The sequence below is a fragment of the Zingiber officinale genome, chromosome 4A (genome assembly GCF_018446385.1).
Source record: "Zingiber officinale cultivar Zhangliang chromosome 4A, Zo_v1.1, whole genome shotgun sequence".
Taxonomy (NCBI): domain Eukaryota; kingdom Viridiplantae; phylum Streptophyta; class Magnoliopsida; order Zingiberales; family Zingiberaceae; genus Zingiber; species Zingiber officinale.
The window spans coordinates 3,166,383-3,228,297 of NC_055992.1; the positions used below are offsets into that span (position 1 = coordinate 3,166,383).

Genomic DNA, 61,915 nt, shown 5'->3' on the forward strand with positions numbered 1-61,915 from the left:
AAGATCCAGATGCTCCCAGTAACTAGCCGCCGGAGACGGCGCGACTTCACTCGAGAACAGATTATTATTACTTGCACTCTCAAAGAAGAAGCTGCTGTTTTCATGCAACAACGCCGGCGAAATCGCCGGCGGTAACAACGTCGCACTTCCGCCGCCTGCAGTTTGAGTTACTACTTCCTCTGACGTAGAAGGCTTGGCCGCTGCCTTCCTGAGCGTAGTCAAACAATCGGCGGGGCCGAAGGCTTGGCCGCCGCTGCCGCCGGCCCTGTAAACGGAAGAATAATTGGAAGAAGAGAAGGCGGAGAGGCCGGTGAGGCGTTGCACCACCGACCTGAACTCGGCCGGCGTGGCGTGGACGACCTTGGGCGAGGCGATGTAGATTACGACCGGTCGACGGTGGGCCTGCCGCGTTGGCGAGTTCACCGGCCGGGGTTTCTTGACGGTCGTGTGGGAGTCTTTGCCAACCTTCAGAGGCGCCGGTCGCGGCCCCTGTAGCTCCGACGATTTCCTCACCGGTAAATCCATTAATATTATTATTACTATTTTATATCTCTATGTATCAGCCAAATTTAAAGAGTTGGATTACTGACTAGAAATGAAATGAATATATAAAGACGAAGCAAATCGGTGGATCCAACTATAATTTGATAGCGGAGAAGAAAGGAAAGAAGAAAGAGCGAAGAAGGTGAGGCGCAGCCATTGCTCATTGTTCGTTGAACCTGTCTGCGGTTGATCGGGTGATATCGCACAGAGAGCAGACAGCGAAGTCTTCATTTCAGCCAATAGGGAGGCGCCATGTGCGATTGAGTGTCCGAACCAAGTCAATAAATCCGCTGATTGGATAGGAGCGCCACGAGGTAAAGTCAACGAGGGAGTCATCCAATCATAGGACGAGGTCAGACTGTTGAAGGAATCCAAAATTATACTTTTTCAGAGATTATAGATTTTTTTCATTTAAGGCGAAAAAAAGTGTTATTTTCAAATAAAAAATAAAAAAAAGTGTTGACTCTGTGATGGGTTGACGGAGACGCTGAGGGTGAAAGTATTCATCCTTTTACCACCATGCCACCATTTACACGTAATCAAAATTCGTCCAAAATTAACTGTGATCTTACCTGAATTCACTTTCTCGATTATAATTTTGGATCGAGTTATGCGGCCGGAGGCCGTTAGCAGTGGGCGACAACCCCCCAGCTTGACATCATATAGTTTGTCCGTCGTCGACGATCTTTGATCGTCTGATTTATCTCAAAATTATAATTTAAATGAGAAGATGAACTCAAGAGAATTTGATCTCTTGTATTATTACTTCAGTCAATAATTTATTTGTTTTAATATTTTTTTATATATTTAGATGTTATCATTTTTAAATATTATTTTTATTAATCATTTTTACTTATTTATTACCTCTAACATGATTTTTAAGAAATATGAAATATATCTTGGAATTCAATTAAGTTTTGACTATAATTTAAAGATTTTTTTTCTCATCAGGTATTAATGAAACAAGAAGTCAAGAACTCAGTAGTCGACATAAAAGGGCTTTCCCCGGGAAATTCCCAAAAATAAATGTAATGAAAGCAAATGGAATTAATTAATTTATAAATCAATAATGAATAGTCTCCATTCTATAAAAGAGAACGACAATATGAATATAATATTTTCCCCGTAATTTAATTATATAAATTTTTGACAAAGATATCTGAAAAAATTATAAAAATATTATTTTTTTTAAAGTTTTTTTGTGGTTGACATCAAATAAGAAGGACCAGTAGAAGTATAATTTAAAATTTAAAAAATAAAATGATTAATAGTGGATTAATATGAAATATTTAAAAGTAACGAATTATAATATGCACATTGAGCATCTTTAACAAAAAAAAAATGGAACGCATTTATTCATAAATTCTCAATAAAAACGAGAGCTTAAAATATTTAGTAGCAAAAGAAATAACATCACCTTTTAAGTTTTAACTTCTACTCCCCTTTCCTCATTACAAAAGTCATTCAAAATGATTTTTAAATTATTTATTTTTTATATTCTATCTTTCGAAATAATGAACGCAATTAGAGCCGGCCTTGGGTAGTCGGCTGGGCCTTTTTTTTTCGAAAAAAAAAATATTTTTTAAATAAATACTAATAAAAATGGAAAAAGATTTAAAAAAAAAAAAGATGGGGCCTATTTTTTTGTTTTAATTGGTATATATATTTAAAATAAATACTAACAATGTCCATAAATTAAAAAAAAATCTAAACATAAATTTTAAAATATTATGATTTTTTTTAAGTATCCCATAAAAAAAATACATACGGAGAGTCGAAGATACCTTTTTTTTCTCAATTTTTTGAATTTTTTTATCGGACTCTTCAAAATCTAAGACTGAACGCAACCAAACATGTTTGAAATATTCTAGACCTTCAATTAATCAATGGTTCTAATTAAACCACACTAATCTCATTTAATTCATCAGTGTCAATTTATCAACAAAGTCGACAGGTCAGAACATTTTTCTTTTTAAAATTTTCTGATAATCTAAATATATATAGCCAATAAATAATAAAATTTATCATTCGCAGCCATTTTGGAAGTCTATCCATCTTATTCTTCCCACAAATAATCTATCATTTTACTCCAAAGGTCCTTTTAGTTTTTGAAATTACAGATTAATTAGGCGATACAAAGCTAGACCCGACCCCGGGCCGGGTCTGGCCCGGACCCGGCCCGGGCCCGTAACCGGGTCAACGGGCCGGTTGCCCGTTGACCCGGTTCGCCGGGTCGAACCGGAACCGGCCCGGCAAGTTGCCGGGCCGGAACCGCCGGTTAACCAACGGTTCATAGCGTTGGAACCGCCGGTTAACCGCGATTCATAGCCGTTGGAACCGCCGGTTAACCGGCGGTTCGTAACCGTTGGGAGGGTTTTAGGTATTTTTTTTAACGGTTAAGATCATTTGACCGTTTTTTTATCAATAGCTATGATTTAATGTTCGTTACTATCAAAACTCTATAAATAGAGAGCTTATTTCATCATTTTCACACACATTTTCTCTACTCTTAATCTCAATTTCGTATTCTCTATACGCTTTCATTTTCAATTTTCAATTACAATGGAAGGAGGTCGTGGAGGTGCGTCATCTCAAGCTCGGAAGGAAAAGAAAATAATGAATCCGTGGGAGGAGGACCCCAACATTCAATCCACCGATGATGAGATCGAGCATCTTCCGAATCCGACACCCGAAACACAAGGAAGTACCGATGCAATTACTTCTAAGGTTCGGGAACTTCCTCCTCTAAAGTCTTCTATTTTTACTAAACATTTTGAGAATGTCACTCTTCCGTCGGGAGAAATGCGTGCAAAATGTAAGCACTGCAATGCTTCCTACAAATTCCAAGCCGGCGGCGGCTATGGGTCGTTGAAACGACATGTAGAAACGAAGCACCCGACGGAATATGGACTCGACCGTTCTCAAACACAATTATCAAGATTTTCTTCAACTAGCGGTAGTACCGATTCCGGTTTATTTTTATATTCGGATAATAAATTAAGAGAATCATTAGCTAAATTTGTTTCCGTAGAACATCTTTCTTTTAGTTTTGGATCTAAATGCACATTTGAAGATTTTTGTAAAGAATCTCTTAATCCATGTGCTAAACGTGTTCCTAGGACTACACTTACTCGTACAATTAAAAAATTAGTAAAACAAGGAAAAAAGAATTTAATTGATGAATTTAGTAAATTAGATAATAAAGTTTCTTTATGTTCCGATATTTGGAGTGATCATTGGCAAACACATTCGTATATGGGTGTGACTTGCCATTGGATCGATAACTCTTGGAATCTCCAAAAAAGATTATTAGCTTATAGAGTTTTTGATGAATCACATAATGCTCATAATATCGCACAATTATTATGTTTAATTTTAGAAGAATATGGTTTAACTCATAAAATATTTTCAATATCATTAGATAATGCTAGTTCTAATACCGCTATAGATGATCTAAAATTTGTTTGTCAACCTATTATTGGAGGTTTATTTTTCATATTCGTTGTGTATGCCATGTTTTAAATTTATGTGTTCAAGATGGTTTAAAATTTTAGAAAGTTATATTAAACCAATTAGAATTGCAATTTCTTATTTATGGTCTCATCCATCTATAATGAAACAATGGGGTAGGTTTTGTAAAATTAATGGAATGAGACCTAAAAAATTTCCACGTGATGTACCAACACGTTGAATTCAACATACCAATTATTACAAGATTCATTTCAATATAAAGAATTATTATGTTCATTTTTGCACAAAACACTAATGCTAATATATATTTATTTTCACAACAATGGAATATTTGTAGTAGTATTTGTGAAATTTTAAAAGTATTTAATGATGCAACCGAACAACTTTCCGGTGTTTATTATCCCACCGCTCAATTAGTTTTAGAAAATTTTTCTAATATAGTATTAGTTTTAAATGAACATATTAATAATGAATCTTTATCTCCTTGCATCTTAGCTATGAAAACTAAATGGGAAAAATATTTTTATTTAATTCCTGAAATTTATTTAATTGCATTTGCTTTAGATCCTAGATTTAAATTAGAAGTTTTACAAGAAATGTTAACTTTATATTATGATGCTTTAATTCCAATTAAAGATTCTTCTTCCCATTCCTAATATTATAGATAATGTTAGAATTTATTTATATGATATTTATAATCAATATTATGCAAAATATGGAACACAAATTAATATTTCTGAAATTCAACAAACTACTAGTAGTAATTTAAAACTTACAAAAGCACAACTCTTATTAAAAGAACGGACAAAACGTCCACGGGGATCCTCAAGTTCCACATGGGAACTTGAGAATTATTTTACGACTTCTTTTGAATGAACAGATAGCGAAAATTCGATATCTTAAAGTGGTAGTCATAGAAGGCTCAAAGCTTTCTCGTTCTCTCCGTGATCATCAAAGAAATTTTAGCTTGTCAAATGTCAATTATTATTGTGAAGCAGACGTTCAATGTCGGCAATGACATATTAGATGAACGACGATCAACTTTGTCTCTCGACTCATTGAAGCCCAAGCATTCTGGACGATTGGACCAGAGCGGAGAAAAGAATCCAAGGAATGCAACTTTCGGATAACGAAGTTGAAGATTTTGATCTCGAAGGAACAAATATGACAGGAACGGGAAATGGAAGTGAATGAAAATGGATAAAAATGTAAAAGAACTACGTGGGCTTTGATTCCCCTAAAGGGATACATAGGCAACTTAAATAAGTGCAACCTTTTATTCTAATAAATTTTAATTTCTAATTTTAATGTTTAATGTTTAATTTTTATTTTATAATTTTTAATATTTTTAAACCGAACCGTGAACCGGCGGTTCTGAACCGTGAACCGTAACCGTCTTGGGCGGTTAAGGTTAAGGGTCGACCTGCCTGGAACCGTCGAACCGGCGGTTCCGAACCGTCGAACCGTCGGTTCTGAACCGTGGTCAGGTCTATACAAAGCGATTCAACTATAAAAATTGAAAAGATTGAAATATGTCACGAGGGACGAGTGACACATTAATCAAAAGATTTAATTTCTCGTACGAAAATACAAATATTAATGAAGCCTGTCACGGGCTCCGAGTGATCCAGTGCGGGCGGCTCCTTAGATTTTGTGACTCGTCATGTTAAATTACCGTTTACTTAACGGGATAAACCTCACCTCGCCACGTCACACCGACAAAGTCGGCGTTGCGAAGCTGTCGACGGCCGACGTTGGTTTTGACCCATGGAATCAGCTCACCGGCGTTCCCTCCATGTGCACACCGCCCGGTCGAATAAAATAAATGAAAAAGTCAAAGTCAATTTCCTACCTCATACGGATGATCTCGTAGCTAGAAATCACACCTTACGATTTGTCAACGATTAAAATAAGATAATCACATGAGACCATTTCTAGTTCCGGTAAGACGGCAGGAGGCCTACCGGATTTATTGCCTACCGAAAATGTTTGATTTAATAAAAGACGAAGAGTTCCGCCGCGTTGACTTTTATGGGTTTGAATTTGTATGAGTTTCCTGGATCGCCTCATCCTTCTATATAAACATCTCTCCTTTTGTCAACTCCCTCAAACCCGATCGATTAACGCAGCAGCTATTTTGGAGATCTTGAGCTTTAATTTCTTGATTCCGCTGAGTTTCCATTTTTGGGTCGAAAATTAGATGGAGGGGTTGGAGATTCCGTCCTACTTCCTCTGCCCGATTTCGCTGGAGATGATGCGGGACCCGGTGACGCTGCCGACCGGCATCACCTACGACCGGCAGAGCATCGAGCGGTGGCTCTTCGACTGGAAGCGGAGCACCTGCCCGGTGACGAAGCTGCCGCTGTCGGCCGACGCGGCGGTCTGCACCCCCAACCACACGCTCCGGCGGCTGATCCAGGGGTGGTGCACCCTCCACTCCTCCGACGGCGTGGAGCGGATCCCGACGCCGAAGCCCCCCGTCGGCCAGGATGAGGTCGCCGCGCTGCTCGAGGCCTCCGCGCGGGTGCCCACGCAGCTTGATGCGCTGCGCAAGCTACGGCGGATCTCCGGCGAGAGCGAGCGGAACAGGCGGTGCGTCGCGGGTACGCCCGGGGCCGTCGATGCCCTGGCTCGGGTCGTCGTCCTCTCCGCCTCGAGCGATCTGGAGACGATCGATCGAGATTATGCGTCGAGTTCGACGGCTTGCGACGAGGCTCTCGCCGTCCTGCACTCCCTTCAGATCTCCGAGGACGCGCTTCTCGACCTCGTCGTCAGAAATGCCGACTTGGTCGGGTCGTTGACCTCCGTCCTGCAGCGATCGAATTACCAGTCGAGGAGCTACGCGATGCTCATCTTGAAGTCCGTCCTCGCCGTCGTCTCGCCCGGTCGACTGATGGCCCTCCCGCAGGAGCTGTTCGACGAGGTGGTGGGCGTGATCCGCGACGGCGTGTCGCCGCAAGCCACCAGGGCGGCGCTGCGCGTCCTGGCCGGCGCGTGCCCGTGGGGCCGGAACCGGGCCAAGGCCGCGAAGGCAGGGGCGGTGCACGCGGCGGTGGAGCTACTGCTCGAGGACCCGGAGCGACGGGCGTGCGAGGCGGCGCTGGCGGCGCTGGCGTCCGTGTGCGGGTGCGCGGAGGGGCGGGCGGAGCTGGTGCGCCACCGGGCGGCGGTGGCGGTGGTGTCCAAGAAGATACTGAGGGTGTCGCAGCTGGCCAGCGAGAAGGCGGTGCGGGTGCTGCACGAGGTGGCGCGGCACGCCGCGACGCCGGCGCTGCTGCAGGAGATGGTGCAGGTGGGGGCGGTGACGAAGCTGTTCGTGGTGGTGCAGGCCGGCGGCGGGGGCAAGATGGAGGAGAGGGCGAGGGAGATCCTGAGGATGCACGCGAGGGCGTGGCGAGATTCTCCCTGTTTGTCTTTTCTCTTCAAGAACGGGGTTTCTACTTTGTGATTCGTTTTCAGTACTGATAATTAATCAACAAGTCAAGCAAGAAAATCCTAAATTTTATTTTCAAATATAAATTTTAATCCATAATTAAATACATTTGGCTTATGATAGTTTTATATCATGGTCAACAGAAGATGAATATATTTGTTGACAGCTTTAAGGATCCAGATAGAGACTTTTCGTTGTTTTTGTTTAATATGATTCTGGAGATTTGATCTCTTCTCTCAGCATCGATGGAGTCCAAATGGGCATTCTGTGCTTGATTTTTCTCGGTTGAGTAGTTCTTGTGTTGAAAAGTAAAAAAGAAAAATAAATTGAATCGGTTCAAATCAAATTAATAAAAAATAATAATTTTGATTTTAATTTTAATTGAGTTCTTCTTCTATACATTAAAACAGTTAATCTAATACAAAAAGAAAGATATCACTAAGTTAAAGATTTTATCCTATATTAGAAAACCGTACAATTTCTTTAATTAGAATACAAAAATGTAATTAAAGATTCGGAGACGGTGTCGGCCTTAAGTTTCCTTTTCCCTGTCTCGATTGTGCCAGAATTAGAAATCCGTTTTCGCAGCGCCATACGCGTTTCTATTGGAACTATTTTGTGTCCCCTGTCTCGATTGAGACGGGAAAAGAGGAAGCAAAAGGCCGTTGGATATTGTGGAGTGGAAGATCGGACGGATGCTGCTTTCGAGGAATCGGGCGGAGAGTGGGTTAAAGAGTTCCATTTCGGGGCGGCATCTTTCCCGATCGTCGAGTGTCGATACCGAGGCGGAGAGAGGCGATGGGGCTTCTCTCGAACAGGTTCGGATGCTCGCCTTGCTGTTGCTTTAGATCTAGTTCTCTTTCTTCTACGTGTGATTTCATCGCCAGTATTTTGTTTTTGCTGATGGATCGCTTCCTTGGGGGCTTATTATGCCTGAAAATTTAGGACCGGGAAGGAGAGTTTGAAGTCAGGAGATCATATCTACTCGTGGCGGACTGCATATATCTACGCCCACCACGGTAGCATTCTGTAATCTCACAGTGTGCTTTTTTTAGGGTTGCGTTGCGATATTGAACTTTTCCGGCCTCCAATTTGCCCAAACTTGTTCATAATCCGTATATGCTGAAGATTTCAATTTATCATAATTTGTATCTGGATCTTTATTGCATGCTTTATTTGCTCATCCCAGGTACTCCAATTCAGGACTTTAAATTTTCATGATTATTTTACGAATTCTCGACTGTAAAATCCCCTTAGGTTGTTCAATAATCGAGCTCTTCTTTAATTATTTGAGCCAAATCCTCTCCAAGTATTAAGCCTTCGAATCAGTCTAATTGAATAGTTACTCTTGGTACTGTCAATAAGGCTGGAGTCGCTGTGTATATAAGTTGGTAGGAGTTTCATCCTCAGTATCATGCTAATGGGTCTTTGATCATTTTAAGTAATCTTAAAGAATAAATGCTACAAGCAAGAGTTCAACCGTCTGTATCCATATAATGTTCAAATTTCATGAATACAAGCAACGATTTTTCAGCATTACATCACCTTGAAATGTTTCATGCACTACACAAATTACAGGACCATTACTCTGACCCACTGAGTCATGGATTTACACCTGGGCTGAAATATTTATAAACTCCTGGAATCTCATTAAGCTGGAGCAAATTGAGCCTCTGCTTTTAGCGAGTGTTCTTTGAATCCAAGAATGCACCAACCATGTCCAATGAGTGAGCAACCGTTGCTTTGTATTCTGTTTGTCCATTAAGGAATGATTTCTCCAGCCAACTTATCTATAACCTTTCCTGGCATAGTGTATTGAGCAGGAATGGATTTCTCAATGAAGCATTTCTAGATTCTGGTACTATAAAGAAGACATTTAAGCACGTTTGCAGATTCTCTTCGATGTATGAATGGAATTATTGTCAACCTGCAGTTTGCAACATTACAGAATCTGAATAGGCGATCTCTGTTTTGATTTCTTTGTTGCATAGGGGACACACATATCTTATGGCACTCCTTTTATATTAACTAGGATCTTGATGTTAATCTTATTATTTAGGATGAGCCAGGTTTTCACGTTAACTTTACTTGTGGTGAAGGGGGTGCTATGGGACTCCTGTTGCAGATGAGGAACACAAAATGAGTCAGTTTAATTGAGAAATATCATTAGCTATTCCATCTCCAATTAGCTCTATCAGGTGAGTCAGTTTGTAAGTGGATGCTTCCCTTCCATGAAGCATTATAATGTCTCTCTGTTGAAATTGCCCTGTCCAACAGGCCAAGAACTAAAACTCAAAACTACATGGTAGGTTCCTACTCCTTGTAGATGTCATATAAGATGTTTTCATATCATTTCTTGTCAGTCTTTCCATTCCAACAGTCATGCCATAGTCGCACTTCACTGCCATTTTCATCATCTATACAAAATTGGTTACAAAGAATTCCCCATTGATGTCCTTGTTTAATAGAAATGACAATTATATTCTCTATGAATTCCCATGGAATGAGGATTTCTATCTTCATGTAATGAATGAACTTAGAATGTTGATTCCCATGGAATTATGATTCTCTGATGATAAGCAATAGTTTTTTTCTTACTTTCTTCTGACAAATAGCTTTTGCTTATCTGTTATATTCTCCAAACCATCCTTACTATTATTTTTTTCAATCCTTCAAACTTTAAACAATATGTATATCATATACATACTATGAATGGGCAAAAGTGGGTTAGGCAAGCCCAGCGGACCTATCAAAGTGGTCATACTACTTAGTGAAGATATCTTCCTGATGTCAGACTACTTAGTCACCTTTATGCCCTACCCTGTGCTTTCTTTTGCCGCTGCATTTGTGTGCTTATGAAGTCAAGTTCTTCATCTTGCACAGAAATGGCTATTGATGTTCAACTCTGTGTGATGTCTTGAGTTAGTTTACCACCGTCGTATATTTCCTTTAGACCAGTGTTTACCTGACTGAAAAGATGGTTGGAAGGTTGCGCATGGAACATCATTTACTCATGTGTGTTACATTCCCTCCCCCTCTTCTTCCCCTCCTACATTTCCATTCCAAGTAAACCCATCCTTAATATTTTGCTAATCTTGTTCAAGATAAGTAAACAAAAAATTATTGTTGTATGTGGGAGCATCCACATCAGATACCCTATTCAAATATTTTACCTTAAATTTTGGATAAGGTAGCTAAAAATTCTTTGCATCAGCTACCCTATCGATTCCCTAAATTATGCATTTATGAATAGTACTTCTCTAAATTTAGGGAATGGATTTCATTCCCTAAACATTATAGAGGAGAGAGAAGAAATAGAGAAGCTGATATATGATGTATTAAAAAGTGGATATCCAAATTTAATAAAGTAATTTTTTTACCCTAAATTATGCATTTTGGATGGAGAAGCTGATGTGGATGGTCTTACAAGCTAGTTCTAGTCGGGTAATAGAAGTTGCTAAACTCTTGAATGCATTGCTGTTTTTATTAACATTGCATTTGAGTCATGATAATTTATATCATTGGAAAAGTTTATTTGCTTTTGCTGCCTAATTCAATTACAGGCATATATGTGGGTGATGATAAGGTCATCCACTTCACCAGAGGTCTCGGCCAAGAGGTGGGAACTGGAACTGTTCTAGATGTTGTTCTCGCAAGTTCTGCGCCTAAACGAAACCTGACACCCTGCCCAAAGTGTGCCTATCGATCATCGGATTCCTGTGGAGTGATCTCTTCTTGCCTGGACTGTTTCCTCGCTGGTGGAGTCCTCTATCGTTTTGAGTACGGCGTCAATCCTGCACTCTTTCTCGCTAAAGCTCGGGGCGGCACCTGCACCCTCGCGAATTCTGATCCAGATGAAATGGTCATCCACCGAGCTAACCACCTACTCAACAACGGCTTCAGATGCTACAGCTTGTTCAAAAGCAACTGCGAGGACTTTGCCATCTATTGCAAGACGGGTCTTCTTGTAGCGGAGCGGGGCGTCGTCGGACAAAGTGGACAGGCGATATCAGTAATCGGCGGACCGCTTGCCGCTGTCCTCTCGACGCCATTCCATCTCATCACGACTAACGTGTATGGAATGGCAGTGACCGCTGTCGGAGTCTACTGTGCTAGCCGGTATGCTGCAGACATCGGCAACCGCATAGATGTGGTAAGGATTCCTGTCGAAGAACTCACAGCTGGGCTAGCATCTGGAAGGGTTCAGGTGGTGGAGGGAAATCAACTGGCTGCAGCATCTCATTGACCAATAAGAAGGTTTCTGCTAACAACCATTTTAGTTATCAAGCAGTCCTTTGAGACATCCCATAAAATTGCAACGATATGTTGTATGAATTTGCAGTATCACATATTCAAGTTTGATGTTATGCTTCAACGATCACACATTTCTTGGGATGATATTTTGCTATCAAACAGTTCAGAACTTACCAACATTCAATTATAAAAAATTTCCAAATTAAAAAAACAATGAGCCTATTGTAAGTGAGACAAGCGTTGACACCGTGGGCCCATCAGGTTGGATACCATGCCACCACATAAATGTGTCGGCCACGTGGCTCCACCTAAAAAGAACAAGAGGCACCAACCAGAAAATTAATTTTTTTTGGGTTCTCTTGGAGCTTTGCTTTCCTAATTCTATTTGTTTCTTCCCTGTTCCAAGTTTGACCCTTGTTGGCTTGTCAGTTGCGACAATTCGGTGGCGGCTTCCTATTCAACGAATCTGCTGAACGTTTTGTCTTGCTTTAATCCGTAAGTTTCGTTAAATTCTGCTTGCAAACTCCAAATGATTATAACTGGCGTGAACTCTTAATCGTCGATAAAGTGAATAGTAGAAGGCGAGAAGTCATCACCGCCTTGTGAGCTCTTGTACCTGATTGTCATCAACAATCCTCGAGTGTCGTCATGGTCCTCAATCACCGGCGACAAGGAGTATTTGGTGAAAGTGATAAAAAGAAAAGCTTCATGGCCCAGTAGCAAAAAGAGACATCTTTCCGTAAAGTGTTTTCCCTAATCGTCCCTGTTATTTCTAGTTTTCTTCTGTTAAATTTATGTAATTTGGAATAAAAATCGAATCTTTAGGGGGTTTACGTTTTGGAGCTTACTGGAAGCCAATAAAGACCTCACCTTTTTACTCCTAAACTGGATTGCTTCTGGGGTTTGATAGCTTGGGGAGATGCCTTCTGCTGCCTCGCTTCAGATGGTCTCAAGGGAGAGAGCGGTGATGGCAAATCCTGATGTAAACCCTCAGTTTTCCGCACGAAGTGGCGATTACGATTTTGTGAGCATTCCCTTCTTTCTTTCCTAGATGTCCTTTTTCTTTTTATGAAATTCCTCAGGTTTCCATTGTGCTCATTGATTCTCATTTGTGAGCGAGTTCTTATTTCAGGATTTGAATTGCTAGAGTAGCTTCGAGAAGTTGGGTTCTTCCTATCTTTTCCTTTTGCGGTGAAGATTAAGCTCTGTGAGTGCAGTTATTATCCTCAATCATCGTTTTTAGGGTTTATTTCTTCTCTATTTGGCTATTTAGGGTTTTGCCCCATTACCATTTGTTCTGGATGCAGAATGGAGAGGGGATCATGGGTCAAATTTTTTACTTTATCTGTCCTCCTCACCTTCGTTTTTGTGGCCTTGGCAACCACCAACCCTAGCGACTATGCCGTCCTCGACGAGTTCCGCAAAGGATTGAGCAATGCCGAGCTCCTCGGATGGCCGGCAAACAACCAAGATCCTTGTGGCAGTCCACAATGGAATTATGTTTACTGTTCCAACTCAAGGGTCACTCAGATCCAGGCGAAGAATCTTGGTTTGGTTGGCACTCTCCCAGCGGATTTCAACAAGCTATCCATGTTGGAAAACATCGGCCTCCAAGGCAACAACCTGACCGGGGCTTTGCCTTCTCTTAAAGGACTATCAAAAGTAGAGTTTGTTTTCCTCGACGACAACCAATTCGATACCATTCCATCAGACTTTTTTGTTGGACTCGATAGCTTGCAGGTTCTAGCTTTGGACAAAAACCCCTTGAATCAGAGCACTGGGTGGATGCTGCCCCCGGACTTGGGCAATTCGGCTCAATTGGTAAACTTGTCCTTAATGCAGTGTAATCTTATCGGTCCACTGCCAGATTTCTTGGGCAACTTGCATTCTCTATCGATGCTGAAGCTGTCTTACAACCAACTCACCGGAGAGATTCCAGCAAGTTATAGTTCCTTGCCTTTGCAGATTCTGTGGCTAAACAATCAAGAGGGAGGCCTTACTGGCTCGCTTGAAGTTTTTACTTCGATGACTATGTTGAATGATGTTTGGCTACATGGGAATCAATTCACAGGGCGCATCCCCAGTTCGATCGGTGCCTTGACTTCCTTGACACGGTTGTGGCTCAACAATAACCGGCTTGCAGGAATTGTTCCTGTTAATTTAACAAGTTTACCTGAACTCCAATCTCTGCACTTAGATGATAATTCATTCATGGGGCAAATTCCTAAGGTGAGCTTCAGTGATTTCACATATTCTTATAATTCATTTTGCCAGTCGACCGCTGGTGCTCCTTGTCCGCAAGAGGTTGCAGCGCTGTTGGATTTTCTTGATGCAGTGGATTATCCACCAATCCTTGCGAATTCTTGGAAAGGAAATGATTCTTGTGTTGGTACATGGATCGGAGTATCCTGCACTAATGGCAGCACATCTGTTATTAATCTGCCAAACAATCATCTGAACGGCACCATTAGTCCCTCTCTTGCAAACTTGGATTCTCTTGTTCGAATTTTGCTCGGGAGTAACAATCTTAGTGGCACAATCCCTGAACACCTAACAGACTTGAAGTTCTTGAAACTATTGAATCTTTCTTCAAATAATATCTCACCTCCAGTTCCACAGTTTCCGAGCAGTGTGAAAGTGATTCTCGATGATAATTCATTGTTGAACAATGGCAGCTCTCCTTCAGGTTCTAATAGCCATTCCCCATCAAACCAGCCTAGTCCATCATCAGGTGTTCCAAGTCCAACTTCCTCTTCCAGCTCAAAAGTAGTTCTCACTGTAGTTCCAGTTGCAGTTGCGGTTTCTGTTTTCTTACTGGTCCTTATATTTCTGCTGCAACGGAAGAAGAGGAAGAACCCTTTCTCTGTACCAAATGCCATCGTTGTTCATCCTCGAAACTCTTCAGATCCAGATAATTTTGTTAAGATTGCAATTGAAAATAATTCTTACAACACTTCTGCTAGTGAACTTCACAGTAGAAACAACACTGATTTGGTAGATACGCATGTGATCGAATCAGGGGACTTGATAATATCAGTTCAGATTCTTCGTACTGCTACTCGAAACTTTGCGCCAGAGAATGTGCTTGGCCAGGGAGGATTTGGAATAGTCTACAAGGGAGAATTGCTCGACGGAACAATGATAGCAGTTAAGAGAATGCAGTCAGTTGTATTAAATAGCAAAGCCTTGGAAGAGTTCCAAGCAGAAATAGCTATTCTCTCAAAGGTAAGACACCGCAATCTGGTGTCTATAGTCGGGTACTCTGTCGAGGACAATGAGAGACTTCTAGTGTATGAGTATATGCCTCAAGGGGCTCTGAGCAAGCATCTTTTCGAGTGGAAAGAGTTTGAAGTGGAGCCTTTGTCTTGGAAGAAGAGGCTTAACATTGCATTGGATGTTGCAAGAGGAATTGAGTATCTTCATAACTTTGCTAGCCACTGCTTCATCCACAGAGATCTCAAGTCATCCAATATACTACTTGGTGATGACTACAGAGCTAAAATTTCTGATTTCGGGCTCGCCAAACTTGCGCCCGATGGAAAAAATTCTCTGGCAACTAAACTTGCTGGGACTTTTGGCTACTTAGCTCCAGAATATGCTGGTAAAGTCTTTCTGTTCCACAATTCCTTCTCTTACTTGGTTGTTTATCAAATATTTTCCATCTGTTCAATTCTCGAGTTGCATTACTATAGCATTCTAAACAAATCTAGAGCAATTAGGATACAAAGAGTGTCTATTGTAATCTGAGTCATGATGTGATATACTTTTTTGCTACTACTCATTTACTGATGCAAAATTTTTTGGCCGTCGCTGGATCAGTTACTGGGAAGGTTACAACAAAGGTTGATGTCTTCAGTTTCGGTGTGGTATTGATGGAATTATTGACTGGTCTGAGAGCCCTGGACGAGGGTCGCCCGGACGAAAGCCGTTACTTGGCATCCTGGTTCTGTCAAATGAAGAACAGCAAGGAAAACCTCAAAAGCATCATTGATTCATCACTTGCTGTCACAGATGAGTCGTGCTTTGAAAGAATCCGGATCGTTGCAGAACTGGCAGGTCATTGTACTGCACGAGAGCCGTATCAGCGGCCGGACATGAGCCATGCAGTGAATGTACTCGCTCCGCTCGTCGAAAAATGGATGCCTGTCAGTGACGATCAGGGCGAACATCTGGGAATTGATTTTTGCCAGCCCCTTCTTCAGATGGTGAAGGGGTGGCAAGCCGCCGACGGCGCCCCGGAGGCCACATCAATTAGCCTTGATTACAGTAAAGGAAGCATCCCCGCGAGGCCTATTGGATTTGCTGAATCTTTCACCTCTGCAGATGCCCGATGAAGTTTTCGGTTTGTTTACTTCCCCTACTCTCTGCCTGTGCTCCTGGTAGCATCTATAATGTTCTTTCTTTGTTTCATAGTTTGTAAATAAAAGTCATCTTAGAGAATTTCTTTGTGATCATTTGTGTCTCTCTTGTGTATTATAACTTTGTTTGCTATCCACTGTGAATATAAAGAGACTTAAATGTGTTCTTGTCTTGACTGTTCGACATTATTATTGCAAATTTGACATTGTCATCGATGTCATTCATAAGGTGATTGAGGTGGGTCCTGAATCGGGTCAAAATTAAGAAGGTCGACTGATATAACAGACAAAGTAAAAAAAAAAAAAAAAAAATCCTTGAAGTCATTGCAGTCAATCGACCAAGAGATTATTCGAACAACCCAATTGGCCGATCGAGCTAAGAGGTTATCCGACTAGATTATGGTCGGTTAACACCAAGCCTCTCAATACGGACAATAAATGAATCAACACTCTTCAGGGTCAAAATTTCTTTAAGATAACACAACTGAGCCAAGATGTTATTTGACCGAACCATCAGATCAGTCGGACACTAAGTCTCTCAACATGGACAATAGTTCAAGACGAGTAAGCACTTTCTAGAGCTAAGATTTTTTTAAGATAGCACAACTGAATAATTAGGGCTAAGATTTTTTTAAGATAGCACAACTGAATAGTTTGGTTGAGTAGTTCAACCGATTAAAATTACGGTTTGATCAGATAGTATGGGCGTCTGGTTCAATTGAACTCTTTAGTTAAAATCAATAGATCGAGTAAGCGATGGATCCTTGATGACATTCTATATATCTGATCGGTCAAATGATTGTCGATTGATCATGGAAAAAATTCTATCAATCTATCATATAAGTAGATTGTGAGTCCCCTACTCTAACAACCTTCTTATTATTATTATTATTATTATTATTATTATTATTATTATTATTATTATTATATATATATATATATATATATATATATATATATATTTTGCATTTTGTATCGTGAAAGACAATGAATATTTTATATTTTAATTATACATCAAAAACTTTTTCTGCCAAACGCATAGAGTTGTTATGGTCTCTCCTTCTCCCACAATGAGGAGAGGAAAGATTCCCCCGACGACGTTGAACTTGCTGAAGAAGTACGCTGCTGATTCGTGCTGGATCACGTTAATCTCGCGTTCGCTCTCTTTCATTCAATGTCGGCCTGCACATGTCACTGCTTGGTCCGGCTGAAACAGAGACTGGCCATGTGACGCGTGGCCCACCACGTGGCCCATTGCCGAGCAGAGCCAATCAGGATTCAGGATCTTGCACGCCCAGACTGCATTTATATCCACAGAGACTCCTGTTCCCTGTCCGCTTTTGCAGCCGCCTCCCGACACCTCGATTATCGGATTTGGATGTTCCCGTCAACTTAGACCGCGCCAGTTAACCCAGCGGCCACGTGGTCAAACGGACACCGTGGCGCATCTGTCGTCGATCCAGCTCGGGGCGATGAATTATGGATTCATCGAAATAATTGAATCAATTATTATCGATGCGCGACCGATTTATTATAACTCGCCATGCGAGTTTAATTAAATGACGTGGCAATGGGAGAAAATGAATCGAAGCGGTAGGGGACGCAGCGGAATTAAATGGGCGGAGGGCGAGGCATCGGGGAGAGTGAGGAAGCATAGCTGAGCTGGCGCTGGTCCCCACGCGACCACGTACACGACGCTCGGGTTGAGTGAGCTGGAAGAGAGGAGATCCGAGCCGCCGAGGACCACTGGGAATATATTTGCGAGTGTATTCCATGTGATCGAATGCGGATATTAAATATTCGTACAAGACTTTCTGTTGTAACGTTGGAAAATATTAATAATTTATTTTGCGATAACGGATAAATCTCTTGTTTTTCCGAATCACAAAGAGTTAAAAGTTAACAGTTTGATTCGGCTGTTGAGAATCCAAACACCTCAAAGAAAACTCCAAATACGTGCGCCTACGCATTCCAGGTCACAAAGTCCTCTATTAGCCGGAATCTCTTCTCTGATTAGCAAGCAGTTCACGAGTGGAATAAAAAAAACATCTGATGGTCAATGGAAGATGACCAACAGCCACTCTTATTGGCCATCAAACTCAAAGTTTCCACTTATTGACAACCAATGAGATATTTTGTAGCTATGTACATAGATCTCATGAACTTATCATTTATTGGATCAACCATATATTGATACGACGTATAATAGATAACCCTAGAAATAGTTTGGGTTAAGATTAAGATAATGTAACGATTAAGGCACGATACTCAGGAGGCTCCCACGCCGACCGGTATCCCAGGGTTAGCTCGGTACTTCACATGGGTACATCTCCCAGTTTAATTCTGATCGGCTCAAATTCTGGTCGGGATCTCAGTACTTAGCTCATCACATTTTATAGGCACGAATCACATTCTATTCTAGATCGGATAAAGGGTCGGTTGGTATCTTAGGGCTTAATTCCTCACTGTTCTCGAGCACGGCTCCCAACCTAATCCCCGGTTGGCTCATGTACCGACCGGGGGCCCTAGGGCTTAATCCCTCATGGGTACAGCTCCCAGCCTAATTCCTGGTCGGCTGAAGGGCCGACCAGGATCTCCCGAGACTTTGCTCCCCTCACACCTCATGGACATGACTCCTAATTTACTCTCAGTCAGTCCTAGTGCCGGTCTGATCTCTAGAACATTCACTTCTCATGAGCAAGGTTCTCAGTCTACTCCTGGTCGGTTCCAATATCAATTGGACTGTCACAAGGAGATAACACTGTTAAAGAATCGCAATAACTTGTTAGAGAATAATTGATATTCGTTAGAAAATATTCTGATACTCTGCCGCATGCATGCTACGGAACCTTTCTACATCCAATGGAAGCCCGTTGTATATCTTCCATCACCCTATATTCCTTGACACCCAACATTCTCTGACGCCTCATTACTACGGAAGTTGTAAGAGGCAACATAAAAATGAGTCCTCTCCGTTGGCCAGGTAGGCACATACACACATATCTACTATAGTTCTACTTTTTCGTATGCTTTTCTCTCGCCTTCTTTTTGACTTAAGTATCGGAGGGCCTGTGCAGGGACTTCTTCCTTGGTTCTCGCTCTAATACCACCATGTGAGCTGTATGTGATGTGTGTAGGTCCGTGGATACCATTTTCCACCGTCTCCCCTGCTTCGCTTGGAGGCCAAAAGGCTGCAGGGTATCTTCGAGTTCTAGCTCGAGTTCTCCTTCTGTCAATATTCTTGAGGATCTCGAGTGCAAAATAACACAAGCGCAACGAAATAAACAACAAGATCCTTTTTAGGAGATTCATGCGAAAGAAACCATATACTAGTTGAATTAAGAGTTATACCTTTATTGTGTAAACATGAACTCCCGATAACAACTTTGTTCTTGGTGAATCTTAGCATGATCAAGCATTCACACCTCTACAATACCTACACAAACACGTTTCTGTCCGTCTCATGAACTCACAAACTTGGAGAAGAAGAACCATCTAAGGTTATATTAGCAACCTATAAAGGGGGTCTCGACCAAGGAGGAAGGAGAAGGAGAAAACAAGCAAGAAGCCCAAGTGTCATTCACAAAAATGAATCAAAAATCCTTTTTTGTACTTATCCAAGAATATCAAAGGTCTTTTGGCTTTTGATCTTCCTTTGGATAATGATGATCCATTATCTCCATTAATGGGCATTAACCTTCTTAAGTGGTTGAGTCTAATCTAATGAATCTGATTTGAATTAGACTCAATCTAATAATCCAACGATTAAATTCATTTGAGTCTAGTTCAATGAGTCTAATTCGTATTAGACTTAATCCTATAGCCTTATAATCCATCGTATTTTAGTCAAACTAAAATAGACAAATCTCCAAATCAACATGTTATTTGTGTGTGACCCAATAGAATCTGGTAACGTTGGCAATGTATTTAAAATCACTTAGATACATAAGTAATGAGTAACATCTAGTAAGACATCATTGTTATCCAAGTGACGAGAATGTTGAGATCTGACCTAACATTTCCATGTTTATTATCTTGTATAACTTAGTCCTTCTATCCTTAATATCTAGGTCAATCAATAAGGCATAGACCATGTTATCATCTTATCAATTTTTATGTTTCTTGATCCCTAAGTATACACACTCAATCAAATAAACTCAATATCTCATATTGACTAATTTGAGTATGACAATGCATTTTTGTGTCATACTTATTCAAGGGGTCTACAGATATCACTTCCGTCATATGAAAGAGTAGATCTCATCTACATCACTTACATTCTTTTGCATAACTTATTGTATACCCAGTGATCAACTTTATAGTTCACCTTATTACAAGCAACGTTTGATGATACTAAAGTACACAACTCCTTATGTATGGAATTGTAGTGACTTCAGGTCTAAGAACTATTCATATTAATAATCACTATAAGAATATTTATGACACTCATATAACAATCCATGAAACATTTTATGGCGGATCAATTCAGTATATATTCTCTAATATATACCCATATGTCAACTTGATATCTCATATCCATGATTTTTGAGATTAAGTTATCAATTAACCTACATGCTAGTCTCAATACATTAATATTGTCCTTATATATTAATGTTTGACCATGAATAGTTACGAGTAGAGTTTATATATGATCCTGTTCGAAAATCGTGGAGACGGAAAGTTGGGGATGTGGTTATTGCATTGACTGGATGTAGACCACATTCCGATCTGCAAGCACAAGAGACGTCAGTGCCAAGCCAGAGAAGGGGTCCCCAACGTTGGCCCTCCGACGCTCAAGTCAGTCACCGACACGAAGAAGAAGACAAAACAACATTAGCACAAGAGTAAACAGTGAATAATGCATACCTCCGCTGGTGTATGGATCCCCTTTATATAATGCACTGGTGGACGACATGCGCACTTTTCGAGGTGTAGACACGTTCTCCCATTGATTATGGACACGTTCCCCAATTGGTCCTGGACATGTAGTCATGGGCACGTTCTCCAATTGATCCTAGACACGTGGTTATAGACACATTGTCCAATTGGACGTGAGCACATCCTCCAATTTATCACTGTATGATCCATATGTTGACCATGCTCCGTGTCGGCGACACTATATCCTAAAAGGAGATTCCAATATAGCTCAGAGATCCCGTTGATTGGCGGAGCAAGATAGCCGCTCGACCCATTACTCCTCCGCTCGATCGGACTCGGCCACTCTTCCATGCGGCGACGAATCTTGATAGTATGTTCTCACCCGACTAGAATAACGCTCCGGTCATTTCAACGCTCCTCTGCTCCGTGACAAACGTCTGATGATCTTAGCTACACGAGCGCTTCGCTTGGCCCATCCCTTTGTCAGTCGAGCAAAATATGCCAGATCGGCCCATAATGTAGAGCTCCGTTTGGATACCCTTTGATGGGCCTGTTAATCCTCTTACGTTGACTTCCTTAACTTTGACCTCCACATCCTCCTTTGATCCACACTCAATGAACCCCCTTTAACATCACATTAATATATATCTACATATTTTTATTATCAATTCAGTCAATTAATATGTTGTATAGTAGCATCGATTAAAATAAGTATAATAATTATTGTTAATTAGCATTGCCATCTCCACCAATCCCCCGTCCAACTTAGCTTCTAGACGGAATCGTCCATTAATCGGATTAAACCTCCTCGAATCAAAATTGAGAGGGAGGGACTAAGACGGTACAGGAGTCGCTAAGATGATGATTTCAGACAGTGAGAGCCGCAGTAAGTTAGTAAAACCTATTTCAGACAGTGAGAGCCGCAGTTAGTAAAACCTACTCTGCCTTCTGCCGGTTCCTTGTCTCACGGCAACACTTAACTGCGCGTCCATTTCATTTAACTCAACCACATCCGGTGGTTAAGCTTGGTTTTTCTTCCCCCCCTCCACCTATAAATATTCCTCCCCCCTCAAATCCCCATTTAAATTGTTGCCATGCCATTCAATTCGATGTGATGCCAGTAAGTAGTAATAGACTGAGATCAAATATTAAATAAAAGACGGCAAAGAAAAAGGGAAGGCGCAGCTGCAACTCACCGACCGTCGTCCTCCTCCCGACGCGCGCCGCAATGGTAGGCGATTACTAGACTGCATTTGCCACCCTCGATCCGCTTCCATCTCCCCATCGAGAGGGCCGCCGGGGGAGTCGCGATCGGATCCGTCACTGCTGGCGGAAATCGCCGCCCCTTCCAGACGGAGGAGGACGAGTATTCACTTCTTGACGATCCGGATCGATTTCGTCAGGTGAGTTCGTCGTGCTTCTGGGATTGATCGACTGCTTCGGGCCTTGCTTCCTTCTGGATCTCAGTGCGGTTAAATGTATTTTTATTTTTTAGTACTCGATTCGATTGGGCGGGAGGAGCTTGAGGAGATCTGATTATTTGATCTATGAAGCAAGGCACTTCGAGCTCGAGCTGAGATTAGATTTGTAAAGTTGATCTGAGTTGTGTCTCCGGTGCCCCATTTGTGGATTGGATCCATGGAGTCGAGAATGGATAAGTATGAGATAATGGAACAAATCGGCCGCGGAGCCTTCGGGTCTGCGATTCTTGTGAATCATAAGCAAGAAAAACAGAAGTACGTTCGGCTAGCTTTCCAGGTGTTGTTTGCCCCCTTTGGAGTTCTACGAGTCAATTTCTCACGAGTTTTTGTTTCAGGTATGTTCTAAAGAAAATCCGACTAGCAAGGCAGACTGAACGTTGCCGGCGATCTGCTCACCAGGAGGTCTGTGGAGTTGATGGATGTTTCGTTCCTGTCTTCTTTCATATTTATCGGCGCCAATCTTGCTAGTAATTCTTCTCTCTGTCCTGTGCAGATGTCTCTTATCGCCCGTATTCAGCATCCTTATATAGTTGAGTTCAAGGAAGCCTGGGTAGAGAAGGTCTCGAACCACAAAATATAACTCCATATATAGGTTATCTTTTGATTCGTTTTGTCTCATCAATGCGTGTGAATGTAGGGTTGCTATGTTTGTATTGTCACAGGATACTGTGAGGGAGGAGACATGTAAGCTGTTACTTTTTTTTTTTTAAAAAAAATACCTTTAATGTAATTTATTTGGTTCGCTTGACTTCTATCTATGTATTCTAAAAGGGCTGAGCTGATGAAACGATCAAATGGAACATATTTCCCAGAGGAGGTATAGTAATTTCATCTAGATCTTTCTATGTCTGCCTAAAAATTTCTTGGAATGGTCAAAATCTGATAAATTGACTTCCTACCAGAAATTACTAAAGTGGTTTGTCCAACTCTTGTTAGCTGTTGAGTACTTGCATTCAAACTTTGTTTTGCACCGAGATCTTAAGGTTGGTGACATTAGGCAGAAGCTGCTTCTCTCGGCTGTTTATTTTCTTACCTGATTCTTTTTATTATGTCTCTTGCATCTCTGTTACAGTGTTCAAATATATTTCTCACTAAGGATCAAGATGTTCGCCTTGGTTAGCAGCTTGACAATGCTTAGACATTTAGACAATCATTATTTTATTTACACTTAAACTTTTCCTTGCCTCCTTTCCTGTGCAGGGGATTTTGGGTTAGCTAAAACTCTAAAAGCTGATGATTTGGCTTCTTCTGTAAGTGTTATACTTCCTCGAATGTTTTCTTCTTCAATAGACAACTCTTAGAATGTGATACGATACATTATTTAACTAATTCACAGGATTTAGTTAGTTAAAGATAACTGGTATTACATATATGATATTTTATAAAAAAAATTATTTAATTTCTGTTACCTTCAAATGTAAGGGCCAACTAGCAAACCAAAATCAATTTCAGATTGAGCCGGTCCTTTCTTTTCTTCTTTCATTCAATTTCAGATTTAAGTTCTAGGTGCTGACGTTTTGGCGGCAATTGGAGTTGGGAAATGATGTGATTAAAATTGCCATATCAACACTAGCATATTCTTTTTCTCACAACAAGTTTGGGTGTCAATTGCATTGTTTTGGGAGGGTGAAATGCATAATGAGCTAGGTTCTAAAATGTCACAAGCATATTTTTGTGATTTCCAAACTTAAGTTCCACAAGATCAGCTAGTGAATTCATTTTCCCAGATTGTCTCCACTTTTAGTAGGATATATACATGATATGTAACATCTGCACTCCCATATCTTCCCGTTCTCTATTTGATGTGAGACCAATCATGTTGAAGTCTGCTTTGTGATGATAGTGGCAGTGTGGTCCCAGAGGTCAAGAGTTGGTATTTTCTTTAGTCTGTCACGATGTATTTTACTTGGTCTCTGTACTGTGAATGTATCACCAAGAACCCAGAAAATTTAAATAAAGTAAACATAATGAATTGAAAGGTGGTAACTAATTTCTTCCACAAGATTTAAATCCATGTAGTTTCATTTGAAGAATATGGAACTTATGACTGTTTGAATTCTATGATGTAATAGCAATTGCAAGTGCTGACATTGTTGTTTAACTGTCATTCTTTATTTTCCTTTGTACTGATGCTAGTCTTAATAAAAATATTTGCCTAAATCTCACATTTTGTTACGTTCTTGTACCTCTTCAGGAATATTGTATAATGGTATCAGATTAACCTCACAGATTTATTGTTTCACAATAATCGAAAAAAAATGTAGTTTCTAAAGTAGTTCTTCATATAATTGGAGTTTACCTGTACGTTAAATTTATAGCTTGTTGTAAGGTTAGACCTCCAAATTATAACCCATGTAAAACATATCTGATAATTTCTGCTAGGTTAATCTTTGATTGGATTTCTTTTTCACTAATGCAATAGATTGTCATATGATGCTTGCCAATTTTGTATAACTTATAAGTGGAATTTCATATAGGTTGTTGGAACACCCAATTATATGTGCCCAGAGCTCCTTGCAGATATTCCTTATGGATTTAAGTCAGATATCTGGTCCTTGGGTATGACTGCTTCATGAATTTCTATACCAAATGCTTTCCGGTGGATTATGCATACGATTAATTTGGAAATCATCGATCAGGTTGTTGTGTGTATGAGATGGCTGCCCATCGACCTGCATTTAAAGCTTTTGTAAGTCTGACTTTAAGCAAGTTGATTGAATTAATTAAATGTTCAGGACTCCAGGTAGCAGCCATGTGCATATTTATCTGTGCATTGAGACGCATGCCTCATAAACTTTGTTGATATATTGTGGGATTGCACAAGCTTAAGGATTTTTTTTTTTCTTTCTGAAAATCTTTGATACAATTTTATATATAGATTTTGAGCATCCCACTCATTCTATACTTTGGAAAGTATGCTGATTGGAATGTGTTTCCTGAAAATTGGCAAATTGCAGTTTTGTTTTTGTTTGATGTACCTAACCTTATGTCGCATTTGGTGCTAGATGGTTGGAAGAATATAATAATATGTCAATAGAAAAGTTGATATAGTTAAATGATTAAAAAAAAGAGATTTGTATTATTTTTGTGATTATTCTAGTTACAGGATAGATACCTCTTAATATAGAGGTTTACAAAAGATTCACTAAAAGCCAAAAAGAGGGAAAAAAGGGAGGTTTGATCTCTTCTGATGTATGGATAAAAAATAGGGATCTTGATCTTTTCCTTGAATTAATTCTGTATTCAGTCTTATTTGCTTTGTCCTTCCTGATATATTCTTTTTTGATTTGTTCTTTCATGAATATATCTAGTCATTCTCAAGTCGACTTTCTTTTTGTGTTTTATTGATTTTCCTTAACCATTACACTGCACTAATGCTCGTGTCTATTAAACCTACTAGGAGTTAAAAAGCATTGATCTTAAGCACTGCTTTCAGCCTGTTAATGGTACAAACTGTGCAATTCTAGAAATATATATCTCAAGTAGTATTACCCAGTATTTTTGACCTTTAGGGATTTTGCGTTCTTCCTTATATTTTCACGTCATTATTTTTATTTTAGAAAAACAAGTTGCTTCATTCGTGTTGCTTCTATGTGTTCATTATGCCATTTGAAAGAACATGTCACGTTAGGTATTGGGGATAAATAATTCCCTTTTTGTGATGTCTGTACCATATGAGTTGAGCTTGGCTGGATTTCTTCTATTAGATTATATTTAAAGTTATAAGAAATCTTTCCCCTTTTACCTGATGTATCTGAAATTTCTTTAGGATATGGCTGGTTTAATAAGCAAGATTAATCGGTCATCTATTGGTCCAGTTCCTGCTTGTTATTCTTCTTCACTGTGAGTGCATATTTTGCATATATCTATTGTGGTTAATAACTGTTGTTTATTGGGAGTTTAATCACTATCAAAAACTGTGTTTTTTATGCAGAAAAGCTATTATTAAAGGCATGTTGAGGAAGAATCCAGAAAATCGTCCAACAGTAAGCCCCTGGAGTTATTCTCTTCATTCACAACAAATTATCAGTGTTGTGACCGATGATTTTCACTTATATTCCTTTCCTAACACCATTTGAAAGCTAAAATTTAATGATTCAGGCATCTGAGATTCTACAGCACTCTTATTTGCAACCATATGTCAGTGAATATCGACCATGTCCTGTTCCTTCAAGTGTAGACCAGTCACATGAGAAGCCCGTCGCTACCTCACATAATAGTCAGAATATGTCTGAAAGCCAAAGCAGTAGTTTTTCCAGCAGTGATAGGGACAGTTTGCACTCGGGGGACACCAATTTTCCTGGTCAAAAGGTTAATTGCCATCAAAATGAAGTTGGAAGGGACAATGATTCAACTGATGAAATGGGTTCGACCAAGTTCATTCCCCTTGGTTCATTGCATAGGAATGATGCCTCCAAAGCTGTATTAGAGAGAAACGATACATCAAAGTTGACACATGTTGATTACCAACCCAAAGTTGTGTCGAAGCATTCAAAAGCCACGAGTAACATACTGACAGTGTTAAAACAGGAAGGGAAAGTTAGAGAAAGTAGATCCCCAATGAGAGCAACACGAGTAAAAGTTGGTCCTTCAGATCACAGGATTAACCCAGAACCAGTACCTAAGTTGTCCAAGCCTGTTAGTGGCAGTTCAATTTCACAGTCTAATTCTGAAGGCCAAGCTGATGTACCTACCAAAAGCATTGATGAACCTCCACAACACTCTTTCAACCATAAAACTGAAATAGATGCATCAAACAGGGTGTACAAGCCAGTTAGTGGCCATCCGACTTTGAAATCTAGCATAGGACAACCTGATGAACCTGCCAAGGTTAACGGTGAGTCTGAAAAAGGAGTCCAGACTTCACACAAATTTAAGCAGCAGGTAAGATAGCAACTACTGTCTTGTATTTCTTTTATACATTTACAAACTACCACTACATTGTTATTGCAGTTACCAAAATCTGAATCTGTTCCAAAGATCAAGGCCCGAAATGATGGTGTTTCACTACCAGTTCCTGTCAAACAAATATCAGAAGATAAAATTCCTACCAAAAGGCAAAGGACTCCGCCTTCCAGTGTGTCAAAAAAGCCGATCTTGCATTCCAAGAAACTTGATGTTGACATTCGTTATTCATTTGAAAGTAGTGGGATCATAAATGATCCTACCCTACTAAATCAGGGTACTGATATTTGTCCAGAGGACAGATGCTTCCCTAAGAAACTTGAAAGAGAGGATGATCATCTAGTTCCTTCAAGTCCAATTGAAATAAATTTGGGTAAATCAAGCTCTCCATCTGTTCCAAGTCAAGAATCTCCAGTAGCAGTTGTTGAAGTGCAGAATGAATTGTTTCCATCAAGTGCTCCACATAGTCCTAGTCAAGATTCTCTCAGTACAATAGTGGAGGGCCAGAAGAAATGTTGTTCCCTGAATAAAACACCTGATTCTGCTGAGGAAATCTTTCTGCCTGAAATTTCAGAATCAGATAGGCTGGCATCTTCATTGTCTTCATCTACAAATGTGAGACTTGATCATTCATCAGCCAAGAGTCATGGGAATGACAGTAAACCTATTTTGAATTTTGAAGTTAGTGCAGAGGACATGCAGAACAGTACATCGAGTAATGACATAATGAGTTCAAGTTCATTACTGGAGCCAACCTTTTCTATCTCTGAACAAAATGTTGTCTACAAAGATGATGTTTCCTCAGTCAAACCTGAGCAAAATCCAAGTGTCATGCGAAATGGTGTCGACAAGTTTACAGTTAGAGAGCTCCTTTCTTCAATGACAGATATCGTGCCATTTGTTTCAACGACCGCTAAGAGCTCTCCTCTGGAAACTACTAGGACTCCTGTCCCTATTGATCAGACAATGGAAAAGACGGCTGCACCTCACTTGACCCCAGTTTTTGATGAAGTCATACATGTCATTAGACACAGTAGTTTTCGAGTTGGTGGCGATCAACCTATCTTAGACAACAAGGAGAAAAATGTTCAGAACATTGACATGGGAAAGCTACTTAACGTTGTGCCGGATGAGGTAGATACGAGGAGCATCTCAACTGGCCTGAACCCTTCTGGATTTGTTGAAAGTATGGCTCTTAGAACAAATGCTTCAGAAAATTGCAGTAAGGACAGGCTCAGTAGCTCACAAACATCAAAATCAAGTGGTACAGAGAACCAATTTGCTTCATCTGAACACTGCCACGCTCCAAAGGAAGAGGAGGCTCCGGCTAAAGAAACGCTGGACGTGAACTCCTTCAGACAGAGAGCAGAAGCTCTTGAAGGGTTGTTAGAGCTATCGGCGGATCTTCTGCAGCACAATAGACTGGAAGAGCTCGCTGTCGTTCTAAAGCCATTTGGGAAGGACAAGGTGTCCCCTAGGGAAACTGCGATCTGGTTAGCTAAGAGCTTTAAGGGGATGATGAGTGAGGAAGCCAATCGCACGTCATGAGGATTGTAAAACAAAATCCATCTCCTTGGTTTGTTTCATTATCTTTCAGTCACAAGGAAAAAAAGCGGTCCACTCTCTCGCCCAACATGGCGATAAACGGTAAACCCCTTCTTTTCTTAACAAATTTTTAGACTAATTCTTTTTAAAATCGTGTATATACAGTGTGCTTTGTCAATGTCAGCATAATAAGACTCTTTTAACAAATCCCTCCTGATTTTTTTACTTTTAATTAATTAATGCATCAAATATTTTCAATTTCATAACAAATTTATCAGAAAAACAAGTATGATAAAAACTTAATTGATTCTTTAAATAATAATTTTGACATGAAATATGGCACAGATTAAAATTAATGAGAATTAAATTCTCTTTAATAGTGTTATTAAATGAATTTTTAATTCTAATAATATTTTTAAAAGTTGAGTTTTAATTATGTAAAAATTATATTTAAATTTAACAGGACTGCTAGACCAATGTGCAAACCGGGCACAATTTAGGAGACAATTAATGGTTACAATGCATCAGAATGCATATCCTCGTCAATTCGAGCTGTCATCAATCTTATTATAACAAAATAAAAGCAATCTGTCAAACGGACCTACCTGAGCCGAGCCGAGACCAGCAGGGACCTATTTGACCCATTCATGTGTCATGGTAGATCAGACATAAAACCCATGCTGGATCAGACATAACACGACACGTCCATGTGACACACCCAATATAAAAGAAAAGAAAAAGCAAGAATGAGCAGCACGCGTGAGAATATTATTGCCGTGCCAAAAGCTAGGCATCTTTCCTAGTTGCCCCCAATAGGAAGAAAACAAGGTGCTCACCGGTGTTCATTTATCAAACACTACAGTCCATTCATTTAAGTGAATTGTTGTCCCATCCCAATTCATTAGATGCCTAATTAATTAAATACCCCATGTGAATTGACTCCGTAATTTATTTACTTTTTACCTAATTTATCTATAAACGGACAGGAGAGACGAATGTAATTATCTTTTCTACCATTTAAGTGAATTGATTTTTTATTGGATTTTCCGAAAAGCGACGTGAGTCTCTTTATCGACTTTGTGATTAAAGCTAATCACTTTACACTTTACCGTAAAGAAAATCATAGGATAGTACTAAACCTGGTTCGATTAATTAATTGAGCTTTTGAGGGTTAATTAGGAATAAATTAGATGATTAGGCAAGACTGCCGCCGGAATCCCAACCGCCGCCGCTCCAAGTCGTACACCACCAGATAGTCCTGCTGCTGGAAATTGCCCAGTATCACCGCGGGGCCGCCGGCGACGTCCGCGGTGGCGACGTCGTCGCCGTCGGAGATGACGGTGAGGCAGACCCCCGCGGCGTCCGCGAATACGAAGTAATTCTCCATCGGCAGTCGCATCTCGGCGCCGCCCTTGAAGCGGAAGGCCAGCTCTGGAAGCTCCACGTCGGTCGCGTTGGGTGGTACGGCGAAGCAGGGACGCAGGCCTGTCTGGACTTCCAGGGCGGTGGACCGGTTGTACCGCCCCGCCACGCGGTCGACGAATGCGGCGAGCACTGGATCGAACACCTTGGAGGCCATGTATGTGAAGGTGGTGCCGGAATCCACGATGACGCCGCCGTTGCCGATGTGGTCGGGGAGGAGGGAGGAATGGGGGATTTTGACCTTCTTGCCTCCTACGGCGATCTCGAGCAATCCAACGTAGTAATAGACGGAGAAGGGAGAGCCCGCGCCAGCGGCCGAATTGTTGAGGAAGGGCGTGAAGCTTAAGCCACTGGAGGAGTCCTGTTTTGGTGGGTCGAGCACGACGGAGCCCCTCTCGGAGGCGTCGTCGTCGTACCGGCGAGAGATTAGGCAGTAGGAGAAGCGCCTCAGGCCAAGCTGGGATGGGAGGGAAGGGGCGCCGCGGCCGAATCCGGCAATGCCTCCGGCAGGCTGGCGTTGCGAGAAAACTGAACATCCGACGGTGAAATTGGGGAAAGTACGGCCGGAGAAGCCCAGCGTCTCCAGCATGAGGAGGCCGGCGGTGGACCCGGAGCCATAGATTAGGGCGTAAGGGGGGCACGCAGAGACAGGACAATCGGAGGTAACGTTGTTGCAGGCGGCGCAACGGGAGCGGAGGAAGTCAGCGGAGTGGATCCAGAGGCAGCGGGGGTTTCGGCATCCGACGAGGGCCGCGGAGGAGGAGGATCGAGGGAGAAAAGGAGTGATGGTGTTTCCGGAGGGTGATGCGCAGCGGCGGCAGTGGTATGAGGAGGTGCAAGGGAGCCAAGTGACGTGGCTTCCGGTGTCGAGGAGTAGGGGGAGCTCCTGCGGCGGCGTGCCGAAGGCGAGGTTAAAGGAGTAGCCTCCGTAAGAGTGTGGGAACAGGGAAGAGGTAGCGGATGGCGGCGAGGAGCGGCGGTGGGGGTTCTTGAGGAGGGAAGCACGGAAGTAGGAGGCGGAGGCTAGGGCGGCGAGGCGGTGGAGGGGGTCGGGGTGGGGCGGGAGAGGTGTTTGGCGGAGAGGGAGGGAGATGGGATCGGAGGAGGAAGCGGCGACTAGGAGGAGGAGGAGAAGGAGGAGGAGGAGGGGTAGATGCGACGGCATTGCAAGCGCAGCGGCGATGGGCGGAAGAGGAAGATGCTTTGCGTTGGGAGGGGTAATAAAAAGGAAGCAAGGAGGAGGAAAGGGAGTAGTTGGGTCTCGAGAGTAAGGCGGCGGATGCAGACAAGCGTATTGCGCTGGATGGAATGGGTGTTTGGGGTTTGGAGTTTGAGGTTTCGGATTTCGGGTTTTGGAGATTCATGCCTTTGACGCACATTCATCAGGCTCCTCCGATCGCTCGCATGCATGTCTTGCACAACTTGGAATTAGGGTTGGGTTTGAGAGCATCTCCAATGCCAGCTTTGTTAAAAATTTGTAAAATTTAAAAATCTCATTAAAATAGCTTTTATGATTGTGTAGATGAGGTTTGGAGTTTTTAGAGCATCTCCAATGTCAAGTTTGTGAGAAGTTTTTAAAATAAAAAAAGCTGAATAAAAAAGCTTAAACCATTGTAAATATGAGATTTGAGGTTTATAGTTCAAGAGCAATAGTAAAAACTCAAATCTGTTCTTTTGTATTAAATTGATGTATATGTATGGAGCCATGTAACTACATACTATGAATTATATCATAAAAAAACTCATTTAGAGTTTTAACTATTGGGGATGTTTCATGAAGTTTTATAATATTGACATGACATATTGAAATATATAACAAAAAGCTCATTTAGAGCTTTAACGATTGGAGATGCCCTTAATTCAGGTTTGAGTTTTCAAACTTGTATTTTCATTTGAAGGTGGAGCCAATAATTAATGTACATGATTGATCCTTTTTAAATAATTTAAAAATAAATTATTTGATGAACTAATTATAATGTTTCAGTTTATAAATAATTAGTAATAATTAAAATTATATTTTTTCTTTTAAAAATAAATATATTTGAGATAAGTTTAAAAAAAATATACAAATGACTATAATTAAATTAAATTAATAAAATAATTAAATATTAAATAAAATGATAAATTATATTAAATTAAAAATTAAAAATTAAAAATTAATTAATTGTTAATTATAAATAAATTAAATTAAAGATTATAATTAATTAAAATATCAAATGAAAACTATATAAAAATATTAAATGAAAAAATTATATGCAAGTTTTTTTAAATTGCGGAGAGAATAGTAGATTTATATTAAAATTGATATAATATGCATGGAGGTATGCAACTACATGTGGTGAAAATTACAAAAAAAAAAAAAACTCACTCAAAGTTTTAACGATTATAAATATTTTAATGAATTTTTATAATATTGATGTGACATGTTAGAATTTAAAAAAAAAAAAAGCTTATTCAAAGATTTAACATTAGAGATGCTATGAGATTTAGGGTATGAGGTTGGGGATTTACTATGTCTATTTGAGGTTTCGGATTTGAAGTTTGGGGTTTCGGTTATTCACGCCTTTAACGCGTATTCGCAATGCTCCTCCGACCGCTCACATGCATGCCTTGCACAGCTTTCAATTAAGGCCAGAAATAGGGTTTATTAGGCAGGAAAAAAAACGTTCACTTCTTCGTGATCGTCGTCTTCTAATGATTATTATTATTTCGAAAAGCCAAAAGAACATAGTTTTTGCCATTTAGGATCAACATAGTATCCGATCCCACTTCAACCCATTTTATTTTTCAAAATTAACTTTATTTTTAATCTAATTATAATAAATACGAAATTATGATTGCTAGATAATTATAACACTGCACCCTTATCTTACTATTTTATTAAAAATCTCCCCCCTTTACTAACTAATTTTGGTGAAGCCTAAAATGAATTTACGTTACTGTCCTTTTTTCTATTCACACTAAAAATAATTTCAAGGTTTATTAGTAATTTTCTTTGGTTGTTTTATATAAAAAATATAGTTCTCTTTAGTCCCACATCTTAGAATTGACAACACTATGATCAAAGAAACTTCTATAAATATTTTAGGCCGAGGATGTTAAAAAATATACTTTTCTTAGTTTCTTTTATTAAGATAAATATAATATTAAATTAAAATATTTTTTTGCATATGGAAGCTCATTACAATAGTTTATTGCTGGGATTCTCTAACGTGATACTAGAAATCCAAATAATTCAGATTTTCAAAGACCCAAATAATTTATATATTATTATATTACACACGCAAGACTCAAATAATTTATATATTATTATATTACACACGCTTTGCGTGTGTACGATCACACTAGTAATAATTATGATTTTATAACTACTACCATCCTACAATTATATCTATTAGATTTGATAAAAATAAATTATTTATGTTGGTAGTTATTATAATATAATATTTATTTGTGTTATCAATATTGATAAAAATGAAGTATCAATATAATACAATTTTATTAGTATGGATCAAAATTGAAAAACTATTATAATATAATATTGATTGATTAAGATGAAATATCTATATTATAAATAACTTTAAACTATAACTATAATAATAGAACAATTATTGATAAGTAGCTGCTAATATCAAAAATAAAAAAAATAGAAATAAAGATGAAATATGGTTTTCATAATAAATGAAAAGGAAGATTTTTTTTTTTTTTTTGACTATTTTAATAAAAGAGACTCATTTAATTTTTACCTTTTTCCCCTAAGCATTTTATATTAATAAAAACAGAATATGCATATATATTTTTCAGTTTAAAATGGCCATAAAAACAAGAGACAACTTTTAACTAATTGTATCATTTAGTTTATAGATAACTTACTGACCATTTAACTAATCGATCCCTGATGTATATCTTATATCAATTCACGTCTCAGTTTTAGGTAGATTTTTTTTTTTTAAATTACCTTATGAATTTTTTTTAAGGGATGGATTTTTGAGCTGGTCTATTAATCCGCTTTTACTTTTAGCAAACACATTTGATTAATTTTCTACGAATCAAATAAAAAAATATTAAAAATTTATAAATTAAAATTAAATTCATCGTAGAAAAATAATTTCTAATATTGGAGAGAAATATTAGTCCATCTAGTCTGTGAGTAACACACTTTTGTTCCATACAGCTTGATTAATTAGAAAATTAAACAGAAAAAATTGTTTTGACTAAGTTATTAGTTGATTATGTAATTTATATATTTTATATCACCTAGGATTAGGTTCTCAGAACATCTGGAATGAAGGTAATTATGTGTTCTTATAATTTGTAAAAGTTACTTTTCCCTATGCCTATGTAAGAGTTACTTTTCTAGGCGAACTCATAAACGCGTAGAAAAAAAATCCTTTCTATCCCTAAATGAATTTAGCGGTTAACTATAAATTAACCTCATAATTTATTTTTCTTCATATAATTTGGGTCTAATTGTGAGGAACATCTGAGGTGAGTATAATCATCTTTTGCTATAATATGTAAGAGTTACTTTTGTCCTCACGGGATGCCTAGTTGACTAGAGGGTGACAACTTTGTTACAGTGTTATAATATGTAAAAGTTTCTTATTGCCCTTTAGGGTTATCACAGTTGGTAATTACATGGATGGTTATTTTAATAGACCTCAGGATCAATTCTTAACAGGTGTAAAATACTCCGTTGGATGTCTGATCTTCTCTATACAAAGGGCCGCTAGGCTAGAAAAAATGTCCATGTGGTTTACCTATCTATATCTAGCCCGCCGACGATACTGAGCTACCTAGGTGATATTATCACCTTTTGTTCCAATATGTAAGAAGTACTTCTTACATGGATGGCTATTCTAATAAATCTTGAGATAAATTTTTAACGGGTATAAGATGTCTCGTTGAATGCCTTACCTCCCCTATGCAAAGGGGCATTCTATTAGGGCAAAATATCTTCGTGATTTACCTATCTATATCTAGCCGAGGACTAGTGATACTGGGCCGCATAAGGTGAGCGTTATCACACCTAAGGTGAGCATTATCACGTTTTACTCCAATATATAAGAGGTATTTGCCCCTGTGATTTACCTCCCTTCCAAATTTTGAGGAACCACCTTAGAGGGGTCACCGAGGTGACGATTTACCTTTTGTTGCCAATATACAATAGGCATTTAGCCCCCAACCTGGGTGTTTGCTCCAATAAGTCTTGGGGTCAATTTTCAACAGGCGAAAACTATTTCGTTAGGTGTCTGACATCCCTTATATAAAAGACTGCTATGCTAGGATAAAATACTACCCGTGATTTATCTACCTATATTGTATTGTAGGATTAATGATACTGAACTGTTTGTGATCATCAATATCACATTTCCATCCTTATATATATAGTTTTGCTTCGCTACGTAACAAAACTTGTAGACTGCTGTGGACCCCTCGTGAAAAGTCCACATCACGTATTTTTTATTTCCTTAAATCAAAATCATCTCGCCACGAAATGCCCGAATCTCCTCCTCCCTCCTCTCCAAGTCATAACTCTGAATGTCCATAGGATCCTCATATGTTAAGACACCAAAACTACAGTATTTGACCCATATATCAATAGAATATGACACACTAGGATAACCCTTTCACAGGTTTCCTCGAGCTCATGCAAACTGTTGAAACTAATAGATAGAGGAAAGAAATAGAATAGAGAATAATACTTTGATTTGTTATTTGCTAAAGCTAATAGAATTATTTATACAAGTTATCCAAAAAATAATAGAAAGTTTAAATATGACATACAATTATAAGCATAGTAATAAATATAATAGATTTAGAAGTATTATTTTTGATATTTGATTAATATCGATCTTGATTGTAATACTAATCTTAATCATGATGTTAAATATAATAAATCTCAATTGATTGAAATCAATTTGAGATTATTTCCTATTATTGTCATTACAAAGTGTAAAGTTGTGTTTTGTGATTTGCGTACTTATTCCAGTAACCATAACATAAAGGATACTTAGACAAGAAGACATCGTAAATCAATTTCTAAAATGAGCTTTTACGTCGGGAAGGGTCAAGTAAGCTTTGTTGCAGCGAGTGAGGTACGTGCAAGAAACCCTTGATTCAGCGAGACGAGGACAACTGTGAGATTTTGCAGCAAGAGACGGCGAGGAGATTCTGCGGACAGCTGCGAACCCTAGCTAACTTCGACGGTGCCTGTGCGACCTTGTTGCAAAGAGGGAGGCACAGAAGGGGGGGGGGGATTCTGCAGCAAGAGAGGGCGAGGCGATTCTACATACCGCAGCAAACCCTAGCTTCGACGACGCTTGTGAGAGCTTGTCGCAGCGAGGGAGGGCGCACCGAGAGAATTGAGAGTGAAGGCGGCTATGAGAGGAGGTGGGGGAGGGCACGACGAGGAGAATCACGAGCTAGAGCTTCTATGAGGAGGGAGGGGCAGATTCGAGTATTTCATGGTCAGAAGATTTTGATTTAAGGAAATAAAAAACGTGGGACATGGACTTGCCACGAGGGTAGTCTGTAGCAGCTCGTAGGTTTTGTTCTGCAGCAGAGCAAAACTATATATATATATATATATATATATATATATATATACGCGGGATTTAAAGAACGCGCCTGTGCTTGACTGCCCTATTGTCAAGTCCTCGTGGCATTGCGATTCCTTTTCTCTTTGTAACACCGCAGTCGTCGCTCGCTAATCTCTCGTTAAACCTCCCAACGAAGCTAGGGCAGAGGACTCATTTCCTCTGTGCTCGCCGTCCTCTCCCCTCACCACGACGAGTCCTCTTCCCTCATTGCGACGCTCGCCGTCCTCCTCTCTTACCGCATCGCTCTTCCCTCGGCGGCGAAGCTTCGTAGTGTAGCTAGGGTAGCAAAGTTTCACCCTCACCGTTTCTCTAGCCCGTGCTCGCCGTCGTCCCCCCTTGGTACTCCCGTGGTCTCTCGTCAAAGCTCCGCAGCAAACCTAGGGGGAAAGAAAAGTTTCTCCCTCACCATTCCTTCAGCCGACCTCTAGCTACCACAATCCCTATATGAAGGTCGTCCCTCATCGTGTCACTTGCCCCTCACCGTTTCTCTCATTGTGAAGCTTCCAGATCCTCGCCAACCTCGAGAACAACCGACATATTAGGGTTTTTTGCCGACCTCTAGCTGCCACAACCCCTCTTTGTGAGACTCCTGCTCTTTGCTATTTGTACTTCATTTTTCCACTTAATGTTCATAAAATAAGTGGACGTCATAACTGACATATTAGGATTTTTCCACTCTAATTTAGGGGTTATGGTTGAAATTAATCCTGCACCTACTTCCCATTGTTCATAGAAATCACATTTGTTATGGTCATTCACATTTCTATTTACATGAGCCATTAGAGGATGCATTCTTCTTGCTCGTTCCTTGACGTACAACCAATTTGTTTATAATTGGATGAAATCGGTCCAGTTTGTTTCTTCTATGAGACTCTTGTTCTATTTACTTCCCATTGTTCATAGAAATCACATTTGTTATGGTCATTCTCATTTCTATTTACATGAGCCATTAGAGAATGCATTCTTCTTGCCTAGTCCTTGACTTAAACAAATTATAAACTCTTTATTTACTTATATTTGTTCCACTTGTCTCATTTTAGTTCACTTTTATATCTATTTGTTTTAGAATTTGTCAAATTTAAAATTTAGCATCTTTTTTCCTTTATAACTTATATTCTTTTAGTTCTATAATTTATAGGAATCTTGCAAAGAACAAGACTTTTTATATACAATCCATGGTAAATTGTTTCATTTAAGTTCTAATATTTTGTTTATATAAAATTCTAGATGTTGTTTTAAATGTAGGAAAAAACATATGTTGTATTTATTGGACGTGAACCATGAATTTATGAAACATATGTCACACCCCGAGGAAGTCCCTGTCAAAAGAAATTTCGACAACATCTCCCCTGTACCGGTGACAATTTGAATCCTCAATACAATACAAAATCCTCAGCCAACACGGTCGGAATATATACACACAAACAAACAAACATTCCAAGCAATTTATATACTCAACCTACCCAGCTGGAACAAAATATCATAAAATAAACAACATTCCATGCAGTTTATAAAAGTACAGCCTCCAGCTGACTTTACCATATGAAAAGAAATTGAAAACAACATCCAAACTTACCTCTTATGTCGACCGACAAGCGCGTAGCTAAACATACCAAATAGAAAATCCTCCGAGCAAGCAAAAATTCAACCATTACAATACCTTAAGACAAAACACACAAAATCCAAAGTGCAAAACCAGAACAAGTCTGAAACATAGCTCTAAGCAAATAAACGGAAACCAAAAGACCGAAGCGAAAATCCTTGTGGCAAGGGGACTAGCAACTGGAACCTCCTGACGGCTTCAACCTGAAATAAGAATAATCAACGGAGTGAGTTCAAGAACTCAGCGGGTACCGGATAGACATGCATAATAAAATATAACTAATAGTAATAATTATGCGGTACAGTTTTCTGAACAATAAAAGGAAAGGCAAACTGAAAAGGGCTGAAGAAAACTATACTCACTATGACCTCCTATCTGAATATAAGGGTCGTCAGACCAGATACAAAATGTTACCTATATGCATGTCAAACATATGCAACCCAAACAAATGCAACATCTAAAATGTAGCAAGCACAAACAATAAATGCAATCCATGCATATAATGCAAAAGTGACATATGTCACCACTGACGCAGTCAGCCATCTCACACGCGATGATGAGACCGAGTGAGTAGGGCTATGACAACTGTGCACTCTGCCATCACTGCTCCTGAGTGACCAAGTGGACAGGATGCTGTCAGAGTACACCTATTCTCATACCCCAAACAGAGTGGGGGAACTCAATGCTCTCATCTCCCTGTATCATAGTCAAGGGGAGGGATCCCTGCCTACTACACGCTGCAGTCATCGCTACCCATGAGCGGACTAGCGGAGCCCTGACAGAGCAAACTGCAAGCACCCTACCTGATGTATCACTAACCCATGAGTGGTTGTGTATGCAGATCTTCTAACCGGCGATGCGCTCAACAATAATGGAGTCGACAATCGCTTAACATGCAATCATGCAAGATGGTGCATGACACTAAACATGTAGATACAGACAGTATACACCTCCATATAAAATGTACCAAAAAGGAAATAAAATCATACAATGATCTAGGTACATAAGTCAGACATGACAAATAATAAGTCTACTACACAGTAGGTCAATGTATGTCAATATTTCCAAGAACAAGAGTACACATGACAACAATCAAGAATATATAAGCATGAATGTATAACAGATAAGAATATTGACATACTACAATCACCAAATAGTGACATACCAAAACAAATGCAAACATAATCATTGCTACTAGCTATATACTATTATGCATATCTAAAATGACTATATCAAAGAGATAAGTCAGAAGTCTCCACCTTTATTAGTCGATCGTGACCAGAAAACCTACGTCGAGACGCCTGTCTCAAATTAATGTCCTACGATTACATAAATGTATTTAGCTAATTACATATATAGCAAATAGCTAAATAAAATCTCAAAACTTATATAGGGTAACTCTAATCAAAATATGATCATCGCTTAACCCCCAATATATGTTTAGGTCTCGGCAAAACAATTCACTACCTAAACTTGAGTTAATCCAACTTTAACCCTAGCATATTAATTAATTGACCCAAATCTGAGTCTTTCATACTCACCACAACCCAATAAGGTTTGTGGGTGGCTCCTGACCGGAGAGCTATTCGACAACACTAGAACCCACAACAACCTTCACATGATCAGGGTCTACTACTGCAATAGTGAGATAGTTAGCAAGGAGCCTTATCAAGGATCGACATGTGAAGATGGCTACCAGCATTAAATCGAAAACTCCCAATACTAAGATGGAAATTCGGATCACTACCCGTATGAGACAAACCTGGCTTACCTTAGATCCAGATATGTTGCTTCCTCACTCTACGGAAACCCAAATGTTGTTGTGGTGGTGAACTGGCAGGGAAAAATGACAATGGCATTAGGGCAAGGCTCGATGGTGGCCACGGTCGCGACCAGCGCGGCATCACAGAGAGGGGAGAAGAGGCGACAGTGGAGATTAGGGCAGAGGGGGTCGGCATCGTCGTTGGATTGAACGGAGCCGACGTGATCCACTGGTGGCGTCGAGCGGTGGAGTCGGAGAGGGATCGGCTACCTGCGCTAGGTTAGAGAGAAAGATGATACGAGGGTCGGCGCTCCACGCTGAGTGAGGGAGAGGCGATCGGGTTCGGCGGGGGGAAGAGAAGAGAGGGCGGCAGCGCGAGCTCGATGAAGGAGAAGAGTTCGACGGTGGCTTGGCGTCGCAACGAGAGTGGAGGAGAGGAGTGGAATCGGGCGAGAGGAAGGCTAGGGCACAGGATCGGGAGAAGAGAGGAAGTAAAAAGAAATAAAACAAATTTTTTAGGAAATTAAACTTAGGTATTTTAAATTAAACCTAAGGTTGAATTCCTCAATCAACTCCCACTTTTGGGTATCCCAAACAGATTTTCTCTTGGCCCAATACTTGATCCCCTTAAACTCGTCATACGAGCTTCGAAAATTTTTCAGGAAATTTTCTAAAAATTTCTAAAAATTCTCTTATGATTATTCTCCCTTTTTGGTATTTTACAACGTGGGTAGAAGCTTCTAATCATGTTATTGGCTTTAAAGACGCCATACACAACTCTTTCAAAAGTAGAGAGGAGGCAGAAAAAGCTTTAGAGACATACTTAGATAAAAAACTACACCAACTTCCTTTACACCAAGTCAAAATGTGTAACGACCACCCTTCTTACTACTACTACTACTCTCTAAGAGTGACCGCTACTTAACTACTAACTCTACTAAACCGGTACGCTACTTAACTACGAGAAATCTCTACCGAAAAATTTCGGTAGAGTCTCCCCTGTACCGGTGACCAAATCATCAATACAAACAAACTATACTCAGCCACAGGCGGCTGGAACATATTTCTTCACAACCACGCAGTATAATATCACAAATAAAAGAAGGAAACTACCCTAACAATAGCAAACATCAATATCACTCCATCAATAGAACCCAACTACAAATGCGGAATAAACTTAATTACAATATTGACTCATAATAGCATTAAAAGAAAACTAAAGAACTCTAAACAGAAAAGTCTTAACAATTCCTTAGCAAACTCTTGATCTCCCCATAGTCCAACCATCACACACCTTCATCACCACCACCTTGTCGCCTTCCTTGCTAAATCTTTTCCTTTCCTTTATCTGTAATAGGAGGAAGTGCAGTCTATAAGCATAAAACTTAGTGAGCGCTATCTACTCACAAAAACTCGATATGCATGTATATAAATAAAAACATGCTAAAACTGAATGCTAACATATAAAATTACTCATGCTCATAAATAGCAAAGGAAATCATGCTAACTGAAATGCTAATCATTGTATAGCTAATTATGCTCATAAACCAATAAAAGAAGCATACTAAACATGTAAAGCTACTAAACATGTAAAGCTACTAAACATGTAAAACTACTAAACATGTAAAACTAAACATGCTGAATAATCTAGTAGCAAGGAAACAATTGAAACTACTACTGCATGCTTCAAATAACAAGAAACTAACTTTCTAATTCTAGACAGATTTGAAGCTCGTTTCATTTGTTTCAAAAACTTATACTTTAATACTTCAAAATAATAATAAACTTCTTTTAGGCCCGGCATTGTACCAATTTGTGCACATCCTTAATAAGAGTCGAGGTAGCTAATCCCGAAACTACTAAGATACTTCTAGGCGATCTTGTGCCTAGGGGCGATCTAGGAGCCCACATATTGACCTTGTGTCCTGGACCTTGTGTCCGGTACATGCCATTAAAAAGTAAAATACTTTCTCTTTAACTATAACTTCTTTATACTTGCCCTTACTTAGCATTTAAGCAAACACCTTGTGTGCGCTTTTGATATTCAATCTTCTGAAATTGAAATCAAGTCTAGACCTTAGTCTTTCTTGCTTATAGTTCTTAAAGACAGAAACTCATGCTTATGTAATAGCAAAGAAACTAATAATTGCATGCTCAAGATATTCTAATAGCAAAAGAGACTAGAAAGTATCACCGTGCACATCTAATGGCAAAGGGAACTGATCATGCTTAATTATTAGCAAATGGAAAAATTTCTCATGCTTTACTAACAGCAAGTGAAAACTAAACAGCAAGAAAATAAATCTAAACAGCAAAGGAAAGTCTAAACGACATGCTGAATCCATTCGAACTCCTTCTCCTCTTCTTTAACAAACAGATTCAAGAATAGAAACTTCAACTCATAGCAGTAAGTAAAGGTATCTGAAACTACTCCTCACTGTGACAAATGAAATGAAGTCTACATGCTCTAAAGGACTAAACTACCTCATGCTCAGATTTAACAAAGAGATTAAATCTAAAGACATCAACAAAGTGGAGCTAAGTGAAGCCAAATGAAGCAAAATGTAGCAAAGTGAAGTGAAATCAACCTCATGGCAGCATTAATCCAGAAAATTCTGGAAATTTGCTAGAAATAGTTTTAACTAGAAATAGTCTCTAGTACTACTACTACAACATTTGCTAAATCTATCCTAAATGATAGTAGGGTGACCGGTACATTTTAAAAGTACCAAGAAGAAGATCTTCTGGTTTTGAAACCCTTCTTGTATTGTTCTATTCAAAATCAACCATGCAGATATTAACCGAAATCAACCAAAGACAAGTATTAAAACAGGACAATGCTACCAACTGTAAAATGCCATATTTCCTGCTATAATTAAGTAGATCCCTTTAGGTGATTCACGACAGTAAAACTAATCCCATCATAATCCACAGAAATGCAGCAGATCATTGGGCGTGTTGAAACTGAATTGCAAAGTAAATTAATTCACAGCAAAATCCTTTACTCAATGACTTACACGACATCTACACAAAAAGGAACCCAATCAGCGACTACATGGCACAAGCTACCTCACGGCAGAAGCATGGATTCCCGATCATCACAAAGAATTCGAAAATTCTAAAACAAGAATAGAAACCAAATCCCTAATCAATCTCAATTCTGTACAACATGATCTGTAGGCAAGGATGAATTAAATCAAAGTTTAAAACTGATTAGATCATCTACATGTTCCGAAACAAGCAGGAAAAGAGAGTTAAATCCCTAACCACTAAATTCGGTACAAACCCAATCCAAGGCAAGGAAAAACAAATTGAAACTCGGAACAACTCCTATTGCAGGTGAGAAGCAACTCACCGCGATTTGCTTGGACTTACAACCGACGGGAAGAAGAAAAACCCTAGGGTTTCGGTCAACTCCAATCTTCCGGCTCCTCTTCGTGCGCCTTCGTGTGCTCCTCGTCGAGAGATGCTCGGCGGTGTGATGACAGCCGGAAAAACCCTTCGCCGGCGCCGGAGAGAACCCTAGGAGGTGCTGCGTTTTCGCCCGAGCAGGAGTCGGCGTCGCCGCGTGAGAAGAGAAGAAATTTTGAAAGAAAATTTTGATTTTCCGATAAGAAAACCTAAATTCCTTTTCTTATACTAGGGTTTAATCGAAACTATACCTTAAGTCTATTGATTCCCATATTTGGCTAACAAAATGAGCGTAGCTCGATTGGTCGGGCCGGTTTTGCTTGGGTCCGAAGTTGTGGGTTCGAACCCCAACTTCTACAAACTTATTTTTTTTCTTTTATTTTATTTTATTTTTAAAACTTCTTCCTCTGGGTAAAAATACCAAACGAAATCCAAAAATTACATAAAAATACTCTAAAAATTTCTAAAAATCTCTAGAATATTTTAAAAGTATTTCCAAATATTTTTAAGGATATTTAGAACTCAAAATAGGCAAAATTGGATCGTTACAAAATGAAATATCATGTGTAACTTCAAGTTCAAGTTCAAATTTAGAGAGAAAACTTTCGAAGACTAAAAAATTTACTAAGTTGAAATAGGCGTTGAAAGAGATAGAGCATTAGTTGGATTCTCTTATAATTAGTGATGATAATGACGATGATTAGTCATGTTGTTTTAGGTTGTTACATAAGTCAAATTTCAAACACTGATTTTGTTTTGCGTGGTTGCAAGGGTTGTATCAAAATTAAGACGATGATTTTATCTAAATTGTTTTATGTAAGTTCTACTAAGTAATGTGCTGACGTTGTTGTGGATTTTGCAAAATGCAGGAGGAATTAGTTATTGCAAGTTAAGCAGATTGAAGTTGTTGTTATATGAGTTTGCAAGTTAATGTGGATCAATCCATGTATTGGCGCATTAGCTAAACATGAATCTTGATCTTCCTATCTTTACATAGGCAGTCAAGCAACTCCTCTGGAAGATGGAATATAAAAGAGTTAAGAATAAACTCTTTGAGCAATCTGTAAGCCGTGGTTGCCCCTCCCTATAGAACGCTGTCGGCTAACTGTCGATGGTGAGGGTACCTTAGGGACGAATAGAGTGGGAGAGTGGTTGACTGGTTGTGGCTATGACACAAAATACGTGGCCGGATTTAACCTCACGCGAGCAGGTGCGGTTGTGGTTGCAAATGAAAGGCTGCAGTGGTTGTCGGGCTATCATTACGTTTGATTTTGATAAGATTGTTGGTGGAGTTGTCTTTTTGTTTATTTTTTCTTTGGGTTTGGGAGTAACTTAAGAAACATATGGCATATGATCATGTAATCTAGGTGATTGAACTACACCTTCTTTCTTTATTAGTAAAAACTGAAAATCACACAAAAAGATGAAAAACACACAAAAGGAAGATAAGAATACAATCACAAACTAGAGCATAGATGAAATGATTGGTTTTGTCCTCTGATGACCCATAATTTTAAAATCTCTGATAACAAGGGGCTAGAAGATACAATCAACAAGAATTACAGATATTGTGTCTCACCAGATTCACAATTATTGAATCTAAAAAATAGTATAAATCTTGTTGTTTACATATATGATCGCAGAGAGAATTCTATTACTGGAGAAGATTTGCATAAACAACATGATTTAACCCTTCGATTTTCTATAAAACAAAGTGTTGGCCATGCAGATCCAGAGACAATAGATCTCATCATATTCACAACTATTGATAATACCAAACCAATCATCTAACAATGATAGTAATTACCTTCGATGACTAAAGAAAAAATTAGAAATCTTCCTCCTTCAAATCAGACTCCATTCCGACATAATTAAACATCAACATATACAAGTCAGGTATATTACAATGGCTTACATATTAAGTTGTAAAATTTGCTCACCGGATCTAAGAAAAGGTGGACCCTATAGATGATATATACTTTTTCATACTTGCCAGAGTTGTCATCAATAAAAGCATGCATTCATTATATTCAAAAATTGCTTTAACTATGCAGAAATCTTATATTTTATAAAAGTTTGTTGAAACTATATTTTCTTTAGTCAAATTCACTGACATCACAGAAGAACACCAAGACAAAATCCAACCATTTATCTACATTTCTATTTTAATCAACCATAAAAAGGGATCATTTAAGAACAAACTCCTAAACATCTTATGACAATACAATAACATCCTTAAGATGACAATTTATCATACTGAAATAAAAAATATTACAAGGCCATCAAACTCCTGAACACCACATTAAAAATGACCGCATTTGTAAATCTTAAACAAATACATAAATGAATAAAGAGTTCACAACAACTTGTTGGTCGTCTCCACCTTTAGGTGCTGCAACTTCAGATTTAGGTGCTTGCCTGTGCAACTGCTCCAAGTTCTCTAGACTGCAAAACCTAAGTGACAAAATATTCTCTCAAATGTTAATAAGAGCATTCATAAGCACAAATCAAGCTAACATAAGTGTAATATATAACAAATCAGAAATCATACGTGTAATAGCTAACAAATTAGAAATAGACTTAATTAACAAAAGTGAAAAAGAAACCTTCAACACGAATTTTCCTGTATTGACCCAGCTTTAGACAGATTTAACTAACAAAGCGCATATTGTTAGAACCTATAATAACAAAGACAATTATTAATTTTAATATCTCAATTAATCAACCACTAACTTTAAATTAAACTTTGATAGTACTTGCCTATTATAAATGTCAATTCTTCTTCATGTGTGTCATTATCGTTATTATGATGATTATTCAAAGTTGATCTGACAAGCAACACAACATCGTATTTACACAATTTATTTAAATACAAATGGAGAATTAAAGTTGATTTGCAAATAAAATTATCATACAAATGGAGAATTAATCGACACATACCCTTGTTGTAAAATTGGATAATTGTGCTTGTAAAATTGGATAAAGTGTTGAGATTTACAACACTTTATGTCGTGGCTAATGGAAGATGAGGAGTACAAACATCTTCCATTAGCCTTGCGCCCTTAGGGTGCTTTCGTTTCCACGGCTCCTCATCCTTGCGCTTGCCTTCAAGTGTTATCTTTGGCTTTATCATGCTAAGTCTCCTTTTGCTAAGAGGTCGCACCTGTGGGGCTTTCCTTGCCAAGTTTTCATACCTGGTCTTTTCTTTGTATCTGCTTACTCAACATTTATGTTAGATCACAAATAATGCCTAACTTAAACTTATTTAACCAAACATCAATAATGAGCAATGTCTAGAGCAAGATTGCTCCAACAATGTTGTCATTCTGTTTGTCATACATAAGCATCCTAGGTTTAGAGGAAGAACAACTTTGAAAATTCATTACATGGTAAACCATTGAGTTAACTCCCATAGATACTTGTTGCACATAATAACTATGACTCTCACTCATTTCACTTTGAAACTCCACCCATTTCTTTTTTGTGTACAATTTAACCATTTGAGTTTTCATTGAATAGTTTGTATTAATCCTGGGATACTCATTCATATCAATATGATCTGCAACTAACTTATTGTGTCTTTGGTGTCTTAGTGCCCTATTGAAACGAGTGATAAAGTCCATCAATGAGTTTTTATTTGAGACATATCTCTTGAAAAATACATGTGAGACTTCAGATATCTGACTACTTGACATTTTAGCACAAAATACATGACTAAAATAAGCTGGCACCCATATATGTCGCAATTTATATATCAAAGATAACCAATCATTTTTATCCAAGTTAGCATACTTGATAACCTCTTCCCATGGTTTCTCAAATTCATTAGGTGTTATAGAATTTCTAATGATATTATTTATACTTTGATAGTAGTAATGAAAAGTCAAAGGATTCAATTTTTCTAGAAATTTGTTCAGTATGTACCACAAACAATATCGATACACTGTTTGAGGGAAAACTTGGACAATGACTTTTGTCATAGCAGGATCCTGATTAGTATTAATCACATTTGGTGCACCTTTAGATATGACTTCTATGAATTTATTAAGCAACCAAATAAAAGATTCAGTTTTCTCATCACTTATAAAACCGCAACAGAAAATAATTATTTGGTGATGATGATTAGCTCCTACAAATAGTGTAAAAATTAATCCATATTTGTTGGTGTTATATGTTGTATCAAATATAACTACATCACCAAATATACTGTATGTTGTTATTGATACATTATCAGCCAATAATACCTACTAAATATGTTATCTGAATTAGTCTCATATGTTGGGGTTGCAAGGTTGCAAACATAGTCCCACATTGAAAACACATGGAAAAGATCATGGGTTTATAAGAGAAAGATATCTCCATTGGCATGAGGCCTTTTGGGTAGAACCCAAGAGTAAAACCATAAGAGCTTAGGCCCAAAGTGGATAATATCATGCTATTGTGGAGATATCTAAATTCTTTTTGATCCTACAATTGGTATCAGAGTTCGGACTGCCAGACGGTTTAATCACCGACTTGCACAAGAGCTATGGTCTGATTGAACCATGTGAGTACAATATTGACCTCGAACAAAGAAAGTGGGGGCTCCTATGTTTGGATCAAGAGGACCAGACACCATGCAGGAAGTCCTAGTTGCGGCTAGGCAAGGAAGTCCTAGTAGATCAGGTAGACCGAGGGGCAGGAAGTCCTAGTTGCGACTAGGCAAGGAAGTCCTAGTAGGTCGGGTAGACCGAGGGGCAGGAAGACCTGGTGGGTCGAGGATCGGACGTGGAAAATCCATGGTCCTTTGTTTGAGGGGGGATTGTTGGGCACGGGTTGCAAGGTTGCAAGGTTGCAAATATAGTCCCACATTGAAAACACATGGAAAAGATCATGGGTTTATAAGAGAAAGATATCTCTATTGGCATGAGGTCTTTTGGGTAGAGCCCAAGAGCAAAACCATAAGGGATTAGGCCCAAAGTGGACAATATCGTGCTATTGTGGAGATATCTAAATTCTTTTCGATCCTACATCATATTCAAAGAAAAAAAGTTGAATTTTTCTCTTTCTCATATGCAAATAGCTCGATTAATGTTTCGACATCAATACCCTTTTGTTCATCCCTTAGCTCTTTCTTAAAGTTTCTAATATCTCTTTCTGTGTAACCTACTCACTTGGGCCCTCCATACTCTATCTTCTGTAATCGCATTTGTTGGCAAGTTGGCACATTGACATCTGAAAATTGTTGAGTCAATGCTTTTTTCGCTGTTGAAACATTACGATGTGAACATAGCAAATGCACATTTGATAGAGTAGAGAGTGGATGACTATGATCTTTTATGAAGTTAGTGACAACCCATGTAAGTCAAGTTTGTTTCTTGACAAGTGAAATCCTTGACTTACAACCAATTTAACTTTACCACGTGCTCTTTCCCTTGTCAGTTGATCACATTTTGCTTAATTTTTCCGTTGATCATCTGTATGACCTTCTTTAAAGTATACAAATATTTTCCACACAACTTCATTTGTAATCTTATTTTTCTCGCTATTATTTATCCTGCATTAAATCCGGATTCACGTGCATATTGGTTATAGAATAAAAATGTCTCATCTATTGATGAAAATTTCATCCCATATTTTGACTTTCGATCATCTACAACTTGAAGAATGTATAGCTAATCTTCACCGCAATTTTCATCCATTGATAGGAAATTTCAGATTCAGATGAAATGAAACTCTGCATATCATCATCATATAGCCAGAAAAAATAATCTAAATCAAATATACATAAATAAAGAATAATGCCAGAATCTAACATCATTTCTCATGTGGTACGAATAAGAAGAATGCATTCTCTAAATTCGCATGGAAATAGAAACAATGTTGTCCATAACCAACATGATTTTTATAGAAAACTTGAATTAAATTGGCAATAGAAACCTTCTAAAATGGATAAGATCTAACAGTATCAACATTGTTAATTTTCAACCGTTGATATTGCTAATTTCTAACCTTAGAGAAATATATTGTTGTCGAGAAAAATAAAATGCAAATAGCAAAGAACAAGAGTCTCAATCTCGTAGAGAGGGGTTGCGACAACTAGAAGTTGGCAGTAAATCCAAATATGTCAGTTGTTCTCAAGGTCACCGGAGGATACCATTATATCTTTAAAAATATAAATCAAATAAAAATATAATAAAAGGCTTGGTTCATTGATTATTATTGTTTTAATGAGATATATAAAAAAAACGGCTCATTTAGAACTAAGGCGTAGGCCCAATTGTTGCCCCAGGCCCCAATCCAGTAGCAAGCTTGGCCCTTGTTCTTCAACATTCATAATATGGAATATGTTTCTCTTTTCTTTCCCTTTTTTTTACATTAAAAATGAAATTTAGAGTAATTTTCACCAATTTTATTCTTGTTCAAGGCTTTTTTATTCGAAAAAGTAAACAAGACACCAAAACTCAACTAATCTTCTTGCTTTACAGATTAATTCATCCCATTAATCACGACTCAAATCACCATTAAGACAGTAACTTCCTTAAGGGGAAGACAAACACAGCCTTCCCATTCACAGTCTGTCTCAAGGATTCAATTCACTTCGCATTATATATCCTCACCTAACCTTTTGTTTCCCAATTAAAACTCAACGTGTCCCATCATAATTAACAAATCTCAAGCTAAATAACTTGCTCATCAGTAGGAAGACATATAATTAAAGATTCATCAACAGCTAGAGAGACAATAAACAATATTAGATTGAGAGCATATCTCGGATCTACAGATTCTTAATCACTGTTCTCTCACTTTTCAGATACTTCCTTGCAGCTTCACATATACTGGTTTCTGACAACTAATACTCAGAAAAAAAAAATATTAAACAGACCTGCAGCTAGTCAGCTATCAATACTCGAGGGAATTGTTTATAATATCCATATTATAATTTTCAAAATCCAATTTTCTCACAATTTTTTGTTCTCTTAAATTCCTCAAATTTCACAGTGGTGCAGGATATTCTTTGTTTAAAGTTTTGTCTCTTCTTTGGTTGTGGGCTGGCCGTTGATCTGATGATGTACGGTGACTAAAAGGATTGCGGATCTACATGTAGTTTATGAAGAACACGTGTTCAGCGGGTTGAAATTATTAATATATATATTTTTAGTTACCCCCTTTTAATTTGATTATTTATGGTTTTTCACATGCCCGCCTCCGCTTAAACGCCTCTGTGTTCACATGCTCCATTAATAGCGCCACCACCTTCGCTTCCCCTCGTCAACTCACTCTTAAAGCACCGCCACCGCCTCCTCCGTCCCCCATCGCAATGTCATTCCCTCACAGACGGAGAAAGGTCCACCTCCGCCACCCGGTGGTGGTGGACGTCGGCTGCAACTGCCGCAGGTCAAGGCTCGCGTCCATCTTCTCCTTCCCCTCCTCCTCCTCTGCTTCCCACTCTTCCTCTTCCAAGACCAAGCTGAAGTCGACAGAGCTCTCCACCACCACTGCCACCACAGCGGCCGCGTCCTCGTGGGACCCCTCCTTCTCGTCCCCCTCGCCGCCGTCGCCGCCGGCGCAGCAGCAGCAGCAGCCCAGGAGGAACCGGAGGAGGAGGAGGCCGAGGAGCAAGGAAGAGGGCCGGGCGGCGCAGGAGAGCGTGGCGGTGGTGAAGGAGACGTCGGAGCCGTACCACGAGTTCAAAGAGTCGATGGTGCAGATGATCGTGGAGAAGGAGATGTACGGGTGGGACGATCTCAACGACCTCCTCCACCGCTTCCTCTCCCTCAACTCCCCCCGCCACCACCACCTCATCCTCCGCGCCTTCGCCGACCTCTGGAATGGCGGCGTCTTCTCTCCGCCCTCCCCCCTCGGCGCCGCCTCCCCGCCGCCCTCCTACTACTACTGATTCACTTCATCACCGCCCGACTCCCCGGCTTCAAAACAGAGCAAAACAGGGGAGAGCTGCTTTCTCCGCGCTAGCTGCTTCTGTACTTAGTGTGATAATTAATTACCTAACGCCGTGTGATTAAGTAGATCTACGTACCGTCCGTGTTAATTAATTTCCTTGCTAAGTAAGTGTAACGGACTTTTACCTAAAACTTCCCGTGATTTGGCGTTTTGTAGTCGCAATGATGAGTTGCGTCTGCATCAGGGCGGCTGCGTGTGGGCGTGCCTTGCGTGTGGGAGTCGTAAATGTCGTGCAGTGCTTCTTTCCGGAACTACTACGCGCTGGACAATCATGCACGCACAGTTGGGCCGCTGCTCGTGCCAAAAGGCGACGCCAACAGCGTTCGTCTGGGGTTGCTGCCTGCTGCCACTGTTCTGGATTTGTTTAATGAGTACATTTAGCCTGTAGGGTGTCAGTGATCCGGAAGGAGACAGCATCGATACGCAGATGCAGGGTCGTTCGTGGTTTCAGCGGCCTCGTTAGCTACGGTGGTCGTCGCCTGGGGCATTGTCCGACCACCCCGCGTTTGTCAGCGCGACGGCTTAAAAGTAGCGCGTCTCTTGCATCAACAATTATGGTAAAAAGATGAATATGTTCCTCCTTAGCACTCTATCAATTCGTCCTAAGATTAACACGGAGGAGATAAATCATGGACGACTATTAATCTTTGGAATAATGACTAGCACATAAGGGAGGTATTTATCTCGACTTTATCGAAATTTAAATCTCAGACCTCATTGTAGCAATATTTCATGTGCTAGTCACTAGACCCATCCGAAGTGACATCTCTTGCATAAATAAGAATGATTGGCAAAGGTTTTATAGAAAATTGATCTGTTTTTATAAAATTTTTACCATATCAAGTTACTTATTTCACAAGAAAAATTTTCAATAAATATGTTATAATTAAATATTGAATCATAGATATCTAAATGATAATTTAAATATTTTATGGATGTATCATAATCCAGAGGTAAAATTTTCAAAAAAGCACCATGTTTAAGTTTGCTCAATTTATAAGGATCATTTTTAAACAAGTGAAGTTCCCTTTACCTTTGTGAATTTACCAAAGTACCTTGTTCATCGTCACACTAATCCAGTTTAAATACGTATTTTGAAGGCCATAATTCAGCCATAACTCACAAATCTAAATCCTGATAAAGAATGTCATATTGCATATACTTAAGCTTAAAATATCTCCAATTTGTGAAAAAAAATATATAAATTCAATCAAAACTTGTCAATTTAGTAAAAAACCACTAAAAACAATTTCCAACGTTTATAAAATACCTATATTTTATCTAAAAAGGTCATATTGAACATACCTAAATTTAAAATAATACTAATTTCATTTTTAATAATACTGTGAGAGTAAATAAAACGATAACCAAAATATGTCATTTTAGAAGAGACCAGGAGGAGGAGGAGGAGATTAAGATTTAGGGTCCAAGAGATTTGAGCGGGCAACAACCTTGTTGTAAATCACTATGCAGTGTTCTTTATGGTGATAAAAGGTGAATACATTTGTCTCTAGTATCCCCGTCAATCCGTCTTAAGATTAATATGAAGAAAGTAAATCATAGATGACTATTAATTTTTAAAATAATAAATCGTGACGACAACATTAATGGATGAGCAATAGCCAAGATAGCCAGGTAAAGCAAGGATCTCATCGTCTTTCCTTTCGAAGAGCTTGTTCACTTAAACTACGAACCTGACAGGGTCACTGCTCAGGTGCGTAATTTCGCCCTGTAGTCTAGATCAACTGTACCTCCTAGCTTTAGTCTTTGATAGATTAATCTTCATCGCCAAACCTAATCAGCACTTGACCTCTCTGTCACCCTCTCATTGGTGTATATCACGTACAACATTAATAATTAAACATATCTGAACAGTGAATTAGTGGAGTAATGAATGGCATAGGATGCGTCATCTTCCTTCCATTTAATTTCCTTCAGTGCAGGGGAAACACTGCAGCAGTCAATATACACAGAAGTGGCCATGGCTAAGCAAAGCTACTACGCATAGGAACAATCATAGCTCCCAGACCACGCATTGATCATGTCCCCTCACATAAATTTTCAAAGAATTAATCTCATCAGAGCAGTAAACTGCATGGTTTAATCATTAATGCAAGCCAAATCTCTGGTTTGGATACTTGTAATGGACATCAGCATCTGCATGTACTGTAAAAACTAAATATAATAGATGATTCAGAGGACTATTTAATTATATCTGTCAGATTAAATTTCATGGATGAATCTGACATTGTCGTGGCCTGATCAAGACTACAATAGCTGGTGAAATGGTCCCTGAATGAAGGAATATCAATGCCAAGCTATACACTAATACATACTTCCAGCTGTATTCTTCATGTTGGGAGATTTCTAACTGGATAATCAAGAGAAAAGTAAATGCTCAAGGGAAGGCCAAAGATTTTGGATACCCTGAACAGCATTGGATCGAGAAAGCCAAAGTTCTCGATAAGCCTAGGGAACAGTACTATTCATCCAAATTTAAGTCCGAGCATTCCTAGCACTTATGTAAGCTGGTTTATACGACTTTTTATAAGTGACCCAAAGGTAATATATATGATTGATAATTAAGATAACGTGATAATTAAAGTTCGGGTGAAGTGATAATCAAAATCAAGATGAAATGGTAGTGACACTCAAAGTTAAGATATACGTAACCAAATAAATCACTCTCAATGAGACTCAGATCCCTACTTCTCATGGAAAAGACTCACAATATAAACTCGGACGACCTTATAGTCGGTCAGACATCCGAGACTTAATTCCCCACCTCTCATGAGTATTGATCCGGCGGTAAGAACAGGGGACCCTCGTTGTAAGGGGTCGACGCCACGTGGAAGTCAAAGGGTCAGTCGGTCCATCGAAGAAGGTCGGACCAAATAGGCCGACCGGAGAAAGGGGTTTGACCGACCGGGCGGCCGCCTGGTGTTTAGCCAATGACAAAAGGTACCCCGATGGAAGTCGGGGTTCCGGCGCTCATTGAACAAGATCGTAAGGCCGAGCGGACGGCACGCTCGGCCGAAGACATGAAAGCATACTGCTAATAGTCACCACAAAGCACATTACCGAGAATCTCCCAAGTAAACCACCTTGAAGGTCCGGCCGGACGTAAGCAAAGGCTGTCCGGACGGATGTTCAGCAGGGGGTAGGGGGAAAAAGATAAGGGACATCTTTCTCTGACAGCAGGCATGTTCTACGTTCAGGCCATCCCTAAAATCCTGCAGCAGAAGGATCCGCTGTCCCATCAAAGACGTGCTCAAACTGTAACAGCATGGTGTCAGGTAAGCTCCTCTGACAAGCCCACACTACGGTATGGGAATGGACACGTGTACACCTCGGTATGTGTGCACTCGCTTCTCCACAGCCCTATATAAAGACCCTCACCCTTCACCTGAGGTATGCATTCTACGATCTTTGGAGTCACTTTCTTATTGAGCTTTGCCTGACTTGAGCGTCGGAGGGTCGTCGCCGGGAACCCCTTCCCGGCCCGACTTCCTTGCAGGTTTGCCGGAGGACCGTACGACCGGTCGGAGATCCACGTCAGCGACTCGGAGAGCGCCACGTGCCCAGCGTCCGTCGATTCAGCTTTCGGACAGGATCAATTTGGCGCCGTTTGTGGGAAACGCTCCTGCATCCGAACGGAAACAATGGACGAGGCTGGACGACAGCACACGGTGACGCTTTCCACGGAGGAACTCAACGCTTTGATCGAGTTGAGGGCCGCTAAGCTTGTGGAACAAAAACAGAAGGCAACAGCCGATCGGCCAGAGCAGCAAGCAACTTCAGCATCTGGTGGCCGAGCGGAAGCACCTCAGGTCACCGTAGCATTCCATCGGGCCCTATTCCGCACGCCTGAAGCCGCATCAGCTAATAGAGATCGGGGATCATCTTCGGATGAAATGCCGAGACGAGATAGCAGAAAAGGGAAAGCCCCCCGAGCGGATCAACCGCTAATTTTCAGAGGCTATTCTACGAGACCCTCTGCCCAAGCACTATGTGCCTCCGACGATCGGCGAATACAATGGGACCACAGATCCAGATGATCATTTGGGTAAATTCGACAACACTGCTACCCTTCACCAATATACCGATGGGGTAAATTGTCGAGTTTTTCTTACCACTCTCTCGGGATCGGCTCAACGGTGGTTTCGGAGGTTGCCGGACGGGTCCATCACAAGCTTCAAAGACTTCCGTACGGCTTTCCTTCATCACTTTGCCAGCAGTCGGCGTTACCAGAAGACGAGTGTCAGCTTGTTCGCCATCAAACAAGAGCCAAGAGAGCCGCTCAGAGCTTATATCCAGCGGTTCAACCAGGTGGTCATGGACATTCCAACAGCCACCTCAGAGACAATGATGAACGCATTTACACAAGGCCTCGTGGACGGGGACTTCTTCCGCTCGCTCGTTCGAAAGCCGCCCCAAGACTACGATCATATGCTGCACCGGGCCAACGAATACATCAATGTGGAGGAAGCCCAAGCTGCCCGAAAAAAGGAAACTCCAACCGAGCGGGCTCCTCCGGCCGAGTGGAAGCCGCACACTGGTCATCAGCCGCCAAGAGGACCAAGGGCCGAAGCAATTCGTTCTCATCCAAGACCTCATGTCCAAGAAGTAGCAGCCGAGCGACCCAAGACCAAGAAGAAATGGACTCCTATGTTCTGCTCATTCCATCGCACGGACACGCATAACACCCGAGATTGTCGGAGTCTTCCCTTGATTGCTCATCCCTTTCCTCGGAGTGGCGGCCGTAGATCACCATCATCTGAAAGGCGATAGAGGCCCCGTGAAGCCGAGCGGACTATACCCGATAGGCGGCAAAGGCAGACTCCCGAGCGGCAGCATACACAGAGACGTGAAGACAATCCCCGTATGTCTAGGGAGCAACCCAGACCGTCCGCCCGGGAGGAAGAGAATAGAAACAACACTTCCCGGGGCGAGATCAACATCATAGCTGGTGGGCCGACCGGAGGAGACTCCAACAGAGAAAGGAAGGCGGGCGTCCGGCAGCTCCAAATCCATGTAGTCGGCTGCAGCCAAGAGCGGGCGAGTGGACCAGAAGTCAGCTTCGGGCCCGGAGACTTGGACGGAGTTGAAGTGCCCCATGACGACGCTTTGCTCATCAAAGCGGTAATAACCAATTACACTATTCACCGCGTTTTTATTGAGACAGGGAGCTCGGTCAATATCATATTCAAAAAAGCCTTCGACCAACTACAAATTGACACAGCCGAACTGCTGCCCATGACGACCCCCCTCTACGGGTTTACTGGCAGCGAAGTTCAGCTGGTCGGACAGATCCGACTGGCTATCTCGCTGGGAGAAGAGCCGCTCAGGAGGACGCGGACAGCAAACTTCGTGGTAGTCGACTCTCCCTCGTAATACAACGTCATTTTGGGACGACCGGCGCTTAGCGAGTTCCGAGCGGCCATCTCCACTTTCCACCAGAAGATCAAGTTCCCCGTCGAGGACAAAGTGGGAGAAGTACGGGGAGATCAACTAGCAGCTCGGCGATGCTACGTCGAGATGGTCCGAGCAGAAGCCAATTCCGCTCGGAAGTCCCCACGGATCGAGGTGAACGCTATAACTGAGAAGCCTCCCTCTCTAGTTTATGAAGAAAAAGAGGAAGTGCAGATTCACCCGACCCGAGCGGAGGCCACAACTTTCGTTGCGTCCGATCTGGAGGCAGACCAGAAACAAGAAGTGATCAAATGCCTCCGGAGAAATTGTGATGTCTTCGTCTGGTCGACGCATGAGCTGCCCGGAATCTCACCGTGCATAGCGCAGCACGAGCTACATGTTCGACCGGACGCTCAGCTGGTGAAGCAGAGAAAAAGGGATTTCAGCGCCGAACAGAATGTCATCATCCGGGCGGAAGTTGAGAAGCTTTTGGAGGCCGGCCATATACGCGAGGTTCAGTTCCCGAGCTGGCTAACAAACGTAGTATTGGTCTCCAAGCCGGGCAACAAGTGGAGAGTATGCATAGATTTTCGGGATCTCAACAAAGCTTGCCCGAAAGATTTTTATCCTCTGCCTCGGATCGATCAATTGGTGGACTCCACAGCTGGCTGCGAGTTGATATATATGCTCGACGCTTACCAAGGATATCATCAAGTGCCACTCGCCCCAGAAGATCAAGAAAAAGTCAGCTTTGTTACAGCCGACGGCACCTACTGTTACAATGTGATGCCGTTCGGACTAAAGAACGCGGGAGCCACTTATCAGCGTTTGATGAACAAAGTATTCAAAGAGCAGATCGGGCGAAATCTGGAAGTATACGTGGACGACATTCTCATCAAGTCCGTCCGAGCGGCCGATCTCTTTAAAGACATGGAGGAAACTTTCCGAACGCTACGAAAATATGGAGTCAAGCTAAACCCCAAGAAGTGTCTGTTCGGAGCAAAAGGAGGGCGTTTCTTGGGTTACATAGTGACTGAGCGGGGTATCGAAGCAAATCCTAGCAAGGTGAAAGCTCTACAAGATATGCCGCCCCCAAGAAATCTGAGGGAAGTACAGCGTCTGACCGGTCGGATAACTGCTCTGTCTAGATTCATCTCCAAGACCGCCGACCGGAGCCTGCCCTTTTTCAAAATATTGCGCAAGGCCACTAAATTTCACTGGGACGAGGAATGCGATCGGGCGTTTGAAGAACTGAAGGCATATCTGAATTCTATGCCCGTGCTAGCTAAGCCAGCCGTAGGTGAGCCTCTTTGTATCTATTTATCTTCAAATGAGCAAGCAATCGGCTCGACATTAGTGAGGGTGAGCGGAGAAGAGCCTGTATATTTTCTGAGCCATATTTTAAAAGATGTTGAATCTCGCTACACTGGGCTCGAGAAGTTAGCCTTCGCGCTGGTCCTCGTCGCTCGGCGCCTCCGTCCCTACTTCCTGTCGCACACCATCATTGTCAAAACTAATAGCCCGCTCGGACTAGTATTACTGAATCCAGAAGCGTCCAAACGGCTCATCAAGTGGACTACAGAGTTGAGCGAATTCGATATTTAATATCAGCCCCGTTCGGCGATAAAAGCGCAGTCCTTGGCGGATTTTGTCACCGAAGTACAAAGGCCAGAGCCCGAAGCCATGTGGAAAATATTTGTGGACGGATCTTCGACTCGGCTCGGAAGCGGGATTGGAATACTGCTGCTCTCTCCCTAAGAAGAAAAGATGTACTTATCCATCCGGCTGGATTACAGAGCTACAAACAATGAAGCTGAGTATGAAGCCCTCATAGCCGGCTTGCAGGCAGCTTGGCATGTGGGAGCCGGACGGGTGACTATACATTCAGATTCTCAGTTGGCCGCTCAGCAGCTCTCTGGTACTTTTGAGATTAACAACGCTCGGCTCAAACTCTATGCTGAAGCCTTTGAGAAGCTCAGAGCCAATTTCAGAGAGGTCATCATCCAAAAGATACCCCGAGCAGAAAATCAAGCGGCCGATGAGTTAGCCAAACTTGCAAGTGCAATAACGTCGTTTGTCACCCAATTGCCAATTGAACAAGTATCTTTGGTGGCGCACGTCGACCGGATGGAAGCCCTCACATTCCCAAGTGATTGGAGGACACCCATCATGGAGTTTCTCCGCTCGGGTGCTACACCATCCGATCGGGATGAGGCCCAGCTACTAAGGAGGAGAGCCGGTCGGTTCACGCTCATTGGAGATCAACTATACAAGAAGGCTTTCTCCCGCCCGCTTCTGAAATGCGTGAGTTCAGAAGATGCAGCCTACATCCTCCAAAAAGTGCATCAAGGATCGTGCGGGGGACATCCGGGCGGACGATCGCTATCTAAGAAGATCCTGTTGGCTGGATACTTCTGGCCAACCCTACAAGCTGACGCCGCTCGGACCGTCGCAACGTGCCTTTCTTGTCAAAGGTATCACAATTTCTCTCACCGACCGGCGGAAGAAATGAAAGCAGCTACCGTGTCCTGTCCGTTCGACCAGTGGTGAATGGATATTGTGGGTCCATTCCCTATGACGACCGGTCAACGGAAATTTCTACTGGTGGCTGTAGATTATTTTTCCAAATGGGTGGAGGCCGAGCCGCTAGACAAGATTACTTAGCAGATGGTTAAGAAGTTTATCTGGCAGAACATCATCTGTCGGTTCGGCATCCCCCGCCGGCTTGTCTCCGATAATGGGCGGCAATTCACAGGAAAGTTGCTCGAAGATTGGTGCAAAAGCTACGGCATCGAGCAACACTTCACATCCGTAGCATATCCCTAAAGCAATGGTCAAGCCGAAGTAGCCAATCGGAAAATCCTTCGTATTTTACGCGCTCGGCTCGACCATATGGGAGGTAGCTGGGTGGACGAAGTGCCAGGTGTCCTGTGGGCCATCCGAACGGCCCCAAAGGAAGGAACGGGCGTCACGCCTTTCCATCTGGTTTACGAAGGTGAAGCGGTGATTCCTGTTGAAGTCGGCGTCGAGTCTGCCCGGATCTAGAATTATGATGAGGACAACGCCGAGCGGAGGAACCTGGAGTTGGATTTGGTCGAAGAAGAAAGAGCCAAGGCATCCGTCCGGCTGATGGCGTACCGTCAAAGAATGAAGCAGAATTACAACCGGCACGTAATCCCCAGATCATTCCAGGTCGGCGATCTTGTCTGGAAGAAAGTGAAGCCGGTCGGCAATGTCGGCAAGCTAGAAGCCCCTTGGGCGGGCCCCTTCAAAATCATCGAAAAGCTCCGCTCGGGCGCTTATTATTTGGAGGAGGAAGACGGGCGGCAACTGGATAGGCCATGGAACGCGAATCATCTCCAGCCTTATCGAGCTGGGTGAAAGGTGCATTGATGTAACTCATTTTTGTATATATTTTGGGCCGCCTATGTACTTATAATGCAGGAAGCAAAAAGATAAAAACGCATTGAGCATTATTCGCCGAACGGCCTACTACGTGAAGACCCCGTGCCGTTCGGCCGGGCATATAAATTACACGAGTCAAAGGCTCGATGGTAAAGACCCCGCACCGTTCGGGCGGGGTGTATATTATTCGAAGCACGATCGAGGTCAAAGATCCCGCGCCGTTCGGCCGGGAGTATGTTAGCCGAGGCGGAGGCTCGATGACGGAAACTCCATGCCATTCGGGAGTATATAATAAAAATTAGCCTGAGCGACCGTCGAGCTCCGACGTTAAATATCGATAGACGAGCCGGCGTCTATAAACCCTCCGAGCGGAAGACCGTCGAGCTCCGACGTTAAATATCGAGAGACGAGCCGGCGTCTATAAGCCTTCCGAGCGGAAGACCGTCGAGCTCCGACGTTAAATATCGAGAGACGAGCCGGCGTCTATAAACCTTCCGAGCGGAAGAGGCCAACAAAAGGGGCCGCAAATGTCCAAGAAACTCGCCGTCAATATCGTTCGACCGACTCTACGTCCCGCTCGGCTCAGAGCCCAAAGGTACTTGTCGGCTTCTAGCGAGCGATCTCTGCCATCAAAGTGGAATGTTACGCATTCGAAATATTTAGTCGAGCGGAAGGACAACGCCAAGTACTTCGCAAAAATCCCTTTCGAATGCCAGAGGTGTGATAATAGGCGAGCAGACAACACACATATTAACTAACAAAAGGACAAAGTACGCGAAAGGAAAATATTGCATTAGAATTAAAACTTTAGGCCGAGCGGCCTAAGTACAAAAAAGGTTCATTTTTTTTTGCCTAGCGGCCTAACTACATATACAGACATCTATTCAATGTAATCATAAAGGTCCTTGGGGATGTTGTCCAGGAGCGCCACTTGATCGCCGGCCGGAATAGTAGTTGACTCCGGAAGAAGACCTTTAGACTTCAGATACGTCATACGTGGTGGTGGCGGTTATAGCCAAGTCGAAGGCTGTGTACATCTGCTCGCAGATTTTCTCCGAGAATTCAGGCGAGCGGATGTAGCTCTGTCTTAGGGAAGCGACCCGACTCGGCTCGGCCTCTTGATATTCTTTGAGAGCTGCCTGGGAGCCAGTAAGGGCCTCATTCAGATTCTGAAGCTTGTCCGAGTCGGCCGAGCGGCCCACCTTCTCTCTGTCGAGCTGCTCCATCAGCTCCTTTACCTTCAGCTCCAGGCCCCGAGCCTCCACATTCTTTTTCTCCAGATCGGAGATGGCCGTATTTTTTCGAGTGGTGGCCAGGGTTAATTTTGTGTCGAGCGACTTGACTTGTCGCTCGGACTCGGCCAGGGCGTGGGCCTGATCGGCCGTCTTCTTCTGCTCGGCCGCCAGCAGATCTTGAGCTTTCTTCAGTTCCTTTTGCAGCTCAGAATATGAAGGGCCTTGAGGGCCGGACGGACCAACCGCCGCCTTCA

At 40.8% G+C, this 61,915-nt stretch overlaps 7 protein-coding genes and 1 long non-coding RNA gene across 9 annotated transcripts in view; 5 read left to right on the forward strand and 3 right to left on the reverse strand.

Annotated features, from left to right (window-relative positions):
* LOC121973060 (protein MKS1-like) overlaps window positions 1–586 on the reverse strand; it is a 705-nt gene extending 119 nt beyond the window's left edge. Inside the window, exon 1 of the mRNA XM_042524657.1 lies at window positions 1–586. This exon is cut by the window's left edge and continues 119 nt beyond it. Coding sequence (XP_042380591.1) covers window positions 1–525 — 525 coding nt within the window. The 5' untranslated portion in view covers window positions 526–586.
* A 5,552-nt stretch (window positions 587–6,138) lies between these two features.
* Window positions 6,139–7,575, forward strand: LOC121973061 (E3 ubiquitin-protein ligase PUB22-like). The gene has a single exon (XM_042524659.1). It carries the CDS (start codon window positions 6,215–6,217, stop codon window positions 7,460–7,462), a length of 1,248 nt encoding a protein of 415 aa, XP_042380593.1. The 5' UTR covers window positions 6,139–6,214; the 3' UTR covers window positions 7,463–7,575.
* Window positions 7,576–8,145: 570 nt separating this feature from the next.
* LOC121969282 (protein LEAD-SENSITIVE 1-like) lies at window positions 8,146–11,860 on the forward strand. Its single transcript, XM_042519282.1, has 3 exons — window positions 8,146–8,265; window positions 8,393–8,466; window positions 11,011–11,860. Exons 1-3 carry the CDS (start codon window positions 8,246–8,248, stop codon window positions 11,691–11,693), a joined length of 777 nt encoding a protein of 258 aa, XP_042375216.1. The 5' UTR covers window positions 8,146–8,245; the 3' UTR covers window positions 11,694–11,860.
* Window positions 11,861–12,153: 293 nt separating this feature from the next.
* Window positions 12,154–16,235, forward strand: LOC121969281 (receptor protein kinase TMK1-like). Its single transcript, XM_042519281.1, has 5 exons — window positions 12,154–12,440; window positions 12,527–12,725; window positions 12,834–12,908; window positions 13,009–15,302; window positions 15,521–16,235. Exons 4-5 carry the CDS (start codon window positions 13,010–13,012, stop codon window positions 16,033–16,035), a joined length of 2,808 nt encoding a protein of 935 aa, XP_042375215.1. The 5' UTR covers window positions 12,154–12,440; window positions 12,527–12,725; window positions 12,834–12,908; window position 13,009; the 3' UTR covers window positions 16,036–16,235.
* A 5,791-nt stretch (window positions 16,236–22,026) lies between these two features.
* On the forward strand, window positions 22,027–29,075 carry LOC121969283 (serine/threonine-protein kinase Nek5-like). 2 transcript variants are annotated; one of them, XM_042519283.1, is made up of 15 exons: window positions 22,027–22,340; window positions 22,433–22,673; window positions 22,754–22,820; window positions 22,912–22,977; window positions 23,056–23,102; window positions 23,190–23,235; window positions 23,321–23,401; window positions 23,491–23,533; window positions 23,619–23,668; window positions 24,896–24,977; window positions 25,058–25,107; window positions 26,188–26,261; window positions 26,353–26,404; window positions 26,520–27,302; window positions 27,372–29,075. In XM_042519283.1, exons 2-15 carry the CDS (start codon window positions 22,576–22,578, stop codon window positions 28,869–28,871), a joined length of 3,039 nt encoding a protein of 1,012 aa, XP_042375217.1. In that variant the 5' UTR covers window positions 22,027–22,340; window positions 22,433–22,575; the 3' UTR covers window positions 28,872–29,075. The 2 variants fall into 2 exon arrangements, with proteins under 2 accessions (XP_042375217.1, XP_042375218.1); XM_042519284.1 differs by lacking the exons at window positions 22,027–22,340; window positions 22,433–22,673; window positions 22,754–22,820 and having other exon boundaries at window positions 23,081–23,102.
* Window positions 29,076–29,993: 918 nt separating this feature from the next.
* LOC121969284 (probable aspartyl protease At4g16563) lies at window positions 29,994–31,635 on the reverse strand. Its single transcript, XM_042519285.1, has one exon. The coding sequence runs from the start codon at window positions 31,453–31,455 to the stop codon at window positions 30,055–30,057; it is 1,401 nt and encodes a 466-aa protein (XP_042375219.1). The 5' UTR covers window positions 31,456–31,635; the 3' UTR covers window positions 29,994–30,054.
* Window positions 31,636–38,341: 6,706 nt separating this feature from the next.
* On the reverse strand, window positions 38,342–40,762 carry LOC121973062. Its single transcript, XR_006109358.1, has 2 exons — window positions 40,267–40,762; window positions 38,342–38,698 (listed from the first exon to the last, which is right to left on the reverse strand). It is a non-coding gene; the product is annotated as an uncharacterized LOC121973062 (long non-coding RNA).
* Window positions 40,763–50,880: 10,118 nt separating this feature from the next.
* Window positions 50,881–51,742, forward strand: LOC121973063 (transcription repressor OFP8-like). The gene has a single exon (XM_042524660.1). It carries the CDS (start codon window positions 50,969–50,971, stop codon window positions 51,545–51,547), a length of 579 nt encoding a protein of 192 aa, XP_042380594.1. The 5' UTR covers window positions 50,881–50,968; the 3' UTR covers window positions 51,548–51,742.
* Window positions 51,743–61,915: the final 10,173 nt, after the last annotated feature.

What these genes read in the sequence shown, in the direction of transcription:
- LOC121973061 (XM_042524659.1), top strand. Translation starts at nt 6,215, where the DNA reads ATGGAGGGGTTGGAGATTCCGTCCTACTTCCTCTGCCCGATTTCGCTG.
- LOC121969282 (XM_042519282.1), top strand. Translation starts at nt 8,246, where the DNA reads ATGGGGCTTCTCTCGAACAG. An exon ending in ATGGGGCTTCTCTCGAACAG is followed by an intron (nt 8,266 to 8,392) that starts GTTCGGATGCTC and finishes CTGAAAATTTAG; the next exon opens with GACCGGGAAGGAGAGTTTGA. An exon ending in ATATATCTACGCCCACCACG is followed by an intron (nt 8,467 to 11,010) that starts GTAGCATTCTGT and finishes ATTCAATTACAG; the next exon opens with GCATATATGTGGGTGATGAT.
- LOC121969281 (XM_042519281.1), top strand. Translation starts at nt 13,010, where the DNA reads ATGGAGAGGGGATCATGGGTCAAATTTTTTACTTTATCTGTCCTCCTC. An exon ending in CTTAGCTCCAGAATATGCTG is followed by an intron (nt 15,303 to 15,520) that starts GTAAAGTCTTTC and finishes TCGCTGGATCAG; the next exon opens with TTACTGGGAAGGTTACAACA.
- LOC121969283 (XM_042519283.1), top strand. Translation starts at nt 22,576, where the DNA reads ATGGAGTCGAGAATGGATAAGTATGAGATAATGGAACAAATCGGCCGC. An exon ending in AGGAAGCCTGGGTAGAGAAG is followed by an intron (nt 22,978 to 23,055) that starts GTCTCGAACCAC and finishes GTGTGAATGTAG; the next exon opens with GGTTGCTATGTTTGTATTGT. An exon ending in ATCCAGAAAATCGTCCAACA is followed by an intron (nt 26,405 to 26,519) that starts GTAAGCCCCTGG and finishes TTAATGATTCAG; the next exon opens with GCATCTGAGATTCTACAGCA.
- LOC121969284 (XM_042519285.1), bottom strand. Translation starts at nt 31,455, where the DNA reads ATGCCGTCGCATCTACCCCTCCTCCTCCTCCTTCTCCTCCTCCTCCTA.
- LOC121973063 (XM_042524660.1), top strand. Translation starts at nt 50,969, where the DNA reads ATGTCATTCCCTCACAGACGGAGAAAGGTCCACCTCCGCCACCCGGTG.